This window comes from Budorcas taxicolor, chromosome 1, assembly GCF_023091745.1.
Source record: "Budorcas taxicolor isolate Tak-1 chromosome 1, Takin1.1, whole genome shotgun sequence".
Lineage (NCBI taxonomy): Eukaryota > Metazoa > Chordata > Mammalia > Artiodactyla > Bovidae > Budorcas > Budorcas taxicolor.
The window spans coordinates 184,156,264-184,228,352 of NC_068910.1; positions in this window are offsets into that span (position 1 = coordinate 184,156,264).

Sequence of the window (72,089 nt, forward strand, 5' to 3'; positions counted from 1 at the left end):
GCTATAGTTCCCTACAAGTGCATAAATAGTAGTAACTTTTGCTAGTAGAATGGATGCTAGGTGCTTAATTTTTTTTCCCCAGGTTTTTGAAATAGAAAAGAAAACTTCCTTCTGTTTGACTCAAATTGGGTTTCCAGATGTGTAGGGTCAAAGGTTGGAAATAAAAGTATCAAATTTTGGCCTGCTCTACTCAAACAGCCTGCCCAAATGTGTGAGAGCTTTCCCAGAGGAAAGTTTGTCATTTTCTTTTTTCTCTTACTTCTAGTAAGAGGTCCATACTAACTCTGCTGAATAAGAGCATTCTAATTCTGCCTTGTAAGTGATCTGGGTCTTCTCTTGTATTTATTCTTCAGGAATTGACTGCACTATGAACCGTTAAAATGCTTGTTGTAAGTGAATAAATTTGGAAAGCTACTAATCTTCTTCCCCCTGAGTTTGACAGTGCCACGTTCTACTCGGTAACATTTGATGTTCTCTATCTCTGTTAACTAACTACTATTATAAGATGAGAGTTAGAGGGTGAACTAACAAAAAAAATAGAGACATCATGAACTTGATCCTTTTCACTCTGCTGAATGGTTGATCTTTAACAATTACTTTACATTTTAAGAATAAATTTTTTTTTCTGGCTATGTACATTTAGAAAATATCTAGAAATTTGAAATTTTACCAGAAAGTATATTCAAGGATTCTTTAGAAAGGCTTGAGTTAGGATGTCAACTTGAAATATCTGCTATCAAAAATAAACCTGAAGAAACATCTATGAACTTTATTCTTCTTAATTATTTATCAATATACTCTATACTTTATAATATTGTGGAGTCATACCTTAGAGATATTGTGGGTTCAGTTCTAGATGACTTCAATGCAGCAAATATCACAATAAAGTGAATCACATGAAACTTTTGCTTTACCGGTACTCAAAAAAGTTATTTTTATACTATAAAGTAGTCTATTAAGTGTGCAATAGCATTATGTCTAAAAAAACAATATCCATGATTTACTAAAAATACCTTATTCTAAAAAATGCTAACTATCACTTCAGAGAGTCAAAATCTTCTTGCTAATAAAGGGGTTTGCTTCAGAGCTGATGGCTGCTGACTGATCAGGGTGGTAGTAGCATCCTGGAGGCTGGGGCGGCTGTGGCAACCTCTTAAAACAAAATATGAGATTTGCCACATTGATTTACTCTTCCTTTTACCAACGATTTCCCTGTAGCATGCAATGCTATTTGATATCATTTTACCCATAGTAGAATTACTTGCGCAATTGTCAGTCCTCTCAAACTCTGCCACTGCCACATGTAATATTCTAAATCTTTGGTCGTCATTTCAACAATCTACCAGCATCTTTACTAGGAGTAGTTTCCATCGCAAGAAACTGCATTCTTTGTTCATCTATAACAAGCAACTCCTCATCCTTTAAAGTTTTACCTGAGATCACAGCGATTCAGACACATCTTCAGGCTCCACTTTTAATTCTAGTCCTATTTCTACCGTGTGTTCAGTTACAGCCTCCACTGAAGTCTTAAACCCCTTAAAGTTATCCTTGAGGGCTAGAATCAACTTCTTTCAAACTCCTCTTATTGTTGATAATTTTGATCCCTTCCCATGAGTCACAAAGTTGTTTTTTTTTTTAATGAAGGTTCTTAATAGAATCTAGAATGGTGAATCATTTCCAGATTTCCAGTGACTTTGTTCAGACCCATCACAGTGATCACTATCTGTGATAGCTAGAGCCTTAAAAATGTATTTCTTAAACTATAAGACTTAGAAGTTGAAACCACTCCTTCATCTATGTGCTGAAGGATGGATGTTGTGTTAGCAGGCATGGAAACATTAAGCTCATTGTACATCTCCATCAGAGCTCTTGGGTAACCAGGTTCATTGTCAATGGACAGTAATATTTTGGAAAGAATGTTTTTTTCTCAACAGTGGGCTTAAAATATCCACTAAACTATGTTATAAGCAGGTGTGCTACACCCAAGCTTTGTTGGATGTAGAGCACAGGCAGAGTAGATTTAGCACAGTTCTTAAGGAGACTTGCATTTTCAAAATGGTAAATGAACACTGGCTTCAACTTAAAGTCACCAGCTGCATTAGTCCCTAACAAGACAGCCAGCCTGTCCTTTGAAGCTTTGAGCCAGGCATTGATTTCTATTCTTGAGATATGAAAAGTCCTAGAAGACATATTTTTCCAATAAAATGTTGTTTGATCTATACGGAAAATCTGTTGTTTAGTATAGTCACCTTCATTCATTATCTTAGTTAGATCTTCTAGATAACTTACTGCAGTTTCTTCAATAGCACTTGCTGCTTCACTTTACACTTTTGTGTTATGGAGAAGGCTTCTTTCCTTAAACCTTGTGAACCAACATTTGCTAGCTTCAAACTTTTCTTCTGCAGCTCCCTTACTTCTCTCAGTCCTCACAGATTTAAAAAGAGTTAAGTTTTGTTCTGGATTAAGCTTTGGCTTAAGGAAATGTGGTGACTGTTTGATCTTTTAAAACTCTCTACATATCAACAATAATGCCATTTCTCTTATCATCTATGTGTTCACTGGAGTAGCACTTTTAATTTCCTTCAAGAAAATTTCCTTTACATTCACAATTAGCTATTTGGTGCAAGAGGCCTAACTTGCAGCCTAACTCTGATTTCAATGTGTCTTCCTCACTAAGCTTAATCATTTCTAGCTTTTGATTAAAGTGAGAGATGTGCAACTATCTTTTTCACTTAAAGTCTATTTAAGGTTTTTAATTGAGCTAATTTCAATATTGTTGTGTCTCAGGGAATAGGCAGGCTCAAGGAGAAGGAGAGTGAGACAGAATAGCTGGTCTATGGAGCAATCAGAGCGCATATAACATTTATTGATTAAGTTTGCTATCTTACATGGGCACAGTTTTCGGCAGCTCAGAACAATTACAATATCAAAGATCGTTTATCACACACAGATCACCATAACACATACAGTAAAAATGAAAAGGTTTGAAATATTGTGAAAGTTACCAAATGAGACACAGAGACAGGAAGTGAACAAATACTGTTGGGAAAATGGTGCCATTGACTTGGCGGAGGCAGGGTTGCCACAAACCTTCACTTTTTAAAAAACATATAATTTGCAAAGCTCAGTGAAGTGAAACACAATGAAACAAGGCTTTAGTAATTCAACTAATATACAGTGAGCAAATATTAAATAGTGCCAAGCACAGAGCAAGAACAATAGCAACAAAAATAGTCTCTTCTCTTCTATTAACATTAAGTTGAAACATTGTAAGTACTCTCTTTTTCCTATAGTTTATTCTAGTGCTTTCATCCCTTTATATGAATTGTAAAACTATGGGACATCTCATGAAACAGTTTCTAAATCTGGATATTTGACCAATGTCTCACAGCCTCATGGTGAAAAAGACACAGAGAACAGTGAAAGAAGATATGAAGGACAAGGAGTGAAAAAAAAGTTATGGTGGTAATAAATTAGTTGCTGTCTCATCAGTAAGTCCTATCTGACTCTTTTCACCCCCATGAACTGTACAACCCACCGCCCCCCCCCCCCCCACCCAGCTCCTCTATCCATTAGATTTCCCAGGCAAGAATACTGGAGTGGGTTGTTGTTTCCTTCTCCAGGAGATCCTCCTACTGAGAGAAATCTGCTCCACAAATCCACATCTGCTCCATTGCAGGTGAATTCTTTACTACTGAGCTACCAGGGAAGCCCCAGTAGGATAGTAAAATCTGTCATTTCAGTTGCTCAGTCATGTCTGACTCTTTGCAGTGCCATGGACTGCAGCACGCCAGGCTTCCCTATCCATCACCAACTCAAACTCTTGTCCATAGAGTCAGTGATGCCATCCAACCATCGCATCCTCTGCCATCCCCTCTCCTCCCACCTTCAATCTTTCCCAGCATCAGGGTCTTTTTCAATGAATCAGTTCTTTGCATCACGTGGCCAAAGTATTAGAGTTTCAGCTTCAGCATCTGTCCCTCCAGTTAATATTCAGGGCTGATTTCCTTTAGGATGAACTGGTTGGCTCTCCTTGCAGTCCAAAGTACTCTCAAGAGTCTTCTCCAACACCACAATTCAAAAGCATCAATTATTTCATGCTTAGTTTTCTTTATAGTCCAACTCTCACATCCATACATGACTACTAGAAAAAACAGCTTTGACTAGATGGCATTTTGCTGCCAAAGTAATGTCTTTGCTTTTTAATATGCTGTCCAGATTGGCCATAGCTTTTCTTCCAAGGAGCAAGTGTCTTTTAATTTCATGGCTGCAGTCACCAACTGCAGTTATTTTGGAGCATTTTCCTATTTTCATTGCTTCTCCGTCTATTTGCCATGAAGTGATGGGACCAGACGCCATGATCTTAGTTTTCTGAATGTTGAGCTTTAAGCCAACTTTTTCACTCTCCTCTGTCACTTTCATCAAGAGTCTCTTTAGTTCTTCTTCACTTTCTGCCATAAGAGTAGTGTATCTGTACATCTGAGGTTATTGATATTTCTCCCAGCAATCTTGACTCCAGCTAGTGCTTCATCCAGCCCCATATTTCTCATAAAGTACTCTGCATATAAGTTAAATAAACAGGGTGACAATATACAGCCTTGATGGATTCCTTTCCCTATTTGGAACCAGTCTATTGTTCCATGTCCAATTCTAACTATTGCTTCTTGACCTGCATACAGATTTCTCAGGAGACAGGTCAGGTGGTGTGGTATTCCCATCTTTTGAAGAATTTTCCACAGTTTGCTGTGATCCACACAGTCAAAGCTTTGGCACAGTTAAGAAAGCAGAAATAGATGTTTTTCTGGAACTCTCTCACTTTTTTGATGATCCAACGGGTGTTGACAATTTGACCTCTGGTTCCTCTGCCTTTTCTAAATCCAGCTTGAACATCTGGAAGTTCATGGTTCATGTACTGTTGAACTCTGGCTTGGAAGATTTTGAGTATTATTTTGCTAATGTGTGAGATGAGTGCAATTGTGTGGTAGTTCGAGCATTCTTTGCCATTGCCTTTCTTAGGGACTGGAATGAAAACAGACCTTTTCCATGCCTGTAGCTACTGATGAGTTTTCCAAATTTGCTGACATACTGAGTGCCACACTTTCATAGTATCATCTTTTAGGATTTGAAATAGCTCAACTGGAATTCCATCACCTCCACTAGCTTTGTTTGTCGTGATGCTTCCTAAGGCTCAGTTGACTTCACATTCCAGGATGTCTGGCACTAGATGAGTGATTACACCATTGTGATTATCTGGGTCATGAAGATTCTTTTTGTATAGTTCTTCTGTGTATTCTTGCCACCTCTTCTTAATATCTTCTGCTTCTGTTGGGTCCATACCATTTCTGTCCTTTATCGAGCCCATCTTTGCAAGAAATGTTCCCTTGGTATCTCTAGCTTTCTTGAGTAGCTCTCTAGTCTCTCCCATTCTTTTTTTTCCCTCTATTTCTTTGCATTGGTCACTGAGGAAGGCTTTCTTATCTATCCTTGCTATTCTTTGGAACTCTGCATTCAAATGGGTATATCGTTCCTTTTCTCCTTTGCCTTTTGCATTTTTTTCTTTCTCAGATATTTGTAAGGCCTCCTGAGACAACCATTTTGCCTTTTTGAATTTCTTTTTCTTGTGGAGGGTCTTGATCACTGCCTCTTCTACAATGTCACTAACCTCCGTCCATAGTTCTTCAACCAGTCTGTCTATCAGATCTAACCCACTGAATCTATTTGTCACTTCCACTGTGTAATCGTAAGGGATTTGATTTAGAAAGGGGCTGTGAGTGCAGACCTGGGTATGGCATAAACCCTCTTGGAGAACGTCACCTTTAACCCCACCACAGAGCTGCCAGAACTTACACAGTACTGGGGAAACAGACTCTTGGCGGGCACAAACAAAAGCTTGCAAGCACCAGGACCCAGGAGAAAGAAGCAATGACCCCATAAAAGGCTAACCCAGACTTGCCCGTGATTGTCTAGTAGTCTCTGGCAGAGCTGTGGGGAGGCAGTGGCCTGCTGCAGGGTTGGAGGCACTGACTGCAGCAGTGTGTGCATGGGACTTTTTGAAGGAGGTCGCCATTATCTTCATTCCCTCCACCATAGTTTGGCCTCAGGTCAAACAAAAAGAAGGGATCACAGCTCTGCCCATCAAGAGAAAATTGGATTAAAGATTTACTGAGCATGTCCCTTCTCAATCAGAACAGGATTCAGTTTCCCCCTCAGTCAGTATCTCCCATCAGGAAGGTTCCATAAGCCTCTTATCCTTCTCAATCAGAGGGAAGATAGAATGAAAACCACAATCACAGAAAACTAACCAGTCTGATCACATGGACCACAGTCTTGACTAACTCAATGAAACTATGGGCCACCCAAGACAGATAGGTCATGTTAGAGAGTTCTGACAAAATGTGGTCCACTGGAGAAAGGAATGGCAAACCACTTCAGTATTCTTGCCTTGAGAACTTCATGAAGAGTATGAAAAGGCAAAAAGATAGGACACTAAAACTTGAACTCCCCAGGTCAGTAGGTGCCCAATATGTTACTGGAGAAGAGTGGAGAAATAACTCTAGAAATAATGAAGAGATGGAGCCAAAGTAAAAACAACACAGTTGTGGATGTGACAGGTGTTGCAAGTAAAAAGTCTGGTGCTGTAAGGAACAATATTACATAGGAATCTGGAATATTAAGTCCATGAATCAAGGAAAATTGGAAGTGGTCAAACAGGAGATGGCAAGAGTGAACATCGACATTTTAAGAATCAGTGAACTAAAATGGACTGGAATGGGTGAATTTAACTCAGATGACCATTATGTCTACTATTGTGGGCAAGAATCCCTTAGAAGAAATGGAGTAGCCTTCACAGTCAATGAAGGAGTCTGAAAGGCAATACTTGGATGCAATCTCAAAAATGACAGAATGATCTCTGTTCATTTCCAAGGCAAACCATTCAATATCACTGTAATCCAATTCTATGCCCCAAACAATAGTGTTAAAGAAGCTGAAGTTGAACAGTTCTATGAAGTTCTACAAAACCTTCTAGAACTAATATCAGAAAAAAAAAAAGGGGGTCCTTTTCATTATAGGGGATTGGAATGCAAAAGTAGGAAGTCAAGAGATACCTCGTGTAACAGGTAAATTTGGCCTTGGAGTACAAAACAAAGCCAGTCAAAGGCTAACAGATTTTTGCCAAGAGAACACACTGGTCATAGCAAACACCCTCTTCCAACAACACAAAAGAAGACTCTACACATGGGCAACACCAGATGGTCAATATCAAAATTAGATTGACTACTTTCTTTGCAGCCAAAGATGGAGAAGCTCTATATAACAAGACCGGGAGCTGACTGTGGCTCAGATCATGAACTCCTTACTGCCAAATTCTGACTTAAATTGAAGAAAGTAGGGAATACCAGTAGACCATTCAGGTATGACCTAAATCAAATCCCTTTCAATTATACAGGATAGTAAAATAGAAGTACCAAAAGCAACCCACAATCTGTTATTAACTGAGAGAACATAATGTAGGAAACTATGTGTTACGAGTATGAGCAGAACAATGAGTTGGGTTCTATTCTCAAAACCTCGGACCTTCCATTACAACTGATATAAGTGTGCCCACATTCGAAAGCTCTTCCCTGGAGCTCACATGGTAAAGAGGAGACCCAGGTTCAATCTCTGGGTCAGAAAGATCCTGTGGAGAAGGGAATTGCAACCCATTTCAGTATTCTTGCCTGGAGAATCCCATGGACAGAGAAGTCTGGTGGGCCACAATCCATGGGATCACAATGAGTCAGACAAGACTGATCAACTTAACACACTACACTATATTCAAAAGGAGAGTTCCCCTTTTTATGTTCCCTTTTTAAAGACCATCAGTGAATCATAGGTCATATCTGATAAGATCTGCTCTTATATTTTAAAATGTGTATTTAACCAAAGAAAACTTCATTTCTCTTTTATGTGTCTGTTGGGCCCATTGATTATTGCATCTGAGAAAAATAAGGTTGTTAAAATTTCATTTCTCGTAAAATACATAAATAATAAATTTGTCAATATTTATTAGTAACCATTAAGTTCTGTTTATGAGCTTCATATAGGGTTCAATTTTTTTAAATCTTTGGACCTAAGCTTAGTTTCTTTGGACAATATGCCAAACCAATTAAATTAAAAGAAATATCTTGTTGGCAACATTTAGTTCTTTGAGGTGTAGTACTGATATCCCTGTTTTCTTGCTGTCTAATAACTGGAGGCTGTTTGTAGAGGGTGCCTCCAGTTCCTCACCAATAACCCTCTATAGGCAGTTCACAAAATTGATGTTTGATTTCTTCTAGACCATTTGGAGCACATCCCTTTGACTTCCTCATCTCAGATCAACTGGAGAAACTCTTTTTTCAAAAGGCTTCTTGATTAGGTTAGAATCAACAGGACCATCACCTTTTTGCCATATTAATTACCATAATCAATCGAGTGACATATTGTATTGACAGGTCTTCTTCACATCTAAATTGGAGAGGATCAAACCATGGTAAGACTCATTGAGAACCATCTTAGATTCCACTTTCCCAAAAATTCAAAACAAAACAAACATGCCTTTTGTTATACTTACTTCCTTTTCTTGTTTCCCTTTACTAAAAAAAATACTTATATGGGGCTTTCCTGGGATGCAGCAGTAAGGGATCCACCTGCCAGTGCAGGAGATGCAAGAGTTGTGGGTTCAGTCCCTTGGTTGAGAAGGGAATGGCAACCCATTCCATTATTCTTGCCTGGAAAATTCCATGCACAGAGAAACCTAGAACCTAGGAACCATGGGGTCACAAAGAGGCAGACATGACTGAGCACACAGCACAAAGCACCGTACTTACATTTACCTCTTTTGCTACTTTCTCAACTCTCATGCCAAAACAGACTTTCCAAAATACCTTTAAAAAAAAGTATTCTGAATGCATATATCCTATTGCCCACCAGCCATTTTATTCACATCTTCAAAAGCATCATATCCAATTATGAACTTATCTCTTTCCTCCCTTTCACTTCTCTTATTTTTCTAATATCATTAATAACACAAACATTTTTTCTTCTAAAATAGGATCCTGAAATCACACTTGACTGTCTACACCTTTATCTCTCATTTTTAGATAGTCATTAGGTCCTGACAATCTTCCTTGGAAACGTTGGACCTGGTTTCTTTTCATATAGTCTGCCCATTTGGTGTTGGAGAAGATTTTGAGAGTCCCTTGGACTGCAAGGAGATCCAACCAGTCCATCCTAAAGGAAATCAGTCCTAAATATTCATTGGAAGGATTGATGCTGAAGCTGAAACTCCAAAACTTTGGCCACCTGATGTGAAGAACTGACTCATTGGAAAAGACTCTGATGCTGAGAAAGATTGAAGGCAAAAAGAAGGGGACAGCAGAGGATGCTATGGTTGGATGGCATCACTGACTCTATGGACATGAGTTTAAGTAAGCTCCGGGAGTTGATGATGGACAGGGAAGCCTGGTGTGCTGCAGTCTATGGGATCACAAAGAGTTGGACATGACTGAGTGACTGAACTGAACTGATTAGGTTCTGGGGTACAGCATAGTGATTCAGAGCTTTACAGATTATACTCCATTGAAAGTTATTACAAGAAATCTTCCATAATTCCCAGTGCCATACAGTATATTCTTGGTGTTTGTCTAGAGAAATACTGTATAATACCATTTATATGTGAAATCTAAAGAATAATACAAATAACAAAAAATAAATAACAACGTATGTGCAGAAGAGAAACTTATTCACAGATGTGGAAAATAAACCAGTGATTACCAAAGGAGTGAGTGAGGGAGGAGGGGAAAATTAGAGATATGAGATCAAGAGACATAAACCACTATGTATAAAATAGGCAAGCAACAATGTCTTCCCATTATTTTAGTTCAGTTCCTTTCACATATGGGCAGCCCAGTTTCTGCTTATCCAATGATCTGGAAATTACTTCTGTCCTCCAAAATGCTAAATCCCTAAATCCCTAAAAGTAGAAATGCCCAAGGAATGGTTTGAGGACCATTTTAAACTTCAAAATTCACAATACTAACATTAAAACATTTGTATAATTATAACATTTGTATCATTGATAAAGGATAAGGTGTTAAAGGGCTTCCCTGGTGGCTCAGTGGTGGAGAATCCACATGCTAGCCCTGGAGATGAGGGTTTGATCCCTGGGTCAGGAAGATCCCCTGGAGAAGGAAATGGCAATCTCCTCCAGTATTCTTGCCTGGGAAATCCCATGGACAGAGAAGCCTGGCGGGCTACAGTCCATGGGATCACAATAGAGTTGGATACAACTTAAAGACTCAACAACAAACAGCAGTCAAAATACATCATTCCTTGAAATTTGATTAGATCAGTCTTTAAAGATCACATTATTAATATATATCTTCCAAGTTTTTGAGGGGTTTGTTTATACAATTTCTCTGCCGTTCAAAAGATCAACAAAGATAGATTAAATAGATTAAATATGCTTATAATTACAGTTTATAAAACCAATTCCACTCCCAATTCACCCCTACACCTAAAATATGTAATTTGAGGGGAAAATTTATCAATTTTAATAACTCATATTGTGTCTCAGTTAAATCTTTGCCACGGTAACATCCCACCTTTGATGTTTTTTCAAACCTCCATCCACCCAACTCTAAGATTTATTTTGTTCCAAAATTTCCTTTTACATGATCTTACCCTCCTTAGCAGGATGTCCCTGGTGACTCAGATGGTAAAGAATCTGCCTGCAGTGTGGAAGAACTGGATTCAATCCCTGGGTCAAGAAGACCCCCTGGAGAAGGAAATGGCAATGCACTCCAGTGTTCTTGCCTGGAGAATCCAGGGACAGAGGAGCCTGGTGACCTACAGTCCATGGGGTCACAACGAGTCAGACATGACTGAGCAATGAACACTTTCACTTTTCTTTATATATAGCAGTGTGTATATGTCAGTCCCAGTCTCCCAATTCATCCCTTCCTCCCTTTCCCCTTGGTAATCATGTTTGTTTTCTACATCTATAGCTAGTCTGTTCTGTAGATAAGTTCACTTGTACATTTATTTAGATTCTGCATGCAATATCATCTGATATTTTAATGCAATGTTTTTCAAGACTGACCACTTATTAAGTTTGATAACCATGGAAATTAACACCTGCAGTTTAAAATCATATAATGGTTGTTTCTGTTCAGTCACTCAGTCGTGCCTGATACTTTACGACCCCATGGACTACAGCACACCAGGCTTCCCTGTCCTTCACTATCTCCCAGAGTTTGCTCAATTTCATGTCCATTGAGTTGATGATGGCATCTATCCATCCCTTCCTCTGTTTCCCCCATTTCCTCCTGCCCTCAGTCTTTCCCAGCATTAGGGTATTTTCAAATGAGTCAGCACTTCACATCAGGTGGCTCAACTATTAGAGATTCAGCTTCAGCATTAGTCCTTCCAATGAATATTCAGGGTTGATTTCCTTTAAGATTGATTGGCTTGATCTCCTTGCTGTCCAAGGGACATCGTTGGAGTTTGGAATTTTAAAGTTATTAGAACGTTAATTCAGCCTTGTTTATATCCAACTATCAGTCACTCAATCATGTTCGACTCTTTGGGACCCCATGGACTGCTACAGATCAGGCTTCCCTGTCCATCATCAACTCCCAGAGCCTACTCAAACTCATGTCCATCAAGTCAGGGATGCCATCCAACCTTTTCATCCTCTCTCATCCCCTTCTCCTTCTGCCTTCAATCTTTCTCAGCATCATGGTCTTTTCCAATGAGTCAGTTCTTCACATCAGGTGGCCAAAGTTTTGGAGTTTCAGCTTCAGCATCAATCCTTCCAATGAATATTTAGGACTGATTTCCTTTAGGATGGACTGGTTGGATCTCCTTGCAGTCCAAGGGACTCTCAAAATCTTCTCCAACACCAAATGGGCAGACTATGTGAAAAGAAACCAGGTTCAATGTTTCCAAGGAAGATTGTCAGGACCTAATGACTATCTAAAAATGAGAGATAAAGGTGTAGACAGTCAAGTGTGATTTCAGGATCCTATTTTAGAAGAAAAAATATTTGTTTGGCCAAATATCGGCCAAATATTTGAAGCTCCAAATATTGGAGCTTCAGCTTCAACATCAGTCCTTCCAATGAACACTCAGGACTGACCTCCTTTAGGATGGACTCGTTGGATCTCCTTGCAGTCCAAGGAACTCTTCAAGAGTCTTCTCCAACACCACAGTTCAAAAGCATCAATTTTTCGGCACTCAACTTTCTTTATAGTTCAACTTGTACATTCATACATGACTACTGGAAAAACCATAGCTTTGGTTAGATGGACATTAGTTGGCAAAGTAATGTCTCTGATTTTTAACATGCTGTCTAGATTGGTCATAGCTTTTTTTCCAAGGAGCAAGTGTCTTTTAATTTCATGGCTGAAGTCACCATCTGCAGTTATTTTGAAGCCCCCCAAAATAGTCTCTCACTATTTTCATTGTTTCCCCATCTATTTGCCATGAAGTGATGGGACCAGATGCCATGATCTTAGTTTTTTGACTGTTGAACTTTAAGCCAACTTTTTCACTCTCCTCTGTCACTTTCATCAAGAGGCTCTTTAGTTCTTCACTTTCTGCCATAAGTGTGGTGTCATCTGCATATTTGAGGTTATTGATATTTCTCTCAGCACTCTTGACTCCAGCCTGTGCCTCATCCTGCCCTGTATTTCTCATGATGTACTTTGCATAGAAGTTAAATAAACAGGGTGACAGTATACACCCTTGATGAACTTCTTTCCCAATTTGGAACCAGTCTGTTGTTCCATGTCCAATTCTAACTATTGCTTCTTGACCTGCATACAGATTTCTCAGGAGGCAGGTCAGGTGGTGTGTATTCCCATCTCTTGAAGAATTTTCCACAGTTTATTGTGATCCACACAGTCAAAGGCTTTGGCCTAGTCAATAAAGCAGAAGTAGATGTTTTTCTGGAACTCTCTTGCTTTTTTGATGATCCAATGGGTGTTAGCAATTTGATCTCTGGTTCCTCTGCCTTTTCTGAATCCAGTTTGAACGTCTGGAATTTCATGGTTCACACACTGTTGAATGCTGGCTTGGAAGATTTTGAACATTTTTTTTTTTGCCAGTGTGTGAGATGAGTGCAATTGTGTGGTATTTTGAGCATTCTTTGGCATTGCCTTTCTTTGGGATTGGAATGAAAACTGACCTTTCCCATGCCTGTGGCTACTGCTGAGTTTTCCACGTTTGCTGGCATATTGAGTGCCACACCTTCAGAGCATCATCTTTTAGGATTTGAAATAGCTCAACTGGAATTCCATCACATCTGCTAGCTTTGCTTGTAGTGATACTTCCTAAGGCCCACTTGACTTCATATTCCAGGATGTCTGGGTCTAGGTGAGTGATCACACCAGTGTGATTATCTGGGTCATGAAGATCTTTTTTGTATAGTTCTTCTGTGTATTCTTGCCACCTCTTCTTACTATCGTCTGCTTCTGTTAGATCCATATCATTTCTGTCCTTTATTGTGCCCATCTTTGCAAGAAATGGTCCCTTGGTATCTCTACTTTTCTTGAATAGCTCTCTAGTCTTTCCCATTCTATTGTTTTCCTCTATTTATTTACACTGATCACTGAGGAAAGCTTTATTTTCTCTCCTTGCTATTCTTTGGAACTCTGCATTCAGATGCTTATATCTTTCCTTTTCTCCTTTGCCTTTGGTTTCTTTTCTTTTCTAAGCTATTTGTAAGCCCTCCTCAGAAAATCATTTTGCCTTTTTGCATTTCTTTTTCTTGTGAATGGTTTAGATCACTGTCTCTTGTCACCAACTTCTGTCCATATTTCTTCAGGCACTCTATCAGATCTAATCCCTTGAATCTCTTTGTTTCTTCCACTGTGTAATTGTAAGGGATTTGATTTAGGTCACATCTGAATAGTCTAGTGGTTTTCCCTAGTTTTTTCAATTTAAGTTTGAATTTTGCAGTAAGGAGTTCATGATCTGAGCCTCAGTCAGCCTCTGGTCTTATATTTGCTGACTGTATAGCGCTTCTGAATGCAGAGTTCCAAAGAATAGCAAAAAGAGACAAGAAAGTCTTCTTCAGCGATCAATGCAAAGAAATAGAGGAAAACAACAGAATGGGAAAGACTAGAGATCTCTTCAAGAAAATTGGAAATACCAAGGGAACATTTCATGCAAAGATGGGCTCGATAAAGAACAGAAATGATCTGGACCTAACAGAAGCAGAAGATATTAAGAAAAGGTGGCAAGAATACACGGAAGAACTGTACAAAAAAGATCTTCACGACCCAGATAGTCATGATAATGTGATCACTAATCTAGAGCCAGACATCTTGGAATGTGAAGTCAAGTGGGCCTTAGAAAGCATCACTACGAACAAAGCTAGTGGAGGTGATGGAATTCCAGTTGAGCTGTTTCAAATCCTGAAAGATGATGCTGTGAAAGTGCTGCACTCAATATGCCAGCACATTTGGAAAACTCAGCAGTGGCCACAGGACTGGAAAAGGTCAGTTTTCATTCCAATCCCAAAGAAAGGCAATGCCAAAGAATGCTCAAACTACCGCACAATTGCACTCATCTCACATGCTAGTAAAGTAATGCTCAAAATTCTCCAAGCCAGGCTTCAGCAATACGTGAACCATGAACTCCCTGATGTTCAAGCTGGCTTTAGAAAAGGCAGAGGAACCAGAGATCAAATTGCCAACATCCGCTGGATCATGGAAAAAGCAAGAGAGTTCCAGAAAAACATCTACTTCTGCTTTGTTGTCTATGCCAAAGCCTTTGACTGTGTGGATCACAATAAACTGTGGAAAATTCTGAGATAGATGGGAATACCAGACCACCTGACCTGCCTCTTGAGAAACCTGTATGCAGGTCAGGAAGCAACAGTTAGAACTGGACATGGAACCGCAGACTGGTTCCAAATAAGAAAAGGAGTACGTCAAGGCTGTATATTGTCACCCTGTTTATTTAACTTATATGCAGAGTACATCATGAGAAACGCTGGACTGGAAGAAACACAAGCTGGAATCAAGATTGCCGGGAGAAATATCAATAACCTCAGATATGCAGATGACACCACCCTTATGGCAGAAAGTGAAGAGGAACTAAAAAGCCTCTTGATGAAAGTGAAGGAGGAGAGTGAAAAAGTTGGCTTAAAGCTCAACATTCAGAAAACGAAGATCATGGCATCTGGTCCCATCACTTCATGGGAAATAGATGGGGAAACAGTGGAAACAGTGTCAGACTGTATTTTTTGGGGCTCCAAAATCACTGCAGATGGTGACTGCAGTCATGAAATTAAGAGATGGTTACTCCTTGGAAGAAAAGTTATGACCAACCTAGATAGTATATTCAAAGCAGAGACATTACTTTGCCAACTAAGGTCCATCTAGTCAAGGCTATGGTTTTACCTGTGGTCAGGTACGGATGTGAGAGTTGGACTGTGAAGAAGGCTGAGCACCAAAGAATGCATGCTTTTGAACTGTGTTGTTGGAGAAGACTCTTGAGAGTCTCTTGGACTGCAAGGAGATCCAACTAGTCCATTCTGAAGGAGATAAGCCCTGGGATTTCTTTGTAAGGAATGATGCTAAAGCTGAAACTCCAGTACTTTGGCCACCTTGTGTGAAGAGTTGACTCATTGGAAAAGACTCTGATGCTGGGAGGGATTGGGGGCAGGAGGAAAAGGGGACGACAGAGGATGAGATGGCTGGATGGCATCACAGACTCGATGGACCTGAGTCTGAGTGAACTCCGGGAAATGGTGATGGACAGGGAAGCCTCACGTGCTGCAATTCATGGGGTCACAAAGAGTCGGATACGACTGAGCAACTGAATTGAACTGTATAGAGCTTCTCCATCTTTGGCTGCAAAGAATATAATCAATCTGATTTTGGTTTTGACCATCTAGTGATGTCTATGAGTAGAGTCTTCTCTTGTGTTGTTGGAAAGGGGAATTTACTATGACCAGTGCATTCTCTTAGCAAAACTGTTAGCCTTTGACCTTCTTCTTTCTGTACTCCAAGGCCAAATTTGCCCATTACTCCAGGTATTTCTTGACTTTCTACTTTAGCATTCCAGTCCCCTATAATGAAAAGGATATCGTCTTTGGGTGTTAGTTCTAAAAGGTCTTGTGGGTCTTCATAGAACCTTTCAACATCAGCTTCTTCAGCATTACTGGTTGGGGCATAGGCTGGATTACTATGATATTGATTGATTTGCCTTCAAAAGAAACAGAGATCATTCTGTCATTTTTGAGATTGCACAAATAGTTTGTATACAACTATAACTTTCTTTTGTGGGTGTTATTACAGAGTAGAAATACTTTCTAAATCAGAAATCTCTGGTAGGACAAAGTACTCAGCATCGCTGAATAATGTTTAAAAACCTTCAGGCCACCAGAAGGCTTAAAATGGGTTTGTGTCTCATGTCTATACTTTCAAAGTCCTGACATTACATATATTTTTTTGTAATTTAGATTTCATTGACCTGGAGACTCCACAGTGAAAAGCTTTAATAATTTTGAGGCAATATAGCAGTTTGGTACACTAAGAGAGACTTTTTCTCTCACTCTCCCTGCCCATTATATCTAATAAATTAATCTCAACCCTTTGCTAAAAATCTTTAACTAGAAGTTTTTGCTTATGGAATGAAAATGCAAAATGATCTGAAATACTTTAGAAGTGTTCAGTGTTTCAAACTGTTTCTAACATGACACAACTTAAACTTCAAAGAAATGATGAAGTGAAGTGAAGTCGCTCAGTCGTGTCCAACTCTTTGCGACCCCGTGGACTGTAGCCCACCAGGCTCCTCAGTCCATGGGATTCACCAGGCAAGAATGCTGGAGTGGGTTGCCATTTCCTTCTCCAGGGATTTCTTCCCCATCCAGGGATCGAAACTAGGTCTCCCACATTGCAAGCATATGTTTTAACCTCTGAGTACCAGGGAAGCCCAAGTTGTGCGGTTTTGGATGACAGCTCAAAGCATGGACCTGTGCTGGTCCATGACTTCCCTGAAATCCTGGATGGTCTATCTCAATTTAAGTGCTTAAATAAAATTTTCCATTTGTAGCCTTAGTCACTTCAGTTTTAATACTGTACTTCTTAAGAGGTTAGTAAAAGATTTTCTTTAAAAATTGTCAATATATCGACACTGATATGTGATATGTAATAGAATTGTCTACTGAAGTATAGATAATAGCCACAGTTTCACTGAAAATCAGCACCAGTTTGAAAGAAATAGCTGAACCAACTTTCTAAGTAGGAACTTTAAAGGAGGAAGAAATCTGTGAGAACACATACTTTTTTAAACATTAAAAATATTCTTTTACTATATATTGTACTGTGCTTAAATCAATTTCTTAGATTACTAGATATAAACAATAGCTATTTTCTTCCAAAGTATCATTAAAATTATTTACTAAACCCTTTGTTTATTCAAGGGACTTACTGAAACAATGCAAAATTAGTTAGAAAGGTAATCCATGAATACTTAGAATTAATGATTCAATAGAAATTTCCAGGCTGATATAAATCATTACTTGAATGTATAGAACAATCTTATGTGGCAGGCACTGTTCTTTCTATTTAATTATTTTTAATTACATAATTAGCAGCAGCATATATAAAATATTTTTTAGATGGGGAAAATGAAGCATAGAAACTGTGCCTTGTCTCAATCTGCTGTTGAAAATCACATAGTTAATAAGTGAAGAAGTTGTGATTCAAGCTCAGAGTTCATGATTATAACCATTATGGTAAACAGCCTTCAAAGAATCACCCAGACTTGACTGAAGGCTGTTTATATTTTAAGTATCCTCTTTATGTAGAAACAGGAACTGGCAGCAGAAAAGTCAGAAAAGAGACGGGATAACTATATAACTCAGCTTTTTACTTGCCAAGGACATAAGATCTGAGCAAAAGCTGTATTAGTATTTTAGAACAAGAAACTTCAAAAATCATTAACTGCAACTATTTTAATTTCACAGTGATACTTTGCCACCTATTTTAAATATATTGTTTGTATTTAATTTGTATTTCATTTGTATTTAATTTATTACATATATTTCTACCCACTAAGAAGGCTTCTGCTCTTTCAAATATAAATGAGTGTTTTATTCTTTTCAGCACAATTTTTTTAAAATTTAGGTTATTTTTTCTATTATTCTGTGAACAATAGCAACATTAAAATCTTATAGAACTTTAATGGAATAAAAATTAAATTGAGCTGTTAGCCAGATAAAGGGCTTTTATACATTAGTCACTAATGTGCAAAGAAAATAAGAAAGCCATTTTTCTAAGAACAAAAATTGCTCTTTCCTATAGTATGACTCAGAGACTGAGCTATAAATAAAGAGGGACACAGAGAGGATGAGAGATGATAGTACTGACGACACAGCTGTGTATGAATATAGAACTAAACTAATGAACAGTTGACTGGCAGCTTATAGAGTTTTAAGTCTTTCTAAAAAAAATCTCCAAAGGTTCTAGTCAAATTCATTACCCAATTTGCCAGAGCCATCATAGTACTTGTGTGCTTGTCTGTATACATATGCGTGTGTGCTAAATTGCTTCAATCCTGTCCCACTCTTTGCAATGAACTGTACCCAGGAACTGTAACCCACCAGGCTCCTTTGCCCATGGAGTTCTCCAGGCAAGAATACTGGAGTGGGTTGCCATGCCCTTGTCCAGGGAATCTTCCTGATCTAGGGATCAAAGCTGTGTCTCCTGCACTGAAGGCACTTTCTTTACTGTTGAGCCATGGAGGAAGTCCTTGTGTGTATACATATATAAATAACTGACTGCATATATATTTGTATATAAATATATATGCAGTCAGTTATTTCATAGCTATACTATACCTGTATTTAATTGTAGTTAACCACAAAACACCTGTGGAGATAGGAGGAATAGAAATAAGTAAATATGTGTATATGTGTTTTCTACATATAGATGTTGTTGTTTAGTAGCTAGATCATGTCTGACACTTTTGCAACCCCATGAACTGTAACCCGCCAGGCACCTCTGTCCATGGAATTCTCCAGGCCAGAATACTACAATGGGTAACCTTTCCCTCCTCCAGGGTATCTTCCCAACCCAGGGATCAAACCCAAGTCTCCTGCACTGCAGGTGGATTCTTTACCAGCTGAGCTACCAAGGAAGACTGTATTGATAGATAGATAGACAGATAGGTATGATATTACAGATTGCATATAATATATATGATATATATATATATTACAGTGCACATAATATGTATGTATATATGGAGAAACAGAGGGGAGAGAGAGAAAAAAATTGGGGGATGCCAAGAATTATTATTCTCAGCTGGTAATGGACAACCTGGAGATATTTTATCAATTGTCTCTGTGATGAAAATTTCCACCGTCTCCCCTAATCTTCACTTACCTCAATCTCACTCATATACTTTTTTCTAGGACACAAAAAATTAGGTTTATCAAGAGTATTTGTAATATATTCTTTCACAGATCATTCAAAAAGCATACTGCTGCTGCTGCTAAGTCGCTTCAGTCATGTCTGACTCTGTGCGACCCCATAGACAGGCAGCCCACCAGGCTCCCCGATCCCTGGGATTCTCCAGGCAAGAACACTGGAGTGGGTTGCCTTTCCTTCTCTAAAAACAGCTTAAATATCTACTCATATTTTGATAGTTCTCACATATTTTTCACAAACTGCCTCTTTAAATACAGGCTAGAGTTAAGGAACAATTAAATATGTGTTATTTGTCTTTTTGAACATGTGTAATAGTAGGACCAACTGTTCATTAGCTCTAGTAGTAGGAACACTGAGAACATGGAAAACTATGAAGAAAGTGTCTCACCAAACATCATACGTCTAGTCTTCTGGCTCACTCACTGTCTAGTTTTTGCAGTTAGTACCAGTGGTGAATCATTTGTCTTATCATTCATTTATGCTTCTTTTTCACTGAAAAATATTAAGAAGCAATGAAATATCCGATATTATTTTTGTCCACAGTTTTGCATTTTCCTTGTCATTGTTTATTTGACTGCACGTTATTTCACCATTTCTAAAATGATTCAGTATTAGTTTTTGCCAAGTGATGGAGGACTAAAATGCATCCCAGATTTAACCAATTATAATTGCACCTGAAATGGTCTTCTCTTCCTGAAACTTCCCTACTGTCCTCCCCCAACAACAACAAAAAAAATTGTTGTAATTTTTTTTAACTTGAATCTAGAGCAAGTCATTTCAAAATGGTCTTTAAAAACAAAGTTAGTGGTATGACATTTTATGCTAGGGTAACTTTATCTATGTCTGCAAATGCCACCAATGGCTCCTACCTTAATGAGCGATTGACTGTGAAGATCTATATTCACCAGATGGGGATGTTGCATCAGGAAAGAGCACAAGGATTTTTCTACTACTTAGGAAATACAGAGGGCAAAACCATCTGTGTTTTCAAGATAGGACATGAAATAAGAGATGCTTAAAAAATTGTGAAAATATTTCATTTTGACACTGAAGTAAATTATCTACATTAGGTAAATATTTGCAAGTTGGAAAATTAATTTATTGGTATTTTTTCTTCATGTCTTGCTAGCAGAAATTGTTTTATCAATTGCTCTATCCCATCCTGGTAAAGCATTTATAAATATCTAAGGAAAGTAAGGTGTAGTGGACTTTTTTCTTTAATTTCCTTGAGATGGAGCTGTAGCTGTAGGTCAATTCTATTTCACCATTTCACAATTGGTTTTAATTCCATTTTAATTTCCTTGTCATTAGAAAAAAATGCTATATTCGTAAGATCTCCACATGGATAGCTATTCAAAAATATGATTAGTAACTATTGATACATTTTTGTTTTTTCATTTTAACTATGATTCTTTTACTGCGTTTTTAAAGAAAAATAGATGAGATTGACAAATTGTTTTATTTGTTTGATCATTAACAATTCAAATGTGTATTAATTAAATTGTATAACATGCTTTATTGTGTATACCTCAGGAGAATTTCAGTTTGAGGCATTCTCTGATAATAGCTTAAAATACCTAAGAATGAGAACATACACACATAAAACAGCAAATTTTCACTTACTTTTTCCCCTACTTTGTTTCAAGTCAGCAAAAAAAAAAAAAAAAAAAAAAGAATTATTAAAGGATACAAAATTTATTCAGAAATTGCTTATCAGGCACAAATGAGCTATAAATATGAGGTCTCATTCTGTAGTTCAAGTTAGGAAACTGAAGAAATTCATCTCTGACTATAATGCCTTGTGTTTCAGGTTACTTTGTCATATCTCTACACTTACCATGAGTGGATCAGGGAAATAAAAATAGTGCCAATAAGATAATAACAAGAGGAAGAGGCGTGTCGAGACCAGCTCGACAAGCAGGGCTTCCGAAAGCATGATTCAGCAAGCGACTGAGAAACAAGACCCAAGAATTCAGAGAAAGGCAAGGATCAGGAGACCAACACTGCTCCAAGGTGAAGGTGCCAAAACTGAATCCAAGCCAGCTTTATTATACTCTCAGCCGTGAGTGAAAGAATATGCGAGGAGTTGAACTATAACTCATGTGGCCTTCAGGGCCAAAGAACAAAATGATCATTAACCATTGAGTAATTAGGAAACAATAATCAATAACAAATCAGTAACTAAGACTAATATTCTTATCTATAGATTTTCCACCAGACACGTAAAACATGTGACTCTGAGACGCCAGTTGAGAAACAGTCTGGGGTCTTTTTCAAAATTATGAACTGTTCCCTCTGGACTTGTTCCAAGTCTCATGCCTTATAGCATCCAGTTTATCAATAATTATAAATTTCTTTGGCAGCCCTTGCCGGGGCCTGCTATTCTTTTATTCTTCCTGTCTCCTACAAGGAGGAGGAAGAGGAGGAGGAGGGGATGATAAAATACCCTCAATGTTAATAAATAGAATAAATGCTCCAACTCTACCTCCCATGTATCTAAAGCAGTTACTTCAAGGAATTCTGAAACCCAGCTTCCACAAACACATCCACTATGATTATCACACATTTTTTATCTTGATCATTTCTTCTATTTTGGCTCCCACTTAACCAATTCCATGGCCTAAAGAACTGTCATAAATTGTTTATCATGAAACTAGAAATTACCATCCAGAGGGAAATATATATTTTTAAATACATATTTAATTTAAAATTAAATATTATTTGGAGAATAAAATACTAAGATAATGAGACCATTTTCTTTAAGTTTATTTTTATTGATGTATATATATAATATTATGTGCTACAGATATACAATATAGTGATGCATAATTTTTAGAAGTTATATTCCAGTTATAGTTATTGTAAAATATTGGCTATATTACCCATGTTGTACAATATATCCTTGTAGCTTATTTTATACCTGATAATTAGTATCTCTTAATTCACTATCTTTTCACTACCCCTTCCCCACCCCCTCTGATAACCACTAGATTCAGTGATATCATATGGTATTTGTCTTTCTTTGACTTATTTTACTTAGCGTAATGCTCTCCAAGTACATGCATGCTGCTGCAGATGGCGAAATTGCAGTCATTTTTATGGTTGAGTAGTATTTCATCATTTGTGTGTTTGTGTGTGTGTATATATATATATATACAACTTTTTTTTTCACCTGTTGATGGAACTTAGGTTAGATCACTATTGCCAATAACAATAGCTAACATTAACTGAGTGCCTACTGTGTGCCCACCATTGGGCACACACTATTGAGTCCAGTCTACATAAAGGGCTTAGCACAGTGCCTAGCACATAGTAAGTATTAATGTAGTATTAGTATTATCATTAGGGCTTCCCTTGTGGGTCAGCTGGTAAAGAATCTGCCTGCAATGCTGGAGACCTGGGTTTGATCCCTGGGTTGAGAAGATCCCCTAGAGGAGGGAAGGGCTACCCACTCCAGTATTCTGGCCTGAAGAATTCCATGGACTATATAGTCCATGGGGTAGCAAAGATTCAGACACGACTGAGTGACTTTTACTTTCAATTTCAGAAATATCATTTCTAATTTTCCCAACTTCCATGCAAGATATATATTATTATTCCCATTTTCCAGATGAGAAGCTTGAGGCTCAGAGTAAGTAAGTAGATAAGTAATTATTAGCAATTTGTACTACATAATGGTTAATCTTTATAACTATCTCTCAAGGTAGTTATTAAAAGTGCTGTGATTCAAAAAGAATAACCTGAGTGAAGACTCAGGATTAGACCCACTCCATCCCATGTCATGGCAAATTCCATATGTTCTGTGAGCAGTCTACTCACTAGGTTCTTTCTTGTCCATGAGCTATTGAGACATTCCTTTATATGAATAGTAAGGGGTATGTATTTTTTCTTTTTTTTTTTGGATGACAAGGTGGCAGGGAAGGATTGGAGGATAACTTCCTATTAACACTAGTAGCAATCAGTCTGTAGCAATATTCAGGATGCCTTAATACGTGGCAGCTACTATGCTAAATGTGTCACGCAGATTATTAATTTAATTTTCAGAATAATGCTATGGCGTAAATACTGCTATTGTCCTCACTTATGAAAAGGGGACACTGACACTTATTTGACTTAAGTAGTCAGTAATCCAAGTAAGGGACTGGAAGCAGATAGCATGCTCTCTGTTATTTAGCATTTTCTTGAGTACCTTATTGGTGCATATTCCTCAATCCTAGGGTCTGAGGGGCCTGTAAAACTAGTGTATAATCTAAGGTGGTTGGAACTCCAGCAGAACATATTAATTTTTTTTCAAAATTTATTAAAATATATTGCATGAAGGATCTTGTGGAGTTCAATTTAGCAGAAGGTCAAAAGCCAAATTAGAGTGAGTAGAGATTGTGGGGAGGCATTAGGTAGAAAGAAACTGCAGTGGCTCAGGCATATGCTGATGATATTTCAGTCATAAGCCCTTCAGGTTTGGAAGGGGCATTGGCAGGAAAGTTTTTTTTACATGAAATGTTGATTCTCTTCAAAACAGAAGACTGTGCACATGTAATGTGAACTCAAACTACTGCTTTGAAATGCCTCTAAAGTAAAAGCAGTTACTTTATAATCACAACTAGACAACGGGACATCACACCACAGAACTGATCCAAATGATGAAGTAATTTTCGAAAAACAGCACAACTAAGGCTTGGCTTGGAAACATTTTCTGATGTGAATGAATAATTGCTTCAAATTTCTTCATTCTGACTTTTCACTTTTCATTTGCTGACTGAGCATTTTCTATGTGGTATGGACTAGAGTTTTATCATAGGATAATAATATGTCTGAAATAATCCCAACTAATGAAAGACATGAAAAAGGAAAATGTAGTTTTCCAAAATCCTTAGAGTACCCCTATTTTTTCCCATTTCAGAATAGGTACATTCTTATATTGCACCTGTCTCCTTGGAAATTATATGTAACCATGTTTTGTATATAAAGCATATTATACAGTTATGTTTCTTAAAGAAATCCTGTGGTGGACCCTTTGCTGTTAATTCATCTCTCTTAGTAGATTCGCTTGTCAATCTTGAATCTCTTAATCGATCAGTCTTCCTTGGTGTATCACCTATATTGTTATTTATTCAAACAACTTATAAAATGAGTCCTTCTTTATATAGAGGAAAAAATAAATACTAAAGTTACAAAATAACAATAAATTTGAGAAAAATTTATAGGAAATGAGATGGTTATTTTCTAATCCAGATGAACATACTTGAACTATTTAACATTTCAGTATCAGTAATCATTGAGTTCAGATAGTCATGTCCAACACAGCAGGCCTCCCTGCCCATCACCAACTTCAAGAGTTTACCCAAACTCATGTCCATTGAGTCAGTAATGCCATCCAACCATCTCATCCTCTGGCATCCCCTTCTCCTCTTGCCCTCAATCTTTCCCAGCATCAGGGTCTTTTCAAACGAGTTAGCTCTTCCCATCAGGCCAAAGTATTGGAGTTTCAGCTTCAACATCAGTCCTTCCAATGAACACTCAGGACCGATCTCCTTTAAGATAGACTAGCTGGATCTCCTTACAGTCCAAGAGGCTCTCAAGTGTCTTCTCCAACACCACAGTACAAAAGCATCAATACTTTGATGCTCGACTTTATAGTCCAACTCTCACATCAGTACATGACTACTGGAAAAACTATAGCCTTCACTAGAAGGACTTCAGGTGGCAGAGTAGTGTCTCTGCTTTTTAATATGCTGTCTAGGTTGGTCATGACTTTCCTTCCAAGGAGTAAGCGTCTTTTAATTTCATGGCTGCAATCAAAATCTGCAGTGATTTTGGAGCCCCCAAAAATAAAGTCTGACACTGTTTTCACTGTTTCCCCATCTATTTGCCATGAAGTGATGGGACTGCATGCCATGATCTTAATTTTCTGAATGTTGAGCTTTAAGCCAACTTTTACACTCTGCTCTTTCACTTTCATCAAGAGGCTCTTTAGTTCTTCACTTCCTGCCATAAGGATGGTGTCATCTGCATTTGTGAGGTTACTGATATTTCTCCCAGCAATCTGGATTCCAGCTGGTGCTTCCTCCAGACCAGCGTTTTTTATGATATACTCTGCATATAAGTTAAATAAGCAGGGTGACAATATACAGCCTTGGCATACTCCTTTTCTTATTTGGAACCAGTCTGCGGTTCCATGTCCAGTTCTAACTATTGCTTCCTGACCTGCATGTAGATTTCTCAAGAGGCAGGTCAGGTGGTCTGGTATTCCCATCTCTTTCAGAATATTTCCACAGTTGGCTGTGATCCACACAGTCAAAGGCTTTGGCATAGTCAATAAAGCAGAAGTAGATGTTTTTCTGGAACTCTCTTGCTTTTTTAATGATCCAGTGGATGTTGGCCATTTGATCTCTGGTTCTTCTGCCTTTTCTAAATCCAGCTTAAACATTTCAGAGTTCACAGTTCATATATTTTTAAAGACTGGCTTGGAGAATTTTGAGCATTACTTCGCTAGCATGTGAGATGAGTGCAATTGTGCGGTAGTTTGAGCATTCTTTGGCATTGCCTTTCTTTGGGATTGGAATGAAAACTGACATTTTCATGCTTGTGGCCACTGCTGAGTTTCCCAAATTTGCCATCATATTGAGTGCTGCACTTTCACAGCATCATCTTTTAGGATTTTAAATAGCTCAACTGGAATTTCATCACTTCCACTAACTTTGTTTGTAGTGATGCTTCCTAAGGCCCACTTGACTTCACATTCCAGGATGTCTGGCTCTAGGTGAGTGATCACACCATCGTGATTATCTGGGTCATGAAGATCTTTTTTTATACAGTTCTGTGTATTCTTGCCACCTCTTCTTAATATCTTCTGTTTCTGTTAGGTCCAGACCATTTCTGTTCTTTATTGTGCCCATCTTTGCATGAGATGTTCCTTTGGTGTCTCTAATTTTCTTGAAGAGATCTCTAGTCTTTCTCATTCTGTTGTTTTCCTCTATTTCTTTTCACTGATCACTGAGAAAGGCTTTCTATCTCTCCTTGCTCTTCTTTGGAACTCTGCATTCAAATGCATATATCTTTCCTTTTCTCCTTTCTCCTTGCTTCTCTTCTTTTCACAGCTATTTCAGACAGCCATTTTGCTTATTTGCATTTCTTTTTCTTGGGGATGGTCTTGATCCCTGTCCCCTGGACAATGTTATGAACCTCGGTCCATAGTTCATGAAGCACTCTCTCTATCAGATCTAAGCCCTTAAATCTATTTCTCACTTCCACTGTATAATCATAAGAGATTTGATTTAAGTCATACCTGAATGGCCTAGTGTTTTTCCCCACTTTCTTTAAAATAAATCTGAATTCTGCAGTAAGGAGTTCATGATCTGAGCCACAGTCAGCTCCCGGTCTTGTTTTTGCTGACTGTATAGAGCTTCTCCATCTTGGCTGAGAAGAATATCATCAGCCTGATTTTGGTGTTGGCCATCTGGTGATGTCCATGTGTAGAGTCTACTCTTGTATTGTTGGAAGAGGGTGTTTGCTATGACCAGTGCATTCTCTTGGCAAAACTGCCCTGCTTCACTCTGTACTCCAAGGCAAAATTTGCCTGTTACTCCAGGTGTTTCTTGACCTCCTACTTTTGCATTCCAGTCTCCTATAATGAAAAAGGTATCTTTTTGGGGTGTTAGTTCCAAAAGGTCTTGTAGGTCTTCAGTAATCATTAATGTATTTTTAAGGCATATTTTATCCCACAGTCAGTCAGTTCAGTCACTCAGTCGTGTTCAACACTTTGAGACCCCATGGACCACAGCACACCAGGCCTCTCTGTCCATCACCAACTCCCAGAGTTTACTCAAACTCTTCTCCATTGAGTTGGTGATGCCATCCAACCATCTCATCCTCTGTCGTCCCCTTCTCCTCCCACCTTCAATCTTTCCCAGCATCAGGGCCTTTTCAAATGAGTCAGCTCTTCACACCAAGTGGCCACAGTATTGGAGTTTCAGCTTCAGTATCAGTCCTTCCAATGGACACTCAAGACTGATCTCCTGTAGGAAGGACTGGTTAGATCTCCTTGCAGTCCAAGGGACTCTCAAGAATCTTCTCCAACACCACAGCTCAAAAGCATCAATTCTTCTGTGTTCAGCTTTCTTTGTAGTCCAACTCTCACATCCATACATAACTACTGGAAAAACCATAGCTTTGCCTAGATGGACCCTTGTTGGCAAAGTAACGTCTCTGCTTTTTATTATACTGTCTAGATTTGTCATAACTTTCCTGCCAAGGAGCAAGCATCTTTTAATTTCATGGCTGTACTCACCATTTTCAGTGATTTTGGAGCCCCAAAAAATAAATTCAGCCACTGTTTTCACTGTTTAGAATCAAACCCCATTCCTGCCAGAGACACTCAGAGGGCTCAAACAAACTTTGTGTGCACCAGGCCCCAAGGACCCCACAGAGACTGAGACAGAATGGTGTTTGGGCATCTCCTGTGGAGGTACAGGTCAGCAGCATACTGCCACAGGGACAGGGGCTCTGGGTGCAGCAGACTGGGTTATGGCATAAGCCCTCTTGGAGGAGATCACCGTTAACTTTACCATAGAGCTGCCAGAACTTACACAGGACTGGGAAATAGTCTCTTGGAGGGCACAGAGAGAAACTTGGGCACCAGGATCCAGGAGAAAGGAGCAGTGACCCCTCAAGAGACAGACCCAGACTTGCCCGTGAGTGTCCAGGAGTCTCCAGCACAGGCGTGGGTCTGTGGTGGCCTGCTGCTGGGTTGGGGCCACTGAGTGTGGCAGTACATGCATGGGACCCTTCGAAGGAGGCCACCATTATCTCCATTGCCTCCACCATAGTTTGGCCCCAGGTAAACAGCAGGGAGGGAACACAGCTCCTCCCATCAACAGAAAATTGCATTAAAGATTCATGGCCTCACCCATCAGAACAAGACCCAGTTTCCCCCTCAGTCAGTCTCTTTCATCAGAAGCTTCCATAAGCCTCTTATCTGTCTCAATCAGAGGGCAGACAGACTGAAAACCACAATTACAGAAAACTAACCAATCTAATCACATGTACCACTGCCTTGTCTAACTCAATGAAACTATGAGCTGTGTAGGGCCACCCAAGATGGACGGGTCATAGTGGAGAGTTCTGACAAAATGTGGTCCACTGGAAAAGGGAATGGCGAACCTCTTCAGTATTCTTGCCTTGACAATCCCATGAAGAGTATAAAAAGGCAAAAAGATAGGACACTGAAAGATGAATTGCCCAGGTTGGTAGTTGACCAATCTGCTACTGGAGATCAGTGGAGAAATAACTCTAGAAAGAATGAAGAGATGAAGCAAAAGCAAAAGCAACACCCAGTTATGGATGTGACTGGTGATGGAAGCTAGATCTGATGCTGTAAAGAACAGTATGCATAGGAACCTGGAATGTTAGGTCCATGCTGCTGCTGCTGCTGCTAAGTCACTTCAGTCGTGTCCGACTCTGTGCAATCCCATTGACGGCAGCCCACCAGGCTCCCCTGTCCCTGGGATTCTCCAGGCAAGAACACCGGAGTGGGTTGCCGTTTCCTTCTCCAGTTAGGTCCATGAATCAAGGCAACTGGAAGTGGTCAGACATGAGATGGCAAGAGTGAACATCGACATTCTAGGAATCAGCAAACTAAAATGGACTGGAATGGGTGAATTTAACTCAGATTATCCCATAGAGAATGTGCGAAATCTCATTTCTCAGCTCTTTTTCAATCAATTGCACTTGTTGTGATATAGGAAACATAAAACAATCTGAAAAAAGTGATACACTGAGTTAAATTTGATTCACAAAATCTGATGCTTTCTTGAAAAACTGTCTAGGTCCTTTCATGTCTCCCTTTTGCTCACAGTTGAAATGATGAGGTATAAATGACCACAGAAAGCTATAGAATTATCTAGCATGAAAACTAAAGCAGAGACTCAAATGAGGAGGTAAGAAAATCTGATTGTGTTTAGGCACCAGATAGGTATGTATTTGCACACAATGATGGAGCCACATTTGTTGGTCACAGACATGCGTCACCCTGTAGGATGTGGTTTTAGTGATAATTGCTAATTTAATTGTAACAAACCAGCCAACTCTTTCTCAGGTAGCAAATAAAAGCCAGAAAATTCTACCATGTCACAGCTATGTAACAATTTGAGAAAGACCTTTGATATTCAAATTTCACATATCAAACAATAGCTTTATGCAAAGTTCTAATCTCTTTAATGTTTGTGAATGAACATTTTAGTTGAATGATCAGATATGGACCAGCCAGATAAAATAGTATGAGGCAAACATAAGAACAAAATATTGCACAATGCAAACTCTGATTGCCTGTTTCTTATTCTCTAGTTTAATTTTTGTTATTCTATTTATGTTTAAATATTAATGCCACATACTATTTTTAGAACACAGAAATAAAGCATAAACCATTAATGCCATTGCTATGGCCAGAAGGCTGGCTAATATTTAAATTTAAAAAAAGAACCAGCAAATAAGGTAACTACTTTCTTGTTTACACAAATATTATAAATTGAGTTTTACATTAATTAAAAGGTTTATAATTAATTGCAGTCATTATTAACTGGAATTAATTATAATCTTTCAGTTCAGTTGAGTTCAGTCACTCAGTCGTGTCCAACTCTTTGCGACCCCATGAATTGCAGCACGCCAGGCCTCCCTGTCCAGCACCAACTCCCAGAGTTCACTCAAACTCATGTCCATCGAGTCAGTGATGCCATCCAGCCATCTCATCCTCGGTCGTCCCCTTCTCCTCCTGACCCCAATCCCTCCCAGCATCAGAGTCTTCCAATGAGTTAACTCTTCGCATGAGGTGGCCAAAGTACTGGAGTTTCAGCTTTAGCATCATTCCTTCCAAAGAAACCCCAGGGCTGATCTCCTTCAGAATGGATTGGTTGGATCTCCTTGCAGTCCAAAGGACTCTCAAGAGTCTTCTCCAACACCACAGTTTAAAAGCATCAATTCTTTGGCGCTCAGCCTTCTTCACAGTCCAACTCTCACATCCATACATGATGACTGGAAAAACCATAGCCTTGAAGAGATGGATCTTTGTTGGCAAAGTAATATCTCTGCTTTTGAACATGCTATCTAGGTTGATCATAACTTTTCTTCCTAGAAGTAAGCGTCTTTTAACTTCATGGCTGCAATCAAAATCTGCAGTGATTTTGGAGCCCCAAAAAATAGTCTGACACTGTTTCTACTGTTTCCCCATCTACTTCCCATGAAGTGATGGGACCAGATGCCATGATCTTCATTTTCTGAATGTTGAAATTTAAGCCAACTTTTTCACTCTCCTCTTTCACTTTCATCAAGAGGCTTTTTAGTGCCTCTTCACTTTCTGCCATAAGGGTGGTGTCATCTGCATATCTGAGGTTATTGATATTTCTCCCAGCAATCTTGATTCCAGCTTGTGTTTCTTCCAGTCCAGCGTTTCTCATGATGTACTCTGCATATAAGTTAAATAAGCAGGGTGACATATACAGCCTTGACGTACTCCTTTTCCTATTTGGAACCAGTTTGTTGTTCCATGTCCACTTCTAACTGTTGCTTCCTGACCTGCATACAGATTTCTCAAGAGGCAGGTCAGGTGGTCTGGTATTCCCATCTCTTTCAGAATTTTCCATAGTTTATTGTGATCCACACAGTGAAAGGATTTGGCATAGTCAATAAAGCAGAAGTAGATGTTTTTCTGGAACTCTCTTGCTTTTTCCATGATCCAGCGGATGTTTGCAATTTGATCTCTGGTTCCTCTGCCTTTTCTAAAACCAGCTTGAACATCAAGAAGTTCACAGTTTGCATATTGCTGAAGCCTGGCTTGGAGAATTTTGAGCATTACTTTACTAGCATGTGAGATGAGTGCAATTGTGCAGTAGTTTGAGCATTCTTTGGCATTGCCTTTCTTTGGGGTTGTAATGAAAACTGACCTTTTCCAGTCCTGTGGCCACTGCTGAGTTTTCCAAATTTGCTGGCATATTGACTGCAGTCTTTACCTTCCCCCAAATAATGACTTTTCACAAACACAGTTGAACTTTGCCTTTTACTCATATCAGGAATTTGAAGTCTAATAGTAAAATCTAAAGTCTGATATCTTTAACAAATCTATGTCATTTATCTTAAACTAAATCATTTCTAACCCTAATCATTTACATAATTGATGAACATGAATTACTTTTACTGTCTTATTCATGCAATTTTTATTATTTATATTGGTCATTAGTAGATTTTTAGCCAAAATTCAGCCACAAAAGTTACAATGTCAGTGTAAGTGTAGAGTTGTTTCTAAGAGATTTAATGGGAAGATGATTATTGATGTGGGCTTTAGAGGAATTAAACCAGAAGATCAAGAAAGAATACGCAAGAATTTTGAGAAAATCACATAGAATTAGCAACCATGTTTTGGAGAAATGTTTCTCCTGGACATACTATGGGCCTGTGTTCACTAACAACAAAGTTAGTTGTTGGAAAGTTTGTAATATGATCTACTTCAAATGATCGAACGGGAGAGTTACAGAAAGAAAAGTATGACCCAGCAATAGTTGGAATAGAGAAGGAAAATTAGGATGAAAACACCATAAAAAATTGCTTCTGAGTCCCAACTTGCCAGTTTTGTCTTCATAGCCTCTAATGTAAGTTTTCTTCCTGCTTGGAAGTGATATATCTATGAAAAAGATGTTAAGTATTGCCAGCAAATGGAGCTAGAGAAATACTAGCAAGGGGTCAGCTCAGAGGAGAAGGAAGGGTGGGGATACAGCATGGGGAGTCAGGATTCCCCCGGCTGAGACTCTGATCACAAAGCTGCTTAACTTGACACAGGTCCCTTCTACCCTCAGCCACTTAGTGTCTAACTTTGTTACATGAATGTGGTACACTAAAACATTTCTAAGGTTGTTCTCAGTTATGGTTTTGACCAAGTTTGGAATTTAGAGGAAATTTTTGAAACACATGGCAGAGAAGGTGCTTTTATTTTTCTCAAGTAGAGTGAGAATTTTCTCTGCCCTCATCCTGCTGAGCAGTGATGACGAGTGCTAGATGAACTGGCAGAAGAGGCGTGACTGTACATTCATGAAGTTTGGATTTCTGGGAGTCATCAGTTATGACCCATGACACATAAACAAAGCTGATTTGTTTACACTATAAAAAATAAGACTTAATAAAAGCTATAGTAATTAAGCCAGTGTTACCAGAGGGGAAGGAGAGACGAATATCAATAGGACAGAAGAGAGAATCCAGAAATGGACTCACACCATGTGGTTATGTGAATTATGATAAAGTTGACACAAATACATCAGCAGAAGTATGTCCTTTTCAATAAATTGTGTGGGTTAATTGGAAGTACCTGTGGGGAAAAATGTGGATCTTCAGTTTTAACTCATTCCAAACATAAAAACCAATTTCATATGGATTATAGATATAAAAGATAAAACAGGCTTCCCTGGTGGCTCAGATGGTAAAGTGTTCTTTGCGATGCAGACTTGGGTTCCATCCCTGGGTGGGGAAGATTCCTGGAGAGAGCACGGGAACCCACTCCAGTATTCTTGCCTGGAGAATTCTATGGACAAAAGGAGCCTGGCAGGCTACAGTCTATGGGGTCACAAAGAGTCAAACAGGACTGAGTTACTAACACACACACACACACACACACACACACACACACACAGAGGCAACTCTTTTGAAAATGGGAAAGAGTTTTTATAAGCACTTACCAAAAGATCACATCCAGCTATAAACTAAATACATGAAAGAGATGGTACCTCGATTTTCTTAGACATTAGTGAAATGCAAATAAAACTATAATGCAACAACACTATGCACCCACTAGTATTTTCTGTCAAAATAAAGAAAGCAGAAAATACTAACTGGTGGTTAAGGATATGGAAAAACTGGAACTTTCTTTAAATGCTATCAGTTCTACTCCTAGATATTTATCTAAAAGAAATACAAACACTTGATCACCAGGCAAATTTCAGAATTTTTGTAGCAGCAGCATTTGTAATAATACCAAAGTAGAAATGGTCCATCAATAATGTAACGAACACATTTTGGTATATTCATTCACTGTAATACTATATTGCAGTAAAAAAGGGGGGAAAAGCTATCATTACACATAAAATGTGAACGAATTTCACAAACATAATCCCAAGTTTTAAAAAGTTCAATGTATGATGCTATGCTTGCAAGTTCAAAAATAGGGAAGGAAATTCCATTGGCTAATATATGGGAAGAAAAGATGATGATGGGGTAGTAAGAGGGACAGAAGGAGATCTTCTGGTGAATCTATTATTATTTTGTTTTGGGTTTTGTGAGTCTATTTAACTTGTAATAGTGTATAATGATAATAAGTTTCCCAGGTGGTGCTAGAGGTAAAGAACCCACCTGCCAATGCAGGAGACATGAAAGATGCAGGTTCGATACCTGGGTTGGGAAGATCCCCTGGAGGAGGGCATGGCAACCCACTCCAGTATTCTTACCTGGAGAATCCCATGGAGGAGGAGCCTGGTGGGCTACAGTCTATAGGGTCACACAGAATAGGACGCGACTAAAGCAAATTAGCACACATGCATAATGATGATAGGTGCAGCACTTTTCTGCTTGTATCTTATGCATCAAAAGAAAATGTTTTTTGAAAGAAAAATTACAGAGTATGGTGAAATTTACACTTATAAAGCCCTGGTCAGGATGTAGTGTGGGAGAGAGATGTGGGTGACAAAAGCCGTGAGAGAAAGAGGTTATGAGACTATTGCTAGGACAGAGACAAGAGTAGTTTCAGGGGAGACACTTGAAGCAGGGGAGACAAAGCGAAGCAGATTAATTCAAAGGCAAAATAATGAAACAGAGCTGGAAGAACCTGATGATGGTTGTAATAGGGAAGAAAACAAAATACAAGTAGTGTGCATATTCAGTTCAGTTCAGTTCAGTTCAGTCACTCAGTCATGTCCAACTCTTTGCGACCTCACAGACTGCAGCATGCCAGGCCTTCCTGTCCATCACCAACTCCTGGAGTTTATCCATACTCATGTCCATGGAGTATGTGATACCATCCAACCATATCATTCTCTGACATCCCCTTCTCCTCCCATCTTCAATCTTTACCTGCATCAGGGTCTTTTCAAATGAGTCTGTTCTTTGCATCAGGTGGCCAAAGTATTGGAGTTTAAGCTTCAACATAAGTCCTTCCAATGGACAGCCAGAACTGATCTCCTTTAGGATGGACTGGTTGATCTCCTTGCAGTCCAAGGGACTCTCAAGAGTCTTCTCCAACACCACAGTTCAAAAGCATCAATTCTTTGGTGCTCGACTTTTTTGTAGTCCAGTTCTTACATACATACATAACTACTTGAAAAACCATAACTTTGACTAGACGGACCTTTGTTGGCAAGGTAATGTCTCTGCTTTTTAATACACTGTCTAGGTTGGTCAGCTTTTCTTCCAAAGAGCAAGCATCTTTTAATTTCATAGCTGCAGCCACCATCTGCAGTGATTCTGGAGCCCTAAAATATAAAGTCTGACACTGTTTCCCCATCTATTTGCCATGATCTTAGTTTTCTGAATGTTGAGCTTTAAGCCAACTTTTTCACTCTCCCCTTTTACTTTCATTAAAAGGCTCTTTGGTTCTTCACTTTCTGCCATAAGGGTGGTGTCATCTTCATATCTGAGGTGATTGATATTTCTCCCAGCAATCTGGATTCCAGCTTGTGCTTCTTCCAGCCAAGCATTTCTCATGATGTACTCTGAATATAAGTTAAATAAGCAAGATGACAATATACAGCCTTGACATACTCCTTTCCCAATTTGGAACCAGTCTGTTGTTCCATGTCCAGTTCTCACTGTTGCTTCTTGACCTGCATACAGATTTCTCAAGAGGCAGGTCAGGTGGTCTGGTATTCCCATCTCTTTCAGAATTTTCCACAGTTTATTGTGATCCACACAGTCAAAGGCTTTGGCATAGTCAATAAAGCAGAAATATGATCCAGTGGATGGTGGAAATTTGATCTCTGGTTCTTCTGCCTTTTCTGAATCCAGCTTGAACATCTGGAAGTTCATGGTTCACATACTGTTGAAGCCTCACTTGGAGAATTTTGAGCATTACTTTGCGAGCGTGTGAGATGAGAGCAATTGTGTGGTAGTTTGAGCATTCTTTGGCATTGTCTATTTTGGGGATTGGAATGAAAACTGACTTTTCCAGTTCTATGGCCACTGCTGAGTTTTCCAAATGTGTTGGCATATTGAGTGCAGCACTTTCACAGCATCATCTTTTAGGATTTGCAATAATCCAAATAGAATTCCATCACCTCCACTATGAAATTCCAGTCATCAAGGTGTATGTATGAAGCCATTGGAAGGATATGGGTTCCTAAAAATGTGTGGGAGAGAAGGAGGTGCTCCATAGGAGGCAGATCTTGAGTTGATACAAGTAAGTGCTTTTCAGAGAAAGTATCTGCATGCTGACTTTGCCTTCCTTTTTGCTTAACTTTCATCCCTGTTATATAGCTCATTCCCTAGCTTTTCTTCATCTCCCTTGATTAGTCTTTTTTGGTCTCACATATGGTTCATCTTTGTGCGTTTGCTAAGTCACTTTAATCATCTCCACTCTTTGAATAGATCAGTATACAAATCTGATTCTACCAAACATGTACCTAAAATTCTTCAAAGGTTTCTGATTGATTTTAGGTTGAAGATCAGAATCCTAAACAAGGTCTCCTCCATCTGGCTTCTCCCTGCCTTGTCCACTCCTCCTTCATAAAAGCATCATTCATTTTGACCTCCGGTCTCACCATTTTTGTACTTGCTGCACCTGCCATCCAATCCTGATGCACCCAGATACCCCCAAGTTCTCCTGCTTTCTCACTGCTCATCCTTTAGATTTCAGTCAGGTCTCAGTTTCTTAGGGTAACCTACTTGATTCTTCAGAATATCCCACATCCTTTATGTATCCTTCTTTTCAAACCCCATCACAGTATAGCTCACATTTTTCTGTTTGTTTATTGGATAATGTCTGTGTCCCTAAATTGCAATTTTCATGAGGACAAGAGAGTGTCTTCACATGGCACTGTACTGCAATTATTGAGAGCTTAGAATGTTTTACATTCAAAAATTATCAATGAATGAAAGAGTCATTTGGGGAAAGCAGATTCCATAACAAGTGGCACTAAGAAATAACAGATGTCATTAGCTCACTGCACCCCAAGGATGTCAGGCAAAATATGGGAAAAAAAAGAAAACTCGTTTAGGGAATAAAATCAGCCTCCTATGACTTTGCATAGGTTGCCTTTGACACCCAGGGCAGTGCTATCCCACCTATTATGGTGTTCAAAAATGTCATTAATTGACTTCTGGGAAATAGATACCAACTCATGGCTCAGAATACTTCGGACTCAAATTAAACAACAGAGAAGTCATACATCTTAATAATATTTACCTTTTAGAACATTGCCTGACTTATAATAACTATATGGAAAAAATTTCAATGTCATCAACATGGGGACTAAGGGACCTAAAAAGGCTGCTTCTGAGACTTTTTCACACTCTGGACACTTAGCAGAAAGCTGAGTGGTGATAACAGCTTAATAGATTGGGCAGCAACACAAGAAACCAGCACAGGCGGTCTGTATTAAGATCTGCTTTGGGGGTGCCAAGGGTTTTTTCTTTTTTGAAATGTGAGCTCTAAAATAATTTGGTTTTTTGCCTCTCACCACTGTTCTCACTCCACACTTGCCGCTTTACATATGATTATTGAGTTGACCCAAAAGACTTTTAGGTTGGGAGGTGCAAGGTCAGTGTCCCTGCCACCTTCCAATCTCCATCTGTACCTACCTCAGACGTGTCTTTGTACGATCCCTGCTGGACACTGCACCTTTCCGTAATTATAAATGTCTGTTTTCAGTCACTTCAAAGCTTTCCCAGCACTGGGAGTCCTCCTTCAAAGCCTCTGCATTGCTGAGGAACTTCTGTCATTGACAGGAGGTCCTGCTTTGAAGTTTTTCATGCCATTTATTGATTTCCCCCTTTAAAGATGTTCAGATTAGAAAATGCTTCACCCCCTTTGAAAATGTGCATATTTTCATGATGGTGAAGGGTTAATCCTTTGAAGATATTTACATTTTATAGCAATGTCCTTATATGAAGAAATTCGACATCAGATATGCCACATGCTTAATGGTGCTTTCCTTTTCTCTGCTGGATCCTTCAAGATCAAGATCCTTCCAGTTTAGTGTGTTGTTGGTTTTTATATTATGCTTTTGTTCCTTGTTTTTTAATGCAATGTCAAAAGAACTCAATCAGTGTTCTAAAATGAGTTTGCTTAATTTGGAAATGGCTTTTATTCCAGTTGTTTATATAATTCTGCATAAAGTTGAGACACTAAATGCTTGGGAGTGTTTACAGAATTTTCATGATCTCATGACCATCTGCAGTGTCCTAATATTATACTTAACCTCCAACAAAGCAGCTTTGAGAATGAGCACTATATTCATTATAAAAGGCATATTTCATATATTCTTTTCATGTGTATGTGCTCAAGCCTCAGTTTCCTAACCTCTTAAAGAGATGAATAGGATGCCATAAGGATTAAATTTTCAAATTGCAGTCAAGGATTACCTCACGCATAGTAAGTTAGCTATACCGATGGCAATTAGATGGTCGAATTCAATTAATTTAACACCAGACAATAGCCTATTTAACAAAGAGATATTAGCTTCAGAACTGTTCCTACTGATCAGAAGTACACTAGCTTCTCCTACACTAGCTGATTTCAGCAATTTTGTCATTTGGAATTTCTGTCATTTAGTTTAAGACTTGAATTACAGTTAGAATAAAGTACTATTGGGAGAGGTAATATTTTGAGTCCCCAGTGTATAATGAAGATTCTGAAAGCATATTATGGTGATGTAAAGAGATGAGAAAAAGAAGATCATGAGTAGAAAAGGAGATGTGGAAATTGTAAGATGATGGGAGAAAGAAAAGAACTTCAAATGTGAACTGTCACACAATCCTTTCAAAGATAAAAAATAAAACGTGCATGTAAACACACACACACACATACACACACACACACTACCCATGAACCTAATTTACAACCAAATGTAATGAGTTGTAGTATAATGCACTGAATTACAGGTGCTAAATCTAGAATCTTCCCTCCACACACACTAAAGGAAAATAAATATAATGGGGATGAATTTTGATACCTAGTGGGCTTGTAAACTCATATTAAATGTAGTCCAGTTGTTAACCAGGAATCACATATGACCTCTCTGTGTATAATAAAAATAAAGTTGTGCTATTTAATTTCTGTGTTTGGCATAATAAGATTGTAATCATTATGCCAGGGAAACATTTTCATTTTCCTGGGTGTGAGTGATTAACTTTCATTTCTCTAGCACTCTAAATGTATTGTTTCATTCAGTAATTTAATCATTCATTTATTTAATATTTATACAGTGTCATGGAAGTACAAATGGCCAATAAACATATGAAAAGATACTCAGCTTTACTATTCATGAGAACAGAGTAGGTGTAGACAACAATGAGGTACATATTTTATCCACGGGGCACATAATAATATTGAGTGTTATTGGGGTGGGAAGGAATTAGTATTCTTATATAGTGCTGATGAAAGTATAATTCAATATAAATTTTGAGAAGATAATTAGGAAATACCTATAAAAATATAAATGTGTATATCCTTTAATACAGAAATTTTCCCTCTTGGCTCAATTATGGAGAGACATTGTATTAATAGAAAAAAAAACTTTTTATAAAGAGGAAGAAACCAACACAACATTGTAAAACAGTTTTCCTCCAGTTAAAAAATAAATTAAACAAATAACAGGAGAAAGGGAATAAAGGAAAGAGAAAAATATTTAAATACTCACCAGTAAGGAGGATGGTTTAAATGAACTATAGATAATCCATTTCATACATATTACCCAGAAATTAAGTAAGAAAGCAGAAATGCAATGTATATGCCCTGACACGGAAAGATTTTTCAACCATGTGGAAAAGGAGAAAAGCAAGTTGTAGAATAATGTGTAATGAGTGACATCAGTCAAAAACTGTACAAAGTGTATATTTTTAACATATTCTTATGTGTGTGTAAAAGATGATAACACTGCTTATTTCTATTACGGTTCTGCATTTAGAGTGTTAATCAAAATGAGCTCTTTATTGATTAAACATTACATGAAGAACATATATTTTCACTGAGTAATTAAAAATAAATAGGACAATTAAGTATGTATGCATTTAATAAATTATCCTCTAAACAAGTTACTATATTAGATTTGATTCCAAATATGCAAATATTGAACTTGTCTGTTAGTCATTAACTGCATATTTAATTTTGTGCTAGTTCTCCGTTTGTCAAAAAAGTGCTGCTTGTTATTAATTTTTTGGAAGCACAAAAGGGATATATCTTTATTGAGTATATCCAAATTGCCCAGATTACTGTCCCAGAGTTGCCTTGGATACAGGCATCTGCCCTGTCATACATAATCAGTGGGCACAGTCAAGAAGTGTGTAAAAGAAAAAAAAAATCCCCTGTGTGTCTTTCTACTCATCCAATATCCCAACTCCCTCTAACTCCAGAGTTTCCTAAGGGTCTATGGTGCCAGGGCCTTAGAGGAAAAAGAAGGTTTGTAAGATGAGTTTCTTAGGCACATCTTTGTAGATTATCTTCCAAATTCTTCTCCATTTCCTCAAAGGAAAATATCAGAAAAGAGAACAATAAGTTTTCTGAGTGGTATGTGTAACATCAAAATGTTTGGGTTTTCAAAGACTGTTCATGTCAAAGAGTCCTCCTTCCCTGTACGTCAGTCTTTCTATAAGAAAAAATATATATTTCCTACTCTTGAAAGGAACTCAAGCCCTGACACTTACAGTTTCACTAAAAGATCAGAACCCCTGAAGTTCAAGTTGATTTTGAACATAGAACAATGCATTTTGACATATTGATTCTCTTTTGTAGTCTTGTAACTATAAAAACTCAAACAACTGTATATATGTGTATATATATCTTTTGTTCATGAAAGAACAGACTAAATCCTGAAGTAAATTATTGTAACACATTTGGCCTTTGCATTTATTACACAACATACACATGTTTTTTCATTAAGATACGATTTTCTTCAAAACTGATTTTTGACATCCATAAATCTGTCTTTAGATTTTAATTAATTTCTAAAAGCTGAGTGTTGGCTGGTACTGCTGACCTAGTTAACTGATACCTAGACCTTTTGTTTTGAAGTGTAAACACAAATTTCATCTGGCTTTTTCTAGATTGTGGTCGTTTTATCTAATTATTTTTTTATCTTATTATATCTTTTATCTTATTATTTTCTTTTTAGTGAACACTGTCAAAGAAGGCAGTTCTTTCTCCAAGTTATGGATTCACACTATTTTTCAATGAATACATAGCAGACTTTATTGAGCTCACTATATAATTATCCATTGTTTCATAGAATTATTTGATTCTGAAAAAAATAAAATATGGTGTTCTAAAAAAAAACCCAGAGTAGTCATGGCTATTTATTATCAACTATGAGCATAAAAGCAATATGAGTGAATTGAATTGTCCAAAATAAAAGGTTTCATTAATATTCAGGGGAAAGTGTTTGAAAATCTGCTGATACATTTTTTAGCTACTAATAACATGCCTAAGATTTTCATTTCTATAAAACTGCACACATGTGAGTTCTTCTTTCTCTCTTAAAACTGAAAGTGACTTTATAATTGTTAAACAGAGTGTGCTACCCAGGAAGCACTGGTTAGTTGTTTGCCTTTAGTTTTGCCCATGCAATAATGAAAAGAATTTTTCTTTACATGTTACACTTTCCAAAGCTTGTTGAGCCCTCTGAAGTCCAAAACTTAAAACAGGATAAATGTTATAGGGTCTTTGTTCACTATTACCCTCAAAGATAATCACAATCATGCGGGGTCCCTCTGGTAGCCTGACACTTGCGGGAGTTCCATGCAGTAAGCACAGAGTCCCAGGAGTATCAGAGACACAGGCAGCCTTCCTAGACTTGGAACAAGTAAGCCCAAAAGAACAGATTTTTTAGAGGCAGGAACATCTAAACTGAATCTGTAAAGATCAGCAGGAGATAGCCATCTGAGGGGAATGAAGAATAAAAGAAACGATGCAATAAATATGCTAAAATCTAAGACAATATGGCATTTTAGTAGAACCTCAAAGATCTCAGCATGAATGGTACAAAAAACAGGGAAGTGTAAGTCTGGGACTAGAAAGCTGGACAAAAACCAAATGCCAAGTCATGGTGGGCAGAGAGTACTTGGGGGCCCTACTAAGCAAACTAGCCTGGACATAGTGGAGAGGTGTTCAATAACTGCAATCATGCATGAGATTTAGTCAGACACATGGTTTAGAAAGCCACCCTGTGGGACTTCCCTGGTGGTCCAATGGTTAAGAATCTGCTTATCAATACAGAGTACACAAGCTCAATCCCTGTTCCAGGAGAATTGCAAGTGCCAAGGAGCAACTAAACTTGTGCGCAGCAACTACTGAACCTGCATGCTGCAACTACTAAAGCCCATGTGCCTAGAGCACATGCACTGCAATGAGAGAAGCCTCCACATTGAGAAGTCCAAGAACCACAGCGAAGAGTAGTCCCTGCTTACTGCAACCAGATAAAGCCCACATGCAGCACCGAAGACCCAGCACAACCATACATAAGTAAATAAATAAATAGAAAACTATCTTGTCATCTGAAAGAAGTCAGTTCTTTCAATTGCTCAGTGAGAAGTTATATGGAGTTCTGCTTTATGCCATACTTTCTGTCACATCCCAGTTCCAGCCCAGCAAATCTTATTGGCCTTAATCTTATGTCCAGAAGCTGAGCAGTTCTATGCCCACCATTTCCACATTGGTCAAAATCACCATGACCCTATCCAAGGATTATGCAATTATATCCTAACGGGACTCTCCACTTTTTCCCTTGTTCTTTTCTACTGTAATTGCTACAGGAACCAGAACAATTCTATTAAAACCCATCAGACCATGTCATCCCTCTGTTAAAAATGTTCCAAAGACTCCATTTTTCATAGAATATAAACCAAAAGCCTTACAATTGCTTTTTAAAGATTTACACCATTTTCCTCATTGCTTCTCTGGGTCAGTCTTTTATTATGTTCCCTATCTCTCAGTCTGCTCTGGCCACTTTCCTCATAGTCCTTACACTGGACATTACTTCTTTCTTGGACTTTCATCCTCAAATCTGCTCTTGATTTTCATCTTCATAATAACTAAAATTTTATTCAAACATTACCTGTCTTTGTAGGGAAAGCCCTTAGCACACTGTTTAAAATCACAAAACTATGTTGTTAAAGTTTAAAAAGTCAGTTAAAGGACCCCTTGTTTTAACTCCAACATACAAAAAATTTAGCAGTCATCCCTCCCACCTTGACAATAAGAAAAAGCTGAACAAATTCAGTTCAGTCACTCAGTAGTGTCCTACTCTTTGGGATACCATGGACTGCAACACTACAGGCCTCCCTGTCCATCACCAACTCCTGGAGCCTATATCCATTCAAAACTCATGTCCATTGCATCAGTGATGCCATCTAACCATCTCAGCCTCTGTCGTCTCCTTCTCATCCCACCTTCAACATTTCCCAGCATCAGGGTCTTCTCAAATGAGTCAGTTTTTCATATCAGATGGCCAAATTATTGGAGTTTCAGCTTCAGCATCAGTCCTTCCAATGGACACTCAGGACTGATCTCCTTTAGGATGGACTGGTTGGACCTCCTTGCAGTCCAAGGGACTCTCAAGAGTCTTCTCCAACACCACATCAATTCTTTGGTGCTCAGCTTTCTTCACAGTCCAACTCTCACATCCATACATGACTACTGGAAAAACCATAGCTTTGACTAGATGGACCCTTGTCAGCAATGTCTCTGCTTTTTAATATGCTGTCTAGGTTTGTCATAGCTTTTCTTCCAAGGAGCAAGCATCTTTGAATTTCATGGCTGCAGTCACCATCCACAGTGATTTTGGATCTTTCCAAAAAATAAAGGCTGTCACTGTTTCCACTGTTTCCCCATCTATTTTCCATGAAGTGATGGGACTGGCAAAATCACTGCAGATGGTGACTGCAGCCATGAAATTCAAAGACACTTACTCCTTGGAAGAAAACGTATGACCAACCTAGATAGCATATTCAAAAGCAGAGACATTACTTTGCCAACAAAGGTCCATCTAGTCAAGGCTATGGTTTTTCCAGTGGTCATGTAGGGATGTGCGAGTTGGACTGTGAAGAAAGCTGAGAGCCAAAGAATTGATGCTTTTGAACTGTGGTGTTGGAGAAGACTCTTGAGAGTTCCTTGGACTGCAAGGAGATCCAACCAATCCATTCTGAAGGAGATCAGCCCTGGGTGTTCTTTGGAAGGAATGATGCTAAAGCTGAAACTCCAGTACTTTGGCTACCTCATGCGAAGAGTTGACTCATTGGAAAAGACTTTGATGCTGGGAGGGATTGAGGGCAGGAGCAGAAGGGGACGACCAAGGATGAGATGGCTGGATGGCATCACTGACTTGATGGACGTGAGTGTGAGTGAACTCTGGGGGTTGGTGATGGACAGGGAGGCCTGGCATGCTGCAATTCAGGGGGTCACAAAGAGTCGGACACGACTGAGCAACTGAACTGACTGACTGACTGATGTGACTGGATGTATGCCATGACCTCAGTTTTCTTAATGCTGAGTTTTAAGCCAGCTTTTTCACTCTCCTCTTTCACTTTCATCAAGAGGCTCCTTAGTTCTTCTTCACTTTCTGCCATAAGGGTGGTGTCATCTGCATATCTGAGGTTATTGATATTTCTCCTGGCAATCTCAATTCCATCTTGTGCTTCATCCAGCCTGGCATTTCACATGATGTACTCTGCATATAATTTAAATAAGCAGGGTGACAATATACAGCCTTGACATACTCCTTTCCTGATTTGGAACCAGTCTATTGTTCCATGTCCAATTCTAACTGTTGCTTCTTGACCTGCATACAGATTTCTTAGGAGGCAGATCAAGTGGTCTGGTATTCCCATCTCTTTCAAAATTTTCCACAGTTTGCTGTGATCCACACAGTCAAAGGCTTTGGAGTAGTCAATAAAGCAGAAGTAGATGTTTTTCTGGAACTCGCTTTCTTTTTTGATGATCCAACAGATACTGGTAATTTGATCTCTGGTTCCTGTGCCTTTTTTTTTTTTTTTTTTTTTTTTTTTATTTTCCTTTGCCTTTTTTAAATCCAGCTTGAACATCTGGAAGTTCACGGTTCACATATCGTTGAAGCCTGGCTTGGAGAATTTTGAGCATTACTTTGTTTGCATGTGAGATGAGTGCAACGGTGTGGTAATTGGCTTTTGATAAAAACTTGGACACACCAGAGAATCGCAGGGCAAATCACCACTTTAAACTTTGGAGAGAAATTCATCCAAAAAGACATGGCTGAGTTCTGCTTACCTGGAAGCAGAAGCTTCAGAAGCCACGAACAGATAAGAATACTTAAAATTTTTTGCAAATATTTAAAGGTTGAGTTTGAACCAGCATGCTAGTGAGAAACTCCTAAGGGCTGCAGTCTAGAAGAACTCATACATTTTCTTGGCTTTTACCTCCAGGGATTCCACCAGGTTCTCAGTGGGAAGATCTGAGAAAAATTCCCTTGTGGCTCTGGCCAGAAGAGAAGACGTATAATCATTGCAAAATGCACCCGGAGCTTTCTTCACAGCAAAAGCCTATGTCCAACAGAAGATACTTTTTCAAAGCCTTATTCCAGTTAGAAAAAAGCCATTGCTTCCAGTCCTGTCTCTTATAGCCTTCTGGCTCACCTAATGGAAGAAAAAAAAATTTAAATATGGGTTAGATCTTTAAGAAAATAAATTTAGTACTCTACAGCAAGGAAAAGGATTAGGGTGAAAGACGAACTACCCCCCCACCCCGACCCCCGCCAAAAAAAAATCAATTGCATGGGATAAACAGTTTTAAAGATTTCAGCCCAAGACACAAACCCACTAAAAGACTGAGTCTAAAGAGTATAACATCCTCACCCACCCCTGCCACACACACTTTAACATCACAATAAATGGGCTCTAATATAAAAACATTAGATAACAGCTGAAAAAACTACTAAACACACACTCTCACTGAGAAGAAGTACCCAGGAAAACTAAAAAATAAAGACAGATTGTGGATGGGGGTTTGAGTGTAGGTGGAAACAAGGTCACTAGAGGAATTTAAAGCCTCCGCAGCAAATAAGAAACAAAAACCAAGTTATAGTCAGATTAGCACAAATCCCTACACTAAAAGTCTAATTCCCTTAATTTCTGTTACTAGATACAATTTTTTTAAATGAAAGAATTTACAAGGCATGCCATCAACAAGAAAAAAATGCAGTCTGAAGAGACAAAGCAATCATCAGAACTAGACTCAGATATGACCCATATCTGGAATTATCAGTTAGAAAATTTAAAATAACTCTTATTATTATGCTAAAGCATCGAGTGAAACAAGTGGAAATGTGCAAACACATGTGGATGATATAAGCAGAGAGATGGAAACACTAAAAAAGAATCAAAATAAAATGCTAAGAAAAAAAGAATAAAACACTATAACAGAAATGAAGAATGTATTTCGTAAGCACATCAGTCTTCTTGACACAGCCAAAGAAAGAATCAGTGAGCCTAAAGAAAAGGCAATAAAACTCTCCTAACTGACATGCAAAGAGAAAAAAAAAAGAACATGAAAACAAAAACAACTGACCAGACACTTAAGAAATGTGGGACAATTTCAAAAGGTGTACCATACATATAATCACAGTATATGAGAGAAAAGAGAGAACAAAAAAGAAAAAAATATTATTGAAATAACAGTCAAGAACAGTACCAAACTACAGATCCAAGAATCTCCTATTACAAGCATGATAAATGCTGGCTTCCCTGGTGGCTCTGTCGGTAAAGAATCTGCCTACAAATGCATGAGGCCCAGGTTCAGTCCCTACGTTGCGAAGATTTCCTGGAGAAGGAAATGGTAATTCACTCCAGTATTCTTGTCTGGGAAATTCCCTGAGGAGCCTGGCAGGCTACAGTCTATGGGGTCACAATAGTCAGACACGACTTAGCAACTAAACCACCAACCACCATCACCATGATAAATTCTAAAACAAATAAATCAGAACCACATCTTGGATTACTGTGCTCAATTTTAAGAAAACCAAAGACAAAAGGAAAATTCCAGAAAGAAACTAGAGCAAAAACAAACAAAACAAAATGAAACAAACCTTACTTATAGAGGAAAATGACTTCTCATCAGATAGAATGCAAACAAAAGATAATTAATTATTGAGAGAAACAGAAAAACAACATGGAATTCTTTACCCAGTGAAATTATTCCTCAAAAGAGAAGTGATAAAACCTTTCTCAGACAAATAAAAACTAAAGGAATTAATTGCCAGCTGACTTTCCCTGCAAAACATGTTAAAATAAGTTCTCTGGACAAAAGAAAAATGATACAGGTCAGAAACTTGGATCTACATAGAGAAAGAAAGAGTGTCTGAAGAGGAATAAATGAAGGTAAGATAAAATATTTTATGTTTCTTCTTTTTAATTGACCTAAAGGATAACTTTTAAAAGTAATAGTGGTAATAACATAATGAGTAATTACAGCATACATTGTTATATCTTTGAAATGAAAGGTAGAAATGTCACAAAGGACAGGAGGGAAGAATTGGGAATAGTCCTTTGTAAGATAATTATCTACTTAAGAAAGATCTAATGTTTCCTGTTTCTTCTCTCCCCAGCTTCTCTCAAACTCACTCCAATCAGGTTATTCACCTCTATCAATTTACCAAAAATGATATCTTCAAGTCATCAATAAACTTCATGTTCCTAAATCCAATGGTAAACATTTAACCTTCATCTTACTTGACCTGTTAGCAACTTTTGATTTGATAGATCACTCTCTCCTCTTTGACATATCTGTTTTACTTGGCTTCCCAAATATGTTTTGGTTTTCTTGTTTTTTTGTTGGTTTGCTTGTTTTCCTCCTCCTCCTCTGCTTCTCTTGCTTCCTGTCAATCTTCTTGGCTAGTATACCTCTCCTCTAGACCTCAGATCTCATTCTTTGGTTGGACTCACATATACATTGCCCTCTTGACATCTCCATGCAGCTGTCCAACAGGCATTTCAAACAGGGCCTGCTTCAACTTGTTTCACCTTTCCCACATTAATTGATGGCAACTCAATCTTTTGATTCATTCAGGCCAAAAACTTAAAGTCTGTTTATTCTTCTTTCACATCTTGCATCCAACCTCTGATGAAATCCTATTGGTTCTAACTTTAAACTACAACCAGGATCCAACCATTTCATGCCTCCCCTTCTACTGCCAAACTGGTTGAGCCACCATTATCTCTCCTCTGTGCTATTGCAATTGTCTCCCAACTGGTCTCATTGCTTCTTATACTTATTGACCACCTTCTATTTTCAACACAATGTGATAGTGATCCCCTTGCAATAGTTCTGTATTTTACTAAGAGTAAAAGCCAATGTCCTTGCAATGGTCTTCAAGGACCTGCCTGTTATGGCCTTCATGACCTCTCTCACCTTGCATCCTACAACCATCCTCCATACTTACCTTGATTCAGCTATGCTGGCCTGATAGATCTTACAGAATCTTCTAGAAATAGCCTTTATTCTGGCTGTTCTCTCTGCCTGGAATGATCTTTCCCCATATATCCATATAGCTTATTCTTAACTACATTCCAAGTTTCCCCAGTGGCAGCTTCTCAATGAATCTAATATCATAGCCTCACCCCAAACACTCACTCTCTTGATTTCTTTACTTACTCTTATGTTTCTATATTGTACTCATCTCCTTACACTAAACTGCACTACTTATTTATTTGTTATGATTATTGTTTATTTTCTATCTTCCCCCATTAAGATATGCTGAAAATTTTTGACTGAATAAATATGAAGATCTAATTGTCTCTAGTTAATAATTCATGAGCAGGGCAGCATTCCATCTAGCAATAAGGAAGCTCCAAAGAGCTTTACAAAGTGGAAGACTTTTATGTGCAGGAGGAGACAAGATATGGAAATTATTAGCAAAGAGTGAATTATCTCAGGTAAAGTCACCTTCCTTTGGAGAATGGCAAGGGTCTATCTAATGGATTATCTCACTAGTTCTGACCAAGAAATTCCCCCCTGACTCATTAAGATTACATTCCTGGGGGAAGCTGAAATTGCAATTAAGATAGGTGTTAAATATTGGTTTGGTGATGTGGCCTTAGCAAAATGACTCCATTTGGAGCCTGTTTCCTTTTTTTTTTTTTTTAACGGGTAGAAGCTGCATAAAATTAAATATCTTTTTTGTCTGTTTGTTTACTACTATATCTCAAGTGCCTGGAACATTAAGTCTACACAATAATAGAATAAATTTCACGTAGCATTCTGCCGCTGCTGCTAAGTCACTTCAGTTAGTCAGTCCAGTCACTCAGTCCTCTCTGACTCTTTGCGACCCCATGAATCGCAGCACGCCAGGCCTCCCTGTCCATCACCAAGTCCCGGAGTTCACTCACACTCACGTCCATTGAGTCAGTGATGCCATCCAGCCATCTCATCTTCTGTTGTCCCCTTCTCCTCCTGCCCCCAATCCCTCCCAGCATCAGAGTCTTTTCCAATGAGTCAACTTTTCGTATGAGGTAGCCAAAGTACTGGAGTTTCAGCTTCAACATCATTTCCTCCAAAGAAATCCCAGGACTGATCTCCTTCAGAATGGACTGGTTGGATCTCCTTGCAGTCCAAGGAACTCTCAAGAATCTTCTGCAACACCACAGTTCAAAAACATCAATTCTTTGGCTCTCAGCCTTCTTCACAGTCTCTCACATCCATACATGACCACTGGAAAAACCATAGCCTTGACTAGATGGACCTTTGTTGGCAAAGAAATGTCTCTGCTTTTTAATATGCTGTCTAAGTTGGTCATAACTTTCCTTCCAAGGAGTAAGCATCTTTTAATTTCATGGCTGCAATCACCATCTGCAATGATTCTGCAGCCCCCAAAAAATAAAGTCTAACACTGTTTCCACTGTGTCCCCATCTATTTCCCATGAAGTGATGGGACCAGATGCCATGATCTTCATTTTCTGAATGTTGAGCTTTAAGCCAACTTTTTCACTCTCCACTTTGATTTTCATCAAGAGGCTTTTTAGTTCCTCTTCACTTTCTGCCATAAGGGGGTGTCATCTGCATATCTGAGGTTATTGATATTTCTCCCGGCAATCTTGATGCCAGCTTGTGCTTCTTCCAGCCACTTCAGTCGTGTCTAACTCTGTGCAACCCCACAGACGGCAGCCCACCAGGCTACCCCGTCCCTGGGATTCTCCAGACAAGACCATTGGAGTGGCTTGCCATTTCCTCTCCAATGCATGAAAGTAAAAAGTGAAAGTGAAGTTGCTCAGTCGTGTCCGACTCTTCACCACCCCATGGACTGCAGCCTACCAGGCTCCTCCACCCATGGAGTTTTCCAGGCAAAAGTACTGGAGTGGGTTGCCATTGCCTTCTCAGTCCCTTATTAGTCTCTTTTTAATAAATTTAAACTTGATATGATAAATATCAGCATCATCCTTTTGAAAATTCCTGTGTTTCAGGGAAACTCATGTTCTCTTAAAGAGGGTATCTAGGAAAGTTCTTTTTAACTAGTTCAAATATAAGTAAACTAAGTTTCTAAGAAACTGATTAATTTTTACTTATGAGTATTCAATTGTTTAACTTCTAGCTGCCTTAAGGCTTACAGCTACATTTCTGGAAATGTATAAAAGTCTTTGGTGTGTCTTTTTTTTTAGTCTTAATTATGCTTCATTTTATGTTTCTGCTACTGAATTTCCTGTTTACAAATATTCCTTGCCAATTCATATTATTGCGTTCCCTATTAGCAAAGAGAAATAGTAAATACAGGAATAAGAATAACACTGACAATAAGGAAGAAAGTGATAGGAATATAGATTGTGCTAAGCTAAGTCTGAGTTGTCCACTTTGGACAAACAAGTGAAGACATCTCCTTGATTTGAATATCCCCAGTATGAAGCTTTGGAGAAGGCAATGGCATCCCACTCCAGTACTCTTGCCTGGAAAATCCCATGGACGGAGGAGCCTGGTGGGCTTCAGTCCATGAGGTCGCGAAGAGTTGGATTTGGATACGACTGAGCGACTTTACTTTCACTTTTCACTTTCATGCATTGGAGAAGGAAATGGCAACCCACTCCAATGTTCTTGTCTGGAGAATCCCAGGGACGGGATAGCCCGGTGGGCTAACATCAATGGGGTTGCACAGAGTCGGACATGACTGAAGCAACTTAGCAGCAGCAGCCATATGAAGCTTTCTTCAGTGAAGAGATTAGAACTAAAGATACTTAATAGGGGTTAGCATAATATAGAATGTAAAATCAATAGCATGTGGAATGTCTTAGGGAATTTCCCCAGAAGCAGATAAGATTCATGAGCAAGTGATTTATTGAAAAAGTGCTTCTAGGAAATAATAAAATCAGCATGACAGAGAGAAAAACAGTGAGAGAGGATGGAAGGGGAAGGCACAGAAGAAGAGCTCAATTTTAGGCAAAGTACTGAGTTTTCTCCCTTAGGTTTTGAAGCTTAAACAATACTTCAGCATTTGTTTCACATAAAGACAAGGAAGCCAGATTGTTTTATTTCTGTATCAGTCAGTCTTAGTTATATAGGCTTCCACCAAGGGTGCATATACCATCAGGTACTTTCAGATCTCTGCAAAGGGCAAAGAGTTTCCAGTAGACTTCGGGAAGTCCTCTGAAGGATGGAAATGACAACCATTAAGAGTAAAGCACAGAGAAGCCAAAGAATGAATTACAGTGCCCATAAGACATGGAACTAGGGAAGTTTACAGTATCTGTCACATGGTGGTTTTGAGATCATCCAAAGTAAGTGGCTTCCAGGTGGCACAGTGGTAAAGAAGCCTCATGCCAATGCAAGAGACACAGGAAACATGAGTTCAATCCCTGGGTCAGGAAGATCCCCTGGAGGAGCAAATGGCAACCCACTCCAGTATTCTTGTCTGGAAAATCCCGTGAACAGAGGAGCCTTTCAGGCTACAGTCCACAGTGTCACAAAGAGTCAGACATGACTGAGTAACTGAAAAAAGTAAGTTGAGTGAGCAGGAAATAAGGGCAAAATAATGAGACAAAGAATGAAACAAAGAAAGTAGGAGAGATCTGGAAAAACCAGAAGGAAGAGAAGCGGAGAGAGAGAAATCAAGACTAACTCTTGATTAACTCTAATACGTCAAGGACATAAATCTATCCACTAAATGTGGACTGACTTTTGGCTGGGACAGTTATAGGGTATGACTGGACTGAAAACCAGATTTGCTATGGATTTCAGAGAAAATGAAAATTAAGAAATTGGTGGCGCCAACTGTTTTCTAGTCTCTCAAAAACGCTGCCTGCAGTTGGAATGGAAATACAAGATCATACCTGAGGTGTTGGGGGAGAAGAGAGTGGGGTTTAAAAATTGGGAGAGGGTCAAGCATGTTCATAGGCTGAGTAGAATCCACAGTAAAGAATTTTGTAAAGGTTTAACAAAACTTATTGAAACAATAATGCTTTTACACTGTCAACACTTCCTCACTCCGCAGTTTTCAGCCACCTCTAATCTGGTTTTCACCATCTTTACTCTTTTTACTTGCTTCTTTCTTAGTGCATCACTACATCTTGCAATATCTAATGCTGTCTTTTCTCTGTAAAATTGGACCCTGTAATCTGTAAACTCTCAGCACTTTATTTAAATACAAATCTCACGTGTCATTCCTATTCTACATGTATTTTGCATTTATCTCTTCTAAACTAAAAGCAGCCTAAAGAGAGAAAAACATGTTTTTTATGGTTTTATCCTCAACTGTAATTCAATAGACCACATTGCTTTTAAAAGTTCTTCATATCTTTTTGTTGATTCGAATTAAATTAATGCTAGCTGTAGGGGCGAAATGACGTGTTTAGTTTCAATATTTCTCTAATAACAAAGACATGGACCCTTAAGAAATGCTCAAATCTTCTTCTAGTTCTAATATTCACATTGATTACTTTGTGGAGGCTGGGGGTTGGGGGAGTGATATCATACATTATACACTAATACAGTCAGGTAGTAGGGGATGTATTGTGTCTTGTGGACTTCTTATAGTTTTTAACATTAGTTTCCCATTGATGCTCCAGCAAATTCCTACCAATGTAGTGGTTTAAATTAACACAAAATGATTATCACGCACTTCTGTAGATCAGTAGCCAAAATCAGTCATTCTGGGTTAAAATAAAAAGTGTTGTCAGGGCTGTATTTTTTCCTGGAGACTCTAGAGAACAATCAATTCTTTGCCTTTTCCAGTTTCTAGAGGCTGCTCACATTCTTTCCATCCTTGTCCCATATCTCATCACCTTTTCCACATCTGTTTCCATCACTTCATGTTCTTGTCTCTGAATTTGGCCCTCTTGACTCTCATAAGAACTCTTGGGGATTATAATGGGCCATCTGGATATTCTAGGATAATCTCTCCACTTTAAGATCCTTAATTAATCACATCTGTGAAGTTCCCTTCTGCCATATAAGGTAAAATATTCTCAGCTTGTGGATATTTTGTGGGGGCCATTATTCAGTCTACCACATTCTCCAAGTTTATTTTTGTTAGTTTGTAGCGTTTTTTCACAATACAAATTATACATATAAATCATGAAATCATCCATTTTCTGAGACTTGCATCACCAAGGAAGGACTATACCAATTTTTTTTCAATGAAATCATTAAACAACATTAATTATAATACAGATTACCAAACAAGTGAAAACTAATATAGTGATATGTGAAATTTAAGCATTCTTGATTCCTAGGATTACCTAAAAAGGGTACATGGTTTTTCTTTGCCCCTACCTATGTTTTATGTATCTACCTATTTTTTTCTGTGTATATTATTATTTCACAATTTTAAATATGCTTGCCCATGCTCTGCAAGGACCAAGGCTTAAGAAATCTTAGGCTATTAGACTGGAAAGGGAATAAGGGTTACAATCTTCTCTCTGTGACCTTTTGTAATTTATAAGTCCAAATGGACTGAACAACACTGAATAATTAATTCATGCTGTGTTTAAGACCCTATGCTTGCATGTTTTACACCCTAATTATTATGAATTCCTTCCTTGTACAAATCTTTGATTCCCCAAACTAAATCAGGTTAATATAGACTCATATGCTCCAATTATGCTGATATCTTTCTCTTAACCTTGGCAGAAGGAGCATTATAGTAGGTCAAAAAGTATCTTTGAGTTTCATTGAGAAATTAACCCATAAGGGAATTGTGCTCATGGTTGTAGTGTTAATTAGTTTCACCAAGAACATATTTTGTGGCTTATTTAACATTCAGATGCTCTCTGCATTTAAATAAAAATATATACCCTAATATGCTAAAACCACTTGAATCTGATTTTTATATAATGATTTTTCTTCCTTGTGAATCAAGTAATTAGCACATTGTACATTTTGACTAATTAAGAAAAAATAACTGTCACCACACCCCAGTGAGTCATGCTGGTGGTGTTTCCCCAGTTACAAAGGTAGAGAAACTGGAAAGTAAGAAAATTTTTTCACTAAACACCAAAAAGAGAATGAGATGAGATGACTTCCTAGAATTGGAAATTTGAGATAACCAACCCTTGAAAATACTATGTCCAAAATCTGCGGGCTAAGCTGAAAAGGATAAGTCAAATGGCTTGAATTAAGACAAACTAAAGCAAATAGTTTGATACATGTTTGCTCTGTATAGATTCCCATCACACACTCATGTGTAATATAACTACTAAGATAGGACATTGTGATGGGTGTGTCCACTAGAAGACGTAAATATTATGGATATGATTATTGCACACACTAGTCTGATCTCATATTAGGAAAAAAAATTGAAATGGCTTATTCTCTACATGCTGGCAATAGTGTGTATTTGCTCTCTTTCATCTCCACAGGGATGGGGTGGGGACTTTAAGATACCAGAATGAAGAAAATGGTGTTTTGATCAAGTATCAAAACCGTTACTGAAAGTTTTAAAACTCTTTTAAGAACTTTTGTATAAACTACTTATAACTTAAAGTGTCTTTCTAAAAGTTTGAAGCAATTTCTCTTCTAGAATCTAGTGCATAAAACAAGACTTGAAAGAAGAATATACAACTGACCTTCTAGATATTTCTTGTGATATTCGAGTGTGAGGGATTGCAATGACCACTCTTACATGCATTTTGTTCACCATGTTTGTTTCTCTCTTTTGGGTACATTCCTAGAAGTGAGACTTTTGAGTCAATGAGAATGCACAATATATGTTCTGATACACAGGTGGCTCAGTGGTAAAACCCCCCTGCCAATGCAGGAGACACGAGTTTGATCCTTGGGTTACGAAAATCCCATGGAAAAGAGAAGACAACTCATTCCTGTATTATTCCCTAGAAAATCCTATGGACAGAGAAGCCTAGAAGGCTACAGTCGATGGGGTAGCAAAGAGTTGGACATGACTGAGCAACTGAACATGCACCCACATATCAACACACTGCCTTCCAGACAGATTGTACAAATTAACATCCCCATTAGTAGTGTATGAAAAGTCAAAGTGTTAGTCACTCAGTCATGATCAGTAGTGTGTAAGAATGCCTATTTCTCTAAGTATTAACAATCCTTTTACTCTTTGCCTGTATAAGAGAAAAAAATATCTCAGTGTTTTAATTTTCATGTATTTGGTTATTAGTAAGTTCTAAGATTTTCTTATGATTTTATGTGTATTTCTATTTTAAGTAATTTTAAACATTGATCATTTTTCTATTGCTGTGATCCTTTCTTTATATTTTTAAGTGTTTTATATAAACATTGCTTCCACTGTTTAAAAACAATACTCCTATTTTCCCTTTGTCAGCTATATCTGAATATTAAAACTTGTTCATTTATTTTTATTCAGATGTTTTGAATTCTATATGGACAAAAGATAGCTCTTTATATTTTATGATTTGAGGGACATGATTAGAAATAGAATTTACCAAGGGTGTAAGAACACTCGAGCATGCTTTCTTTTTCTATTTATCTATTAATTCTTTTACCGGTGAGATTTGATACAGCCACCTGTACGTTCCTTTTGAGGTTAGTAAAAAGTGTTTGTTGATATTATCTCTTAATCCATAGAAGAACTTCTTTTCTTCTCAGAGCACCAAGGATTCAGCAAAGATGCTTTAGAATAAGAATAAAGGGAAAGAAAAAACAAAGAGCTGGACTCTGTTCTCTCAGACACCCTTTCAGTAGCAAGAGCTCTGTTTGTACTTTGGGCATTTTTTAAACTATAATTCTATATGAAGAGATGCTTTACTAAAAATTTTTAAAGTTAAAAACTATTCTTCAAAGAATGATTGACAATAAAACCTTTACATTGAAACATAAATCTTTCCTGATACATAGGCTCTTTGCAAAGGCCTTTGGGGGGGGGGGGGGGCATTTTAAAATAGATTTTATTTTGGAGAGCAGTTTTAATTCATAACAAAATTGAGCAGAAAGAAGAGAAAGTTTCCACGTACCCCTGCTACTACACATGCATAGCCTCCCCCATTACCAACATCTTCCACTCGAGTGATGCATTTGTTATGACTAATGAACCTGCACTGAGACTTTATCATCACCCAAAGTACATACTTTACATTATGGTTCACTCTTGGTATTGCATGTTGTATGTGCTCACTCAGTCATGTCTGACTCTTTGTGATCCTATGGACTGGGCTACAGACTCCTCTGTCCATGGTATTTTTCCAGGGAAGAATACTAGAGTGGATTGTCATTTGCTCCTCCAGGGATCTTCGAACCCATGTTATCTGAGTCTCCTGCATTGCAGGCAGACTCTTTACCACTGTGCCATTGGGGAAGCCCTGTATATTCTATGAATATTTGACAAATGTAGAGTAAGGTTTGACAAATGTATGTTAACATGTATCTCCCTTTGTAGTATCATACAGTTTTCCTGCCCTAAAAACTTTGTGTTTTGCCTATTTATTTCTCACTATAAAGAGGCTGAGTGCCAAAGAATTGATGCCTTCAAATTGCAGTGCTGGAGAAGACACTTAAGAGTCTCTTGGACAGCAAGATCAAACCAGTCAATCCTAAAGGAAATCAACCCTGAATATTTATTGGAAGGATTGATGCTAAAGCTGGAGCTTCAATACTTTGGCCATCTGATGCGAAGAGCCGGCTTGTTGAAATAGACCCTAAGGTGGGAAAGATTGAAAGCAAAAGGAGAAGAGAGTGACAGAAATCATTATTAGCATCACTGACTCAATGGACATGAATCTGAACAAACTCTGGGAGATTGTGAAGGATAGGGAACTCTGGCATGCTGCAGTCCATGGGATCACAAAGAACTGGACACAACTTAGTGACTGAACAATAACAACACAAAAATAAATGAGCTATCAAGCCATGAATAGACATGAGAGAAACTTAAGTTCATAAAGGCCTTTTTTTTTTTTTTGCAAACTTAGATGTTCATGGCTGTTCATACACTGGCATCTGAACTTGCAAGGAGTGCGAGACATATGTAAGTCTGATGGAGACTCAGCAACCAACATCTTTAGAAACCTTACTTTTACCTTACCCCAGCCCATGCATACACACGCACACACACGCACACACACACACACACACAAGATCATACCATTTTAAAATGTGGCAGAACCTACTCAAGAGCATTAGCAGTATTCCTGTAGCTCTTCATAACCTGCTAAGAGCTCTAGAAGGGTAAATATGAAGAAAGATGTCTAAAATTCCTTGGGCTAGCTAATTAATCTGTCTTCTTTATTAGTAAGTATACTACTACTACCTTAGAAGGTAATTGTGATGATTAAGTGAGATAGTGTAAAGCAGTAATCCCCAACCTTTTTGGCATCAAGGGCCAGTTTTGTGTAAGTGGAAGACAGCTTTTCCACTGACAGGGGTTAGAGGGGTGGGAGGGAAGAATGATTTTAGGATGATCCAAGTGCATTACATTTATTTTGCACTTTATTCCTACTTTATTACATCAGATCCATCTCATATCATCAGACATTACATCCCAGAGGTTGGGGACCCCTGGTGTAAAGCACTGGCAGAGGACCTGATGTATAATATGCTCAACAGAACATGATGGTTCATTCTGACTGTGACCCGCTTTTCTAGCAGTGACTACATGGATTGATCTTAGGTCCATAAGGTCCCCAGGCCTAGTGATCCATGTCCTCTTGAATAGTAGAACTTAACACTTCTCTTCCTTATATTCACTAGTCCCTGCCCAAAGTGGCAATTCTCCAGCACAGTTCTCCAGCACTAGTCCTACAATACCAGTATCTCTGGGAAGCTATATTTAACCTCAAACTGAAGCATCTCTCTTCTCCCTCAAATCCTAAATCCTTACACTGTGTCCTTTGGAAGTGTGACACATTTGACAAATTTCAGAGTCGGCATTTTCCTCTAATCTTTCATTGCCATCCTCTTATCTCACTCTTACCTTGTTCCTGTATCTTCTTTTGCCCCCTATTCATCTGCATGTTGCATAGTAACCAGAGTGACTTTTCGAAAAGTGACACCGTACCTCTGGTGTGGGAAGCTGAGTAAATAATATCCTTTACCTTATAACATGCTGTCATCATTTTGTGAGAAGCCTCACTATTTTATAATGTTATTTTCCCCTTCATGCTTTGTCTCTTATTTCTCTCTCTGCTTCTAATATGTTTGAAACATGTTTTTAATCATTGTAAAATGGGAAATCTATACAAATATATATATGCTTTCTTGGTGGCTCATCTGTAAAGGATCTTTGTGTCAATGCAGGAGATGGGAGTTCTTTCCCTGGGTCTGGAAGATCCCCTGAAGAAGGAAATGGCAATCCATTCCAGTATTCTTGCCTGGAGAATCCCATGGACAGAGAAGCCTGGTAGGCTACAGTCCATGAGGTTTCAAAGAGTTGGACATTACTTAGTGACTAAACAACAAATATATATATACGTGGGTGTGTGTGTGCTAATTTGCTTCAGTTGTGTCCAACTCTGCAACTGTATGGACCACAGCCTACCAGGCTCCTCTGTCCATGGGATCCTCCAGGCAAGAATGCTGGAGTGGATTGCCATGCCCTCCTCCAGGGATAACTATATATATTTATTGACCTTACTTTTCATTCAACACTACGTTTTTACTATTGTATGGCATTTCAATACATATCCCTTCTCTTTTTTTATGTATTTCTCTAGTGACAGAGTGACAGACGACTGTGGTGCCCCCAATTCTTCAGTACTATAAGCAACAATGTAGTGAGCATCCTTGAGCTTCTTCCTTCATAGACAATGCCGTCATTCTTCTGGGATATATGCTCCAAGTGGTGCTGCAGGCCTATAGAGCATAATGGCTGGGTTATAATTTCAATAAATATACTGCTTTTTGGAATAGCTACAACACAGTAGCACTCTATACACATCCCTGACTCTCCACATACTTGCAAACACTTGGTATTTTACTATTTTCTAGTGTTCACAATAGGGGTTTTTACTTTCACTGTGTTTCTCTTTTTACTGAGTTTAAGCATATCTTCACAGACTTTTCACCCATACAGATTTCTTTTTTTGTGTGAATTTCTAATTCATATCTTTTGCTCATTTTTGCATCAGATATTGGTGTTTTCCCTGAAAGAGTTTCCTGTGCATTTCTACATAAGTCTCTAATTGGTTGTAGAAATTATAGCATCTTTTCCAGTGAGTCATACATCTGATCATTTCTCTGAGGAATACTTTGGGCACTTTTTGGAGGGGAGAGTGCCACATGGCTTCTGGGGTCTTAGTTTCCTGACCAGGGATTGAACCCATGGGTGTGTGAAAGAAGTGCCAAGTCCTAACCACTGGACCACCAGGGAATTCCAGAGGGATGCTTTTTTGAGTAGAAAATTTCAGTTTGGTAGAGTCAAAAACATCCAGTTTGCTTTGGTTGTAATTTATCAGGCTGCTAAGGAATCTTTTTCATGCCTAAGACACAAAAGTTTACTACATTATTCCAGTACCATTGACACCTGCAAGTCACCTTTGTACATCAGGTGTATAAAATTAGTTTCTTTAACACTGTCTATTAAGCCAGGAGTCAGCAATTCTTTGCAAAGTGCCAGAAAGTAAATATCTTGATTTTTGAGACAAAATGATCCTCAACTCTAATGTGGTAGCACCAAAGCAGCCATAAATAATATATAAATAAAAGGGAGTAGCTGAGTTCCAATAAAAATATTTTGTGCAAAATCAGGCAGAAGGGCTAGATTTGTAGTATGGGCTATAATTTGCATGTAGACCCTAAATTAAATAATACTCTCTTTGCTCATTCAATTTGTGGTGCCACATATATTTATAAAGCAAGTTCCCAAACCCATCCAACTTTCATTCTCCTACTAGAAGCCATTTGCACATATCTGTTCTATTCCCTCTTTTATCTATTCACCATTTACTTCTGTCTCCTTCATTTGGCTTAAATATTGCTTCCTCAGGAGGCCTTTCTACTGTAACCAAGAAGATTAGAGGGTCCCCAGAGTAAGAGAACCAGGCCTGGCTTCTTAACATAAGTAAAGCCATTTTGGACCTAAGCCATTATGTGATCTAAGCCTGGCCACAATGTTTGTCCTTGAATAGGCCTCTGTAATTAATCATCTTACGGGGACAAAAGAATGCAGAAACAAAGGACTATTATCAGACAAGAGAAGTAACAATAGTAAGACAATGTATTAGTTTTAAAGAGTCCCGGTTCTGTTTCAATGATAAAGATCAGCCTGAAGGGCTCAACTACCAGATCAACTGGAACCTAAAGGATATTGAGGTGGCTTAGTGGTAAGGAATCTGCTTGCCAATCAGGAGACATGGGCTCGACCCCTAGATTGGGCAGATACCCTGGGGAAGGATGTGTTGATGACCTAAGCCTTTTTACGATATGTATGTGCCCTTTTAGCTTAAAACCTCCCCAATTTTGCTATTTTGGGTGACATTGACTCAGGAAAGATTCTTGGTATTCTCTTTACTTGATGCAAGCCATAAATCTTTCCTTCTCTAGTTCATTGGCTGAGTTGTGTCTTTGTCTCAAGAGACCAAGAGGTGAACCTAGTTTTCAGGTAACACTGTATAACATAGAATCCTTTCTTACATGCTTAATGGAATCATATTCCTTTACTTTGAATACACTATATAATTACACAGTTGTAGTAATGTGATGTCTTTCTCTCCAACTAGGTTGTTAATTCCCTGAAACTGAGAGCCATGTCTGTTTCAGTTGGTTATTTTATTTCTAGTATCTGTTACAGCAAATGTTCAATAATGTTCATTCAATAGATTTTTGTTGAAAGAACTAGTGAATCCTGTGTCAAAAAAGATTCTGAGAAAACTGGGTCAATTTTATGACCAATTCAAGTCTCAAATAATTCCTACTGCATATCTCAGGTTATTCTCAGATTTTCAAATGTAGCTGATGATAAAATCTTATTCTCTTCCTTCAACATTTTTGATACTCTGGTTTCACCATGCCTGCTGCAATTTAATCTCCTTTACAACTTTGTTCTGAAGAAGAACTAGGTCCGCTTAAAACTCAAGTATGATTTGAAATTATACCTATACAGGTTTATGCAGGAAAAAAAATGTCACATGGAGTGGGACATCAGGCAAAAATATTCATGACTGTTCTATTTGATGCTGGAGAATTTTAAGTTTTAGAAAGGGAGCATATTTAAGGAAAAATAAATCATTTTACATTTTAAAACACTGAGAAGTGTTCAGTGATAATGGTTGTGTAATTCTCAAACTCTTTGCCTTCAAATAACACAGATACACTTAATCCTATAAGCAAGAAAATGTTACATCAGTTGCTCATATTTACAAATAGGATGTAGAAGGGAAGGAAAAGTTGCTCCTTTTCCAAATACAAATTTTTTGAAAAGCCAAAGCCAATATCATATTCAACATATGATGCTGTCTGTAATAGCAACATTTTCATGAAAAATCTTAAAGTCATATTTACTTTTCCATAGTTTATAGTAATCACTTTACTGGGGATGTCAAATCATTCTGGTGTTTCCTCCATAATTCTCTTAAAGCTTTTTGCTGTATAGAGCCTAGATGTTTTCTATTTCTTTCTTTCTCCCCCCACCCCCAACTCCTTCTTGTAAACTCCTCTTATCCTAAATTTACCTATCAATAACCTAATGTGTCACAATAAGTGAAGCAGAAACACCAACATTTAAACACTTTAAACCTTTGATATCCTCTTGTCTTGTATTTTTTTTCCCCCTGACTGTTGAAAAATAGAATATATTCCTTGGCCACATTGACCAGCTTGACTATTAAGGGTTATATCTGTTTCAAAGACTTCCTTCCCTTTCAAAGGATACTAGTAGTCAGCAAATCTCCAAAATAATAGTATGACCTGAAAACTTAAGGAAAAAAGCATCACAAAATAGAAATTAACCTATCCTCAAATATTATAGAATTGTTTACTTAATTTACAGTGTGAGCTGAGGTTTGGAAAGATTTTAAGTGATTTTCTTTTGAAAAAAGCTGAACTAGTTAAGGTTTTTCACAGCATCATCCTTCAGGATTTGAAACAGCTCAACTGGAATTCCATCAGCTCCACTAGCTTGGTTCATAGTGATGCTTTCTAAGAACCACTTGACTTGACATTCCAGGACGTCTGGGTCTAGGTGAGTAATCACATCATCATGATTATCTGGGTCATGAAGGTCTTTTTTGTACAGTTCTTCTGTGTATTCTTGACACCTCTTCTTAATATCTTCTGCTTCTGTTAGGTCCATACCATTTCTGTCCTTTATTGAGCCCATCTTTGCATGAAATGTTCCCTTGGTGTCTCTAATTTTCTTGAAAAGATCTCTAGTCTTTCCCATTCTATTGTTTTCCTCTATTTTTTGCGTTGATCACTGAGGAAGGCTTTCTTATCTCTCCTTGCTATTCTTTAGAACTCTGCATTCAATGCTTATACCTTTCCTTTTCTCCTTTGCTTTTCGTTTCCCTTCTTTTCACAGCTATTTCTGAGGCCTCCTCAGACACCCATTTTGCTTTTTTGCATTTCTTTCTCTTGGGGATGGTCTTGATCCTTGTCTCCTGGACAATGTCACGAACCTCTGTCCATAGTTCTTCAGGCAGTCTGTCTATCAGATCTAGTCCCTTAAATCTATTTCTCACTTCCACTGGATAATCATAAGGGATTTGATTTAGGTCATACCTGAATAATCTAGTGGTTTCTCCTACTTTCTTCAATTTAAGTCTAAATTTGGCAATAAGGAGTTCATGATCTGAGCCACAGTCAGCTCCCAGTCTTGTTTTTGCTGACTGTATAGAGCTTTTACATTTTTGGCTGCAAAGAATATAATCAGATTTCGGTGCTGACCATCTGGTGATGTCCATGTGTAGATTCTTCTCTTGTGTTGTTGGAAGAGGGTGTTTGCTATGACCAGTGAGTTCTGTTGGCAAAACTCTAGTAGCCTTTGCCCTGCTTCATCCCATGCTCCAAGGCCAAATTTGCCTGTTACTCCAGGTGTTTCTTAACTTACTGCTTTTTCATTCCAGTCCCCTATAATGAAAAGAACATCTTTTTTGGGTGTTCATTCTGAAAGGTCTTGTAGGTCTTCATAGAACCATTCAAATTCAGCTTCTTCAGCGTTACTGGTTGGGGCATAGACTTGGATAACTGTGATATTGAATGGTTTGCCTTGGAAATGAACAGAGATCATTCTGTCATTTTTGAGATTGCATCCAAGAACTGTATTTCAGACTCTTTTGCTGACCATGGTGGCTACTCCATTTCTTCTAAGTGATTCCTGCCTGCAGTAGTAGATGTAATGGTCATCTGAGTTAAATTCAGCCATTCCAGTCCATTTTAGTTCACTGATTCCTAGAATGTTGACGTTCACTCTTGCCATCTCCTGTTTGACCACTTCCAATTTGCCTTGATTCATGGACCTGACATTCCAGGTTCCTATGCAATATTGCTCTTTACAGCATTGGACCTTGCTTCTATCACCAGTCACATCCACAACTGGGTATTGATTTTGCTTTGGCTCCCTCCGTTCATTCTTTCTGGAGTTATTTCTCCACTGATGTCCAGTAGCATATTGGGAACCTACCGACCTGGAGAGTTCCTCTTTCAGTATCCTATCATTTTGCCTTTTCATACTGTTCACGGGTTTATCAAGGGAAGAATACCAAAGTGGTTTGTCATTCCTTTCTCCAATGGACCACATTCTGAACAAAGCTAGTGGAGTTGATGGAATTCCAGTTGCGGTATTTCAAATCCTGAAGGATGATGTTGTGAAAGTGCTGCACTCAATATGCCAGCAAATTGGGAAAACTCAGCAGTGGCCACAGGACTGGAAAAGGTCAGTTTTCATTCCAATTCCAAAGAAAGGCAATGCCAAAGAATGCTCAAACTACCACACAATTGCACTTATCTCACATGCTAGTAAAGTAATGCTCAAAATTATCCAAGCCAGGCTTCAGCAATACATGAACCGTGAACTTCCAGATGTTCAAGCTGGTTTTAGAAAAGGCAGAGGAACCAGAGATCAAATTGCCAACATCTGCTGAATCATCAAAAAGGCAAGAGAGTTCCAGAAAATCATCTATTTCTGCTTTATTGACTATGCCAAAGCCTTTGACTGTGTGGATCACAATAAACTGTGGGAAATTCTGAAAGAGATGGGAATACCAGACCACCTGACCTGACTCTTGAGAAAGCTATATGCAGGTCAGGAAGCACCAGTTAGAACTGGACATGGGACAACAGACTGGTTCCAAATAGGAAAAAGGGTATGTCAAGGCTGTATATTGTCACCCTGCTTATTTAACTTCTATGCAGAGTACATCATGAGAAACACTGGGCTGGATGAAGCACAAGCTGGAATCAAGATTGCCAGGAGAAATATCAGCAACCTCAGATATGCAGATGACACCATTCTTATGGCAGAAAGTGAAGAACTAAAGAGCCTCTTGATGAAAGTGAAAGAGGAGAGTGAAAAAGTTGGCTTAAAGCTCAACATTCAGAAAACTAAGATCATGGCATCTGGTCCCATCACTTCATGGGAAATAGATGGGGAAACAGTGTCAGACTTTGTTTGGAGGGCTCCAAAATCACTGCAGATGGTGATTGCAACCATGCAATGAAAAGACGCTTACTCCTTGGAAGGAAAGTTATGACCAACTTAGATAGCATATTAAAAAGTAAAGACATTACTTTGCCAACAAAGGTCCATCTAGTCAAGGCTATCATTTTACCAGTGGTCATGTATGGATGTGAGAATTGGACTGTGAAGAAGGCTGAGTGCCAAAGAATTGATGCTTTTGAACTGTGTTGTTGGAGGAGACTCTTTAGAGTCCCTTGGACTGCAAGGAGATCCAGCCAGTCCATTCTGAAGGAGATTAGTCCTGGGTGTTCATTGGAAGGACTGATGCTAAAGCTGAAATTCCAATACTTTGGCCACCTTATGTGAAGAGTTGACCCATTGGTAAAGACCTTGATGTTGGGAGTCATTGGGGGCAGGAGGAGAAGGGGACAACAGAGGATGAGATGGCTGGATGGCATCACCAACTCGATGGACATGAGTTTGAGTAAACTCCAGGGGCTGGTGATGGACAGGGAGGCCTGGCTGCTGCGATTCATGGGGTCGCTAAGAGTCGGACACGACTGAGCGACTGAACTGAACTGAACTAAGTTCAGGTTTTTAAAGCAGATAAGAGTAGTGAGAACATGAAGCACTTAGAAAAAAAGAGATAGATTTTAAAGTTTTTATGGAAAACCTAAAATGGCTATGAAGTCAAAATACTTGAAAAATTATAGCAATAGAGACAGCTGAACAGTGGAAAATAGCTAAACATGCTGTAATACACACAATTTGCTAAAAATAGGAAACTATTAATGGAAGTTAATTTCATTATTTTTTTCCTCTGTTTTGTATAAGAAACCTATTTGGCAGCTAACCGAAAGGTGGCTCATTGGTAAAGAATCAGTCTGCAGTGAGGAGACCTGTGTTTGATCCCTGGATCAGAAAGATCCCCTGAAGAAGGACATGACAATCCACTCCCTTTCCTTGCCTTGGAAATCAGTGAGGCATAGTCCATGGACAAAGAGCCCAGTGAGGCATAGTCCATGGTGTCCCATGGACTCAGTGACTAAAAAACAACAATACAAACACAACCAAAGAGGGTTGCACTCCTTGATGAAGATAAAAAGATCATTACAACATGAATTTTGCCTTCAAGACTGTTCACATCTAATGCTTAAGCTAATCAAGAGATAAATTACCAACACCTCAATGATAAAGTTTGTTACAAAATGAAAAGTCATTTTAATATTAATCTATAGAAATAGGATTTTAGGAGAGCAGTACTTTCCACACCAAAATGTCCCTTTGGCTAGTGGATTATTTTGAGCTGAAATCAATCCCAAAAGACTCAGGAAGGAACTTTGACCTTCCCCCTGGAATTGCCTAATATTTTAATATTAGGAGAGCAGTACTTTCCACACCAAAATGTCACTTTGGCTAGTGGATTATTTTGAGCTGAAATCAATCCCAAAAGACTCAGGAAGGAACTTTGACCTTCCCCCTGGAACTGCCTAAGGAATGTAGACAGAAACCTGTATCAAGAAGGGAGCTATCACTATAGATAGCTAATGTATGAACTAGGTCTGCAGACAGGGGGGAATCTGGAAAAGTCAGTTAAAATCTGCCTCTGCAGGGCCCCAGCAAATACTTATTCACCAAACATTTGCTTTTTCCTCTCCTGTGAATTGCCTGTGAATTCTGAACCACTACCCCCACCATCCTCATCATCTTCAGCTGAAGATGGTACTGAAGATGAAGATTTGATCCATTTTGGTGAGTTACTCAGTTTTCCTGGGTCTCTCCTATGTATACATGTTATTGGAATTTGTTTGATTTCCTCCTGATAATCTATCTCACATCAGTTTAATTCTTCAACAAGCCAGAAAAACCTGAAAGGGTAGAGGAAAATAGATTCCTCCCCACTAAGATACACAAAGAGAAGGCAAACTGAATCTAACTCACTTAACTAGTTCCAGTAAAACAATGAAAAGGGAAGATGAAAAGGTATTACATAACTAATCCATACTCAATATTACTCTCACTGTTGTTATTCAGTTGCTAGATTGTGTCCAACTCTTTGCAATCCTAAGGACTGCAGCATGCCAGGCTTCCTTGCCCTTCACCATCTCCCGGAGTTTGTTCAAATTCAAGTCCTTTGAGTCAGTGATGCTATCTAACCATTTCATCCTCTGCCACCCTCTTCTCCTTTTGCCTTCAATCTTTCCCAGCATCAGGGCCTTTTCCAATGAGTTGGCTCTTCTCATCAGGTGACCAAAGTATTGGAGCTTCAGCTTCAGCATCAATCCTTCCAATGAATATTCAGGGTTGATTTCCTCTAGGACCAACTGGTTTGATCTCCTTGCTGTCCAAGGGACTCTCAACAGTCTTCTCTAGCACTACATTCAAAAGAATCAATTCTTTGGCACTCAGTCTTCTTTATTACTCTTATAAATTTCAATTATCTTCAATTATTTTCTGAATCTCCTTTAGATGGATTCTTGATCCCTTTTTCTATTGAACCATTTATATCTGTATTCTTATCAGATAACTATCCAATCAAGATTTCATGACCATAACGCAAGATTCCTATTTAAAAACTTAGAAAACTTCAGTTATAAGAACTCTTCATTATAATAGAGGTCAGAGGACTTTGCAATTGACAATTGTTTTAAACCATTATCAGAGTGTTCCATAAATCTAGTTGTATATTCACTTTTGATTAATATTTCCAAAAGTCAACTCTTTCAATATGTGGTTATTTTGACAGATGAGAGAAAAAAGACAGTCTTGTGTTTCATGTATACTAAGCCTTGCATGCATGTATGCTGTTGTTTCCGTCATGTCTGCCTCTTTGTGACCCTATGGACTGTAGCCCACCGGGTTCCCCTGTCCATGGGATTCTCCTGGTAAGAACACTGGAGTAGATTGTCATGCCTTCCTCCAGGGGATATTCCCGATGGAGGGACTGAACGAACGTCTGAGTCTTCGGCATTACAACTGGACTCTTTACCCACTGAGCCACATTGGAAGCCATACTAAGATTTGGTAGTGAAAAATTCTGTCTCTAAAATGGGAAAGCAGCATTCTCAGGGCCACATGGATGCTCATCAACATTTATCACACATTGAAATGAACGCCATTAATCATGATGGTGTGATCATTCACCTAGAGCCAGACGTCCTGGAATGCGAAGTCAAGAGGGCCTTAGAAAGCATCACTATGAACAAAGCTGGTAGAGGCGATGGAATACCAGTTTCGCTATTTCAAGTCCTAAAAGATGATGCTCTGAAAGTGCCAGCAAATTTGGAAAACAACAGTGGCCACAGAACTGGAAAAGGTCAGTTTTCATTCCAGTCCCAAAGAATGCTCAAATTACTGCACGATTACACTCATTTCACATGCTAGCAAAGTAGTGCTCAAAATCCTCCAATCCAGGCTTCAATAGTACATGAACCTTGAACTTCCAGATGTTCCAGCTGGTTTTAGAAAAAGCAGAGGAACCAGAGGTCAAATTGCCAACATCCATTGGACCATCAAAAAAGCAAGAGAGTTCCAGAAAAACATCTACTTCTGCTTTATTGACTATGCCAAAGCTTTTGACTGTGTGGATCACAGCAAATGGTGGGTAATGCTTCAAGAGATGGGAATACCAGACCATCTAACCAGTCTCCCAAGAAATCTGTATGCAGGTCAAGAAGCAACAGTTAGAACTGGACATGGAACAACAGACTGGTTCCAAATAGGAAAAGGAGTACGTCAAGGCTGTATATTGTCACCCTGCTTATTTAACTTCTATGCAGAGTACATCATGAGAAACACTGGGCTGGATGAAGCACAAGCTGGAATCAAGATTGCTGAGAGAAATATCAATAACCTCAGATATGCAGATGACACCACCCTTATTATGGCAGAAAGCAAAGAACTAAAGAGCCTCTTGATGAAAGTGAAAAAGGAGAGTGAAAAAGTTCGCTTAAAGCTCAACACTCAGAAAACAAAGATCATGGCATCTGGTCCCATCATTCATGGCCAAATAGATGGGGAAACAGTGGAAACAGTGTCAGACTTTATCTTGTTGGGTTCCAAAATCACTGTAGATGGTGAATGCAGCCATGAAATTAAAAGATGCTTGCTCCTTAGAAGAAAAGTTATGACCAACCTAGACAGCATATTAAAAAGCAGAGACATTACTTTGCCAACAAATGTCTGTCCAGTCAAGGCCATGGCTTTTCCAGTAGTCATGCATGGATGTGAGAGTTGGGCTATAAAGAAAGCTGAGCACCAAAAAATAGATGCTTTTGATCTGTGGTGTTGGAGAAGACTCTTGAGAGTCACTTGGAAAGCAAGCAGATTCAATCAGTCCAACCTAAAAGAAATCAGTCCTGAATATTCATGGAAGGACTGATGCTGAAACTGAAAATCCAATACTTTGGCCACCTGATGCGAAGAACTGACTCATTTGAAAAGACCCTGATGCTGGGAAAGATTGAAGGTAAGAGGAGAAGGGAATGCCAGAGGATGAGATGGTTGGATGGCATCAATAACTAAATGGACATGAGTTTGAGTAAACTCTGGGAGTTGGTGATGGACAGGGAGGCCGGTGTGCTGCAGTCCACGGGGTTGCAAAGAGTTGGACACGACTCAGTGACTGAACTGAACTGAAACCAAATAGCTTTTGTAGTTAAGAGCCAGCAAATGCAAAACCATTCTGTCAATATTGCTGTTGTTGACATCTAATATAAGTTGGATATATTTTGAAATCTGTAGCACTTCAAATGCCACTCAGGGCTAAGAGATTATCACCCAAATAAAACCAAAATGGATGACCAGCATTCATAGTCTTCTCTTTTTCCCAACTTGCATTTCACATCCCTGAGCCCATATCAAAGTATAGCACTTAAAGCCACAATAGAGAGGAATTAATTAAATGATTGTATTTCAATCACACAATTTTTTACCCTGACATTATGAACTAAAACATTATGGATCGGGCAGTTCAAAACTGACAGCCATTCCGTGAAATTGCAATGCAACCTTGATAGTTATCCTCTTCATTATTTTTTAATATATATTAAGCTAAATATGGCATTTCTTTTCAGTTTTAATGACATGCAGCACAATAGAAAGAAAAGAAGAGGCATGTTTGTCTTCTAGTGTTAGAGTTAAAGCAGCGGCAAAGGAAAGGGTATGACATTAATGATGCATGAGCATCAATTCCATAATCTACATTGATTATACAATCATTCTATACAAACTACACATGCAATTGAAATAAAACAAGATGCATCTTCTTCACAAAACTAACAGCTGACAACACCTATCATTAGAAACAAAATATAATGCAATTTAGGGTGGGCAAAATATTTTGCTACTTGTCTCACCTATATCAATTGTCAGTTGGGAGTTCAAACAAATATAAAATGTAATTAAAGAATTATTGTCTGAAAACAGACTTAACAATTACAGAACCATTGGAGTCCTGTATTAGTCCAGCTCCTTAATGTATTAGCTTCATTAGATTTCCAATTCTCTACGTTGATTTAAGTTAAATTTAACATATGATATGAATTTCTTTTTCTTATAGATAGTGATTACATTTTCAGGATGAACTTCTTGCTGCCCTTTCTTTCTCTTAGACTTAAAGGGCAAACTTTGAAATTGGGAGACGAAATTACCAAGCCATGTCTGCAGGGACTGTCTGAAATCTCAGTGCAATTCCTGCTTGAATTTTATTGACCTGCCTCCTACCTCAAGACAACCATATGGGAGCTTAAAAAAGCCACAGAATGGTGTGAGTAACATCATTTCTTTTGAACTTGAATCAGATTTAATGATTCAGAGGCTCATTGGTTTGAATGCAAATGGTGGGTTATAACTAACTTCCCAATGGCAAGATACAGTTTTTCATCCATATCACAATTCGTGTTTAGTGTTTTTCTAGATGCTTAGGACATAGTGTATAAAAAGGATAAATAGTTTTGGGGGCATGATCGAATTGGTGAGAAAAGTTCAAAATTCAAAGATGTATTCTGTACTCTTCCTCTGGCAGGAGATTCTGAGCATTTGTGGAAGAGAAAAGTAGGGACAGAACTACCTGCTCATCTGCTTAAAATGTGTACATTTGGGAGCAAAGCCTCTTTCCTATTTAATTGTTTAATCATTACAGAGTAAGAGAATGAGACCAGAGGAGTAACTTCCAAGATTAACAACAATGCCCTCTTCTGAGGAAGCCATTTCGACTGAAAAAATACACACAACGTAAGAGCTGAGAATTATGTTTTTTGGTGGGAATCGTTAGTCCTTCAAACCCAGGGAGACAGCTTCTCAAGCGACCTGGAGAAAGCTGCTCAGAAGAGGCAGGGGAGGAGTCAAGTCATATAGAATTTTGTAGCAAGGAGCAGGTACTCTGAACAACAAAATATTATTGTTGATTAAAGAAAACCAGATATCCCGAGGAATTTAGTGCTTTTCTATGTATGGGAAGATGCAAGCGTCTGGGCTCACTGAAATCATTCCTTTCTTATGTATCTCAGCTACCTGAGGCCAGCATCCTGCTTCTTGGTTTTTCACAGATGCTGGATTGCAGGCATTATTTTCCCTTTTAGGGGCCCTCCTGACACCAAGCTTCACATTTGGAGGCCCTAAATAACTGATGGCTGTGACATGCTTGTTTACTGATATGACAGGAAATGCTGTTATACAGCTACAAGGTGTTCTTGAAAAAACATCTCAAACTGGAGGGCTGGTGTCAACAGAGAACCACTAGGCACACTTCACTTGTGTGACTTTCTATCTTTGGAGGGGCCACTATCAGACAGGAGAGCCATAAGGCCTCAGTCTCACCACTGAGATATTTGGGTTGGCGAGGTTTTACCCATGCTGGTGTGACTTTTTCCAGACATGGTGAGTAGAGTACATCAGGCAATAAAGTGCTGTGTACATGCTTAGAGCAGAGGCTGAACCAGAAAGAAAACCACAGGACATAAACAGTTGGAAGTACCACATTTTATCAAATCCAGAACAAGGACTGCAGATGTAGTTTCCCTGCTTGGACCAGCCAAGTTTCCTCCTGCATTCAATTGTAGATCACTGTCCAGGTAATGGACACTCAGGTTTATCAACTCTGGCAATTAAGATAGGAGGGATATCTAAAGTTTATTTTTTTATTGAAGACTAACAGGAAGAATCCATTCAAGTGGAGTTTTGTAAAATGTCAAGCATGGATAGACTGTTCTTTTTCAAGGGGAGACTAAAACAGACATATGCAAGGAAAAGATTATGTAACATAAAAGAGGCTATTACTTTAAAAAAGGGAATATTTATTAAGAAAATATTATGGGAAACAGGAAGTAGTTTTAGAAAGGTTGACTGCTTTCTTAGTCATAAATGCCTTTGCAGGGGGAAAAAAAAGATGAAAGGGGATTTTTAA